Here is a 67,351-nt window from a genome sequence, read left to right on the forward strand (position 1 = left end):
CACATTAAACGGATCATACACCATGATCAAGTGGGGTTTATTCCAGGAATGCAAGGATTCTTCAATATATGCAAATCAATCAACGTGATACACCATATTAACAAATTGAAGGAGAAAAACCATATGATCATCTCAATAGATGCAGAGAAAGCTTTTGACAAAATTCAACACCCATTTATGATAAAAACCTTGCAGAAAGTAGGCATAGAGGGAACTTTCCTCAACATAATAAAGGCCATATATGACAAACCCACAGCCAACATCATCCTTAATAGTGAAAAACTAAAAGCATTTCCACTAAGATCAGGAACAAGACAAAGTTGCCCACTCTCACCACTCTTATTCAACATAGTTTTGGAAGTTTTAGCCACAGCAATCAGAGAAGAAAAGGAAATAAAAGGAATCCAAATTGGAAAAGAAGAAGTAAAGCTGTCACTATTTGCAGATGACATGATACTATGCATAGAGAATCCTAAAGATGCTACCAGAAAACTACTAGAGCTAATAAACGAATTTGGTAAAGTAGCAGGATACAAAATTATGGTAAAGTAACAGGGTACAAAATTAATGCACAGAAATCTCTGGCATTCCTATACACTAAGGATGAAAAATCTGAAAGTGAAATCAAGAAAACACTCCCATTTACCATTGCAACAAAAAGAATAAAATATCTAGGAATAAACCTACCCAAGGAGACAAAAGACCTGTATGCAGAAAATTATAAGACACTGATGAAAGAAATTAAAGATGATACAAATAGATGGAGAGATATACCATGTTCTTGGATTGGAAGAATCAATATTGTGAAAATGACTCTACTACCCAAAGCAATCTACAGATTCAATGCAATCCCTATCAGACTACCACTGGCATTTTTCACAGAACTAGAACAAAAAAATTTCACAATTTGTATGGAAACACAAAAGACCCCGAATAGCCAAAGCAATCTGAACGAAAAATGGAGCTTCCTGACTTAAGACTATACTACAAAGCTACAGTAATCAAGACAGTATGGTACTGGCACAAAAACAGAAATATAGATCAATGGAACAGGATAGAAAGCCCAGAGATAAACCCATGCACATATGGTCACCTTATCTTTGATAAAGGAGGCAGGAATGTACAGTGGAGGAAGGACAGCCTCTTCAATAAGTGGTGCTGGGAAAACTGGACAGCTACATGTAAAAGTATGAGATTAGATCACTCCCTAACACCATACACAAAAATAAGCTCAAAATGGATTAAAGACCTAAATGTAAGGCCAGACACCATAAAACTCTTAGAGGAAAACATAGACAGGACACTCTATGACATAAATCACAGCAAGGTCCTTTTTGACCCACCTCCTAGAGAAATGGAAATAAAAACAAAAATAAACAAATGGGACCTAATGAAACTTAAAAGCTTTTGCACAGCAAAGGAAACTACAAACAAGATGAAAAGACAACCCTCAGAATGGGAGAAAATATTTGCAAACGAATCAATGGACAAAGGATTAATCTCCAAAATATATAAACAGCTCTTTCAGGTCAATATTAAAAAAACAAACAACCCAATCTAAAAATGGGCAGAAGACCTAAATAGACATTTCTCCAAAGAAGACACACAGATGGCCAAGAAGCACATGAAAAGTTGCTCAACATCACTAATTATTAGAGAAATGTAAATCAAAACTACAATGAGATATCATCTCACACCAGTCAGAATGGCCATCATCAAAAAATCTAGAAACAATAAATGCTGGAGAGGGTGTGGAGAAAAGGGAACCCTCTTACACTGTTGGTGGGAATGTAAATTGATACAGCCACTGTGGAGAACAGTATGGAGGTTCCTTAAAAAACTACAAATAGAACTACCATATGAACCAGCAATCCCACTACTGGGCATATACCCTGAGAAAACCATAATTCAAAAAGAGTCATGTACCAAAATGTTCATTGCAGCTCTATTTACAATAGCCTGGAGATGGAAACAACCTAAGTGTCCATCATCGGATGAATGGATAAAGAAGATGTGGCACATATATACAATGGAATATTACTCAGCCATAAAAAGAAACGAAATTGAGCTATTTGTAATGAGGTGGATAGACCTAGAGTCTGTCATACAGAGTGAAGTAAGTCAGAAAGAGAGAGACAAATACCATATGCTAACACATATATATGGAATTTAAGAAAAAAAAATGTCGTGAAGAACCTAGGGTGAAACAGGAATAAAGACACAGACTTACTAGAGAATGGACTTGAGGATATGGGGAGCGTGAAGGGTAAGCTGTGACAAAGTGAGAGAGAGGCATGGACACATATACACTACAAAACGTAAGGTAGAGAGCTAGTGGGAAGCAGTCGCATAGCACCGGGAGATCAGCTCCGTGCTTTGTGACCGCCTGGAGGGGTGGGATAGGGAGGGTGGGAGGGAGGGAGACGCAAGCGGGAAGAGATATGGGAACATATGTATATGTGTAACTGATTCATTTTGTTGTGAAGCTGAAACTAACATACAATTGTAAAGCAATTATACTCCAATAAAGATGGTAAAATAGGGCTTCCCTGGTGGCGCAGTGGTTGAGAGTCTGCCTGCTGATGCAGGGGACACGGGTTCGTGCCCCGGTCTGGGAAGATCCCACATGCCACGGAGCGGCTGGGCCCGTGAGCCATGGCTGCTGAGCCTGCGCGTCCGGAGCCTGTGCTCCGCAGTGGGAGAGGCCGCAGAAGTGAGAGGCCCGCGTACCAAAAAAAAAAAAAAAAAAGATGGTAAAATAAAATTTAAAAAAAAGAAAAAAAGAAGTAGAATCTGGGACTTCCCTGGTGGTCCAGTGGTTAAGACTCTGCACTCCCAATGTAGGGGGCCTGGGTTCAATCCCTGGTCAGGGAACTAGATCCCTCACGCCACAGTGAAGATCCCGCGTGCCGCAGCTAAGACCCTGCAAGCCAAATAAATAAATATTAAAAAAAAAAAGTAGAATCTATTTCTCCATCATTGAATCTGGGCTTGACCACCTGACTTGCTTTGCTCAATAGGGACATTAGCAAATGTGATGCAAGCAGAGGCCTGAAAAGTGTTTATGTACTAGGGCTTGCCTTGTTTTTTGTTGCTGGGAATCCTGAGACCACCATATGAAGAAGCCTGGGCTAGCCTCCTGGGGAAGGAGAGACCACATAGAGACTGTGCCCAACCATCCCAGCTGAGGCCCAAGCATGTAAATGAGGTCATTCAGCTACACCATTCAGCTCCTGGTGAGCTAACCCAGACCTCAAGAACCACCCAATCAATCTACTGAACATGAAAAGTAATAAATGTTTGCTATTTTAATCCATGAAGTTTGGGGAGGTTTGTTATGCAGCCAAAGCTAATTGATACAAACATGCTGTAGATAATGATTATTTCCTAGAACAATTTCCTAGAATTCAACTTTCTGGGTCAGAAAATATGTACACATACGTTTTGATTCATATTGCCAAAAAGACTGTATCAGTTTTATAAGCAGTATATGACAGTATATGACAGTGCCCACATTCCCCAACACTGTCAACACTGGACATTAATGTGTGTTGTTATCTTCATAACTATACTGTTCTTGTAAGTTAACACATAAACATTTTCCATTCCCTCTCAATTCACAGTCAATTTAGAGAAAAATAGACCCCAAAAACTTACTCTTATATGAAAAGAAGAGTAGAAAAGAGAGAGAAAATAATAGTGAGAGAATAAAACAGAGTCAAAGGTTATAAACACAGAGGAAAAAAAATAGAAATATAGAATGCAGCAGGGACTTCCCTGGTGGTCCAATGGTTAAGAATCTGCCTTCCAATGCAGGGGACGTGGGTTTGATCCCTGGTCGGGGGAATTAAGATCCTACATGCCTCGGGGCAACTAAGCCCACGTGCTGCTGCCATAAAGACCCAGCACAGCCAAAAGAAATAAAAAGAATAGAGCAACCTCCAAGCCTTTTTATACATAGGGTACTTAACATGCATTCAGGAATAGCTGTGAACCTAATAAATGATTTGGGTCATCAAAGAGGCATGGAAAGGAAATGTCCATTTAGGCCAAACCTAGTGAAACTGGGAACACTGTAAAAGCAGGTACTGGCCTCTTTCTTATGTGGTTGCATTTAATTCTTACAACAATACTCTGAGATAGGGATGATTGTTCCCACCTTACAGATGAAGAAAAGTGAAAGGTCAGAGCTTTCAAATAAATTAATATAGATTATACACCTGATAAAGAGTTGAGTCAGATTTGAGTCCAGGTTTGTCTGGCTTGAAAACTATGTGCTTCCCCTTACTCTTCCAGAGATGTGGAGAAGACTATCAACTAATGCTGGGAGGAAGTATATCCTCCTTTTGACTCATATCGCCAACCTGCTCTTCAGAGGGCTGTTAGATTGCCTGGGTTTGAATTCCAGCTCTACTGCTTACTAGCTGTGTGACTCAGCCTCTCTATGCCTCAGTTTCCTCATCTGTAAAATGGCTTCATAAGTGCCACGAGGATAAATGAGTACATCGAGGTAAAGCACCTAGTGCAGTGGCTGGCCATGGTACAGTGCTGTATAAGCTGGCTACTTACAGCACGTCATTGCAGCAGCCATGAGACTATTCTAATGAACCTGTTGCCAGAAAGTCCTTACAAAGTGGCTTTGCTTATACTCACATGGCCATGTCATGGTGGAATTTTCCATGTGGCAGGACTGACCCTGCTGCCATGTTTCGCTTCATCCAGGCTTGGGGGAGAGGGGAAAGAGGTGAGTGATGTGATGCCACATTGCCATCACACTGAACATGAACAACTCCAGAGACTTGTCCTATGTGGATATCCCGAGGTCGTGCTGCTGCAGACCACAGTGTGGCTGGATGTGCAATTTCCTTGCTCAGGGAACCCCTGACTAACCTAGAACCCATGTGCCTACTCTACCATCTGGGAAACAGAACAGGCTTCCTCCAGCCGTACAATTCTCATTTCTACCTATAGGATTTTAATAATAACAACAACAACAATAATAATAGCAGCTAGAGTACTCATTACACGCCACACATTGTCCTAAGCATTTTACAAGTATTGTTCCATTTAATTCTCACAACCATCCTTTGAAATAGGTACTATTCTTATTTCCATTTTACAAGAGAGGAAATTGAGTCCGAATCCAGAATCTTTCATCCTAACTATGACACTGTACTGTCTCTTGTTTGAGAACATGCAATTTTGGGGTGGAAAATGCCAAAAGACAGCAATCCAACATTTCTCAGCCTGATCCATTCATCACCTACCCTCTCTCAGCCACAAGAGCATTCCACGTTAGAAATGCTCACAGCAAGAGGTTTGAGAACTGAGGTGAGAGTCAAGAAATGGGTGGTGGATTTGCTACCATTCCAAGCCTTCTCAGGTCAAATCCGTATACTCTTTTGCAAAAGAGAGGTGGGATGAGGATGAGGCACTTTAAAAATTTTTGTGGTAAAAAAAACAAACAAAACAAAAAACTAGGCACTCTTCAGTGAAGCAGACTGTAACACCACCAGGCTTGATTAAGGAATGACAATATGGAAGGCAGATGGCAGATGCATAGATGCCACACTATTGCCTTTCAGTTAAATATTGCTTGGTATGTGGGTTTTTTTTTTTTCTTGTAAACCTCCCAAATAAAGTGATTTGCTTTCCTCAAGTTAGAAGTGTTAGCTCGTCTTTCCTTTAAATATCTGTGCATAGCTGTTTTTTTCCCTGCCGATTTGTTACCATCTGTAACCCTTCCTTTGTGAGATGATCTGATGACAACAATTATCTTGGAGAGTAAAAGTGCAGTCTTGAAACAACATGTAAGGGTGGACTCAGAGTGTGGGCTGTATGTACATGATGCCCGAGCACTTTGTGTGTGTTGTATGTGTGGTGTGTGTGTGTGTCCAGAACCTCAGTAGAGAACATATGTTGGCTCTGGGTGCCTGGTGCATGTATACATTTTGTGTGAATATGCAGTGTGTGCATTCTGTGAGTGGTGAGTGTGTGTGTGTGTGGACCGTGTGTTGGGCTGAGTGCCTGCCTGTGTACTTTGGGTCTATGCGCTCCCTGTATAGATATCGTGCTGACATCCTGAATGTGGGTCACCTCCTCCGTGCTGCTCTGTATGTGCTGGCTGAAGAGGGGCAGTGCGGACAGCTGGAGGAAGACGTTCTCCATGAGAGCACAATTTCTCAAAGGTGTTAAAGGGAATGGGGAGGGCCTGCAATCTGGGGAGTTGGGCCAAAAAATATCAGCAGGGTTTGGGCCTGGGTCAAAGGAATGTAAATTCCGGGAGTCTTGCAAGAGGGTGTTGCTGGGATGGGTGCTGACCACGAAGCGGAGAGGGAGTCTCCGGCGTTTCTGCAGGGCGGCTCGCTCCGGCTAGGGCAGCAGGCTGGGTGCAGCTCTGCGGGGCGGGCCGCGGGCACCCGGAAAGAGGACCGGGCGCCGGGCGGACGGCGGGGCGCGGCAGGCGCGCTCCTCCCCCTGCCCCACGTCTCCCCCACCCCTGGCGCGGCGCCGCGGGGGGAGGGGGGCGCAGGCAGGCGGGGGCGGCGGCGGCAGCGGAGCAAGAGGCTACGGCGACTGCTGCGATGAAGGGCGGTGGCGCGGCCGGGCCGGGGGCCGAGGCCACGGCCCCGGCGAGGGCCAGCCGCCGGGAGCCCTAAGGTGCCGCCGGCCCCGACTCCACCATGAGCGTCGCGCTGCAGGAGATGAGCGGCGGCGGCAACGTGAGTGGGGGCCCCGGGGGAAAGGACCGGGGTTGGGGGCAGGCAGAGGGGCAGGCGGCGTCGGGAAAGGGCTCCGGCTCGCGGAGAAGGGGCTGCGAACTTGACGGGCGGGGGTCGGAGGGACCCAGGCCGGAGAGCCCGGTGGGCCGGAGGGAAGGAGCCCGCACTTCATGCAGGAGGGGCCCGGCCGGGCAAGGGGCGCCGGGGCAGGGCAGTGGGCGCGCAGCTCTCTCTGCCTGACCTGGGTTGGCGCCCCGACTGTCTGGCAGATGGTGGAGTACAAACGCGCCACGCTGCGGGATGAAGACGCACCCGAGACCCCCGTAGAGGGCGGGGCCTCCCCGGACGCCGTGGAGGTGGGCAAGGGGGTCATCCCTGTCTCACCAGGCCCCCGCCCTGGCATGACGGCCGGCACACCCGGGAGCTCTGGGTTGCCCTGGAGGGTCACCTGTCCCCACCTCCGATCCATCTCTGGCCTCTGCGCTAGGACTATGGTGAGGCGATTCGAAGTCATGACGTTGCACAAAACAGGCTGAGGGATCATCTCAGCTTGCTTCATTGCCCCTGTGCCCCAAGTTAACCCCGTTAGCGTCTTTGCTTCATGGCTCTGGAAACTGCCTGAGCCTTCACCCTCTGGGAGGACTTCTGTGATTGGGTCGCCCACCTGCAGCTTGCTAGCTCCAGGTCCTCCTCTGTTCCCCAGGTGGGATTCCGGAAGAGGACAAGACACCTCTTGGGCTCGCACACCCAGCTGGAGCTGGTCTTGGCTGGTGTCTCTCTACTGCTGGCTGCACTGCTTCTGGGTTGCTTGGTGGCCCTGTGGGTCCAGTACCACAGAGGTAGGTGGGCCCACTCCTGTCATCAGCCCTCTTAGCTTGGGGGTTCTGGAGGCAGAAGGGGCTGCTAAGGTTCTCCCTGGGTGGGGCCAGCCTTCCCCCAGCTGTTCTCCCTCCTCCCAGCCTTTCTGCTGTCACGGCCCCTCCCAAAGCATTTGCCTCTCCCAGACTGACAGACAGTCCCCCCCCCCCCTACCCCCCCCCCCCCCCCCCCCGTGTCCCCTGCCACAGACCCAACCCACAGCACTTGCCTCACGGAGGCCTGCATTCGAGTGGCTGGAAAAATCTTGGAGTCCCTGGACCGTGGGGTGAGCCCCTGTGAAGACTTTTACCAGTTCTCCTGTGGAGGCTGGATTCGGAGAAACCCTCTGCCTGATGGGCGTTCTCGCTGGAACACCTTCAACAGCCTCTGGGACCAGAACCAGGCCATACTGAAGCACCTGCTCGGTAAATGGGCCTGTCCGGGAGGCACTGAGCCAAGTATATGCCTTGTTCCCAGCACAGGGCTCGGCACTTAGTAGGTACTCAAGAAATGTCCATGAATGAATGAATAAGTGGATGACTGCCACCACTCCTGGCATAGGGGATGCAGAGAGCAGGGGGCTCCTGAGGGGTGGAGATGAGTTTGAGGGGGCAGACCTCTGAGGTTAATGAAGGGACTCCTCCCTGCACTCTGGAACACTGCTGAGGTGTGGTAGGCACCAGGGAGTCTGTAGTGCTTAGAGATCTTTGAGAGTGTCCCTGGACAGGGGAGAGGAAGCTACTCTTTGCTGTGGCAGACAGTCTTCCTGGGTCTACATTAGGAGGACTACCCTCTTGAGAAGGCAAGGAGAGGGATCAAGCAAGGGTCCAGGACCCCTCTTAGCAGTTAGCATGGTTGCCACCCGGACCTGTGTTCTATTCAACAGAAAACACCACCTTCAACTCCAGCAGTGAAGCTGAGCGGAAGACACAGCGCTTCTACCTCTCCTGCCTACAGGTGGAGCGCATTGAAGAGCTGGGAGCCCAGCCGCTGCGAGACCTCATTGACAAGGTAGGCCCCGGGGATGGGCTGCAGGTAGGGGAGCAGCACAGGCCTTGGGAGAGGATGTGGCCCCAGAAAGCTTTAGAGGCCCCTGTTCCAGAGGTGCCACCATGGTCTCTACTCAGATTGGTGGTTGGAATGTTACGGGGCCCTGGGACCAGGACAACTTCATGGAGGTGCTGAAGGCAGTAGCAGGGACCTACAGGGCCACCCCCTTCTTCACTGTCTACATCAGTGCCGACTCTAAGAGTTCCAACAGCAATGTTATCCAGGTACTGGGCTGGGGAAGGGTGGGGAGGGACTTACGAACTATTTGCTGAGATCAGACTCCCCTCCCCTGTGCTGGGCTGGCTGGGGCGGCTCCCCCCGCACAAGAGTCCAGATTTCATGTGGGGAGGACTCACTCCTCACCTTGCTATTGCAGGTGGACCAGTCTGGGCTCTTTCTGCCCTCTCGAGATTACTACCTAAACAGGACTGCCAATGAGAAAGTAAGGAGCATCCTCAGAATATCCACCCTGACCCCCCTGTTGAGCTGGGCTGATCCCTGTTTACTTTTCCCTTTACCCAGGGTCAGAGTGGCGAAGGTGAGCCTATCCTGTCACCTAGTGAGCCGACTACCATTCCTTCTTTCTCTCTTCGTTCTCCCCTCCCTGCATTCTTCCCTCCCTCCTTTCTTCCCTTCCTTTTCCTTTCTCCCTTCCTCTTCCCTTCTTTCCTTCCTTCCTTTCTCTTACTCTTCCAGTAAAACATTTTACAGGCACCTGCTGTGAGATGTACATTTCAGAGCCACTGTCATAGGAAGCTTTCAGTGTAGATGGGTTCACAGACCTAGACAGCTGAGAACACGGCTCAAAAGAGGGCCTCTGGGACTCGGGAGAGACCTGGCAGCCAGAGAAGTTTTCCTAAGAAGGTTGCATTTGAGCCAGGCCCTGTAGAATATCTAGGACTGGGTGAGGGCATGCTCAGATTTTAAACAAAAGTGTCGAAGAAGGAAAAGCTAAGGCGTGTTTGGACCACAGGAAGGGGTCCAGTTTGGCAAAGTGTAGAGCTCAAAGCAGATGAGAGGGTGGAAAGGTGGGTAGGAACTAGTTTGGGAAGGCAGTATGGCTGGGTGTGAAAAGTAGATGCAAGAGAGGGAGCCTGGAGATCAGTTAAGAGTGTCTGCAGTACTCCAGGCTCTGAGTCTGTGAGGACCCAAATGGCGGAAGTGGCAGAAGGAAAGTCAGGAAGCGGAGGAGGCAAGAGACATAATCAAGGCCAAATCGTGAATTGTTGATGCCTGGATGTTAGAAGAGAGGAGTAGAAGGAGGAACAGGTAAAGATAGTTCAGGCTGTGCACCTGAGTGATGGTGGAGTGGAGGGGTCCTTAGAGAATTCGGGATGCCTACAGGGAGAACCAGCTTCAAGCACATTGGGGAGGTGGTGATATCACAGGAAAAAGGCAGACTTCGAAGTCAGACCTTGATTGTAATCCCAGCTTGGCAGCTTGGTGCAAGTTGATTAAGCTCTCTGAGGCTGTTTCTTCATCTGAAAAATGGGGATCACAGCATCTACCTCATATAGTGCTTGGAGGCCGGAGGAGGATGCAAGTTTACGCTTCTGCACGTGGCAGACCCTTAGGGAGTGGGAGCTGCTCGTTTCAGACGTGTGAGTGTGAGGGAACTGGGTACCATCTCTGTACAGAGGTCAGCATACAGCTGTGAAAGCTGGGTGGGGTCCTGGAGAGAGCACGGGCCTAGAGGGAGCCGAAGGCTTGAGGGGCATCTCCTTAAAAGCCTAGACAAAGGCTTAGGAGAAGTGAGAGAAAGGGCAAGACTAGAGAAGGAAAACAAGGAGATCCTTGAGACTTCCCTGGTGGCGCAGTGGATAAGACTCTGTGCTCCTAACGCAGGGGGCCCAGGTTTGATCCCTGGTCCGGGAACTGGATCCCACATGCATGCCGCAACTAAGAGTTTGCATGCCACAACTAAGGAGCCCGTGTGCTGCAAGTAAGACCCGGTGCAACCAAATGAATAAATAAATACTTTTTTAAAAAAAAGAAGGAGGAGATCCTTGTATTTCAACGGCAGCGGGAGAAAGAGAGACTTCTGTGGGGAAGGACGACCAAGAGGGGGGGTTTGTCCTCCCATTTGCTCCCAAACACTTACCAACCATCCCTCAGCCAGACCCTCTGCTACCATGTGGTGAACAAGACACTGCCACTCAGTGGGAGAGAAGGCATGAAATGGCCAAGTGCAGTTATCCTTTGTACAGTTGCTGGGACTGTTGTAAGAGGAGGAGCATGGCATTCCGAGAGTGCAGTAACAGGGAGCCAGCCTGGTCCTAGGGTGAGGGTAGGCTGTGGGAAGGGAGAGGGTTCTAGGCAAAGGGAACAGCTGATGCAAAGGCTCTGAGGTGGGAAGGGGTGTGACTTGTTGACAGATCAGAGAGGGGAGTGGGAGGGGAGAGTGGGCCAAGTCCTTCTGGACAGGTAGGTGGAGTCATGGTATACATAAACACTATGGGTCAAGTTGAGCATTTATCCCAAAAGAAATGGAATAGGAAACTCAAAAGTGGAGAGTGTTATGAACAGATGTGTGGTTTTGATATCACCTGAGTCAGGGGAGGAATTTTGAGAATTCAGGAGAGAACCACATGGTCTGACCCCCAGGAAAGGGCAGGAGAAGCCTCGATTTACCTCTCAGTATGTCACCAGTTGTCTTGGGTAGGAAGTCTCCTGTGCCAGCATCTAGGGGAAGCTGTAGTGCCAAAGGAAGTCTTGGGAATTCTCTGGCGGTCCAGTGGTTAGGACTCTGCACTTCCAATGCCAGGGGCCTGGGTTCGATCCCTGGTCAGGAAACTAAGATCCCGCAAGCCGAGTGTCACGGCCAAAAACAACAACAACAACAAAAAAAACACATTAAAAAAAAAGGCAAGTCTTAAGCTGAAAGTAAGGAAGTAGGGAGAGAGGGGTAAGTGAGCTGGGGGGTGGGGCAAGATCACTGGTTGAACCAACCATCCACTTTAGGAGCTGGGTTGACTGGAACTGGTATGCAAACCTCTTCTTCTGACAGCAGCAGCAAGAAAGAGGGGAGGTGGGAAAAAGGAGTTATTTTGAATATCTTGATATTTGAATATTTTGCAGAGAATGGATATTAAGGGATCTAAAACTTCTCAGTAAAGTGGAAGAGGAGATGGCCTTTGGCAATGAAAGGAGCCCCGGGTGGGGCTTCAGGGCAAGAGTGAGAGTGGTCCCTGGGAAGAGGGCCACAGGAAGTCAGTGCTGAGCAGGGCTGAGGGTCTGTGCATGGGTTTTCATCCATCAGTCAACAGATATTTATTGAGCACCTACTATGTGCCAGATGCTGTGCTAGAGCCTGAGACTACAGTGCAGAACAGAACAAACAGCCCCTGCCCCCATGCAGCTAAAGTGCCAGCAGGCTCTGAGGCGACATGGGTTTGTTCTGAGCCCAGGCAGTGCTGGGATTGTGGCCCTGGAGTCATCAGGCCTAGGCCACATTTCAACTCTGCCATCTGCTAGTTTGTAGTATGAGTCAAATCATGTAATCTTGCCAAGCTTCATCTGTAAGGTGGAACTATATGGAGTTGCTGTGGTGGGCGCCGGGTCAGGGGGCAGATATATTACATGTAAAACGCAAGCAGAGAATTTGATACGTGTATATACATGTAGTCACTAAATATTTCTTTTCTGTGCTTTTCTCCCCCTTGGAGACCAGAGGGGAAGGCAGCAAGTTTGAGGCCTGGCAGGATGGGAGGTAGAAGGAAATTGAAGCCACTGTGGACCAAATTCCCCACTGGGGTCCACTCAGCTGTTAATGAGGGCACATGGTCACTGATGGGCTGGGAAAAGTAGAAGGGCTTTAGGAAATGAGAAGGTAGAGCAGTATGGGAAGCGGATCCATCCACTGGACAAATATTTACAGGGCTCCTGTGCTAGGCCCTCTTCCAGACCCTTGGGATACAGTGGTGAATAAGCCGCTGTAACTTGGAACAGTGCTCTCCTGGAACTTACCTTCTCCTTGGGGAAACAGATGATGAACAGTTGCACAAATAAATAAAAAAAGACCCTAGCAGATGGTGATAAGCAGTATGACAGAAATGATGAGGGTCATCCAGGAATGCTTCTACGAGGAGGGTCTGCAGACGAGACAGTGAGGAGGTCTGCAGAAGAGATGGTGAGCAGGGGTAGCAGCCAGAATAGTCGTCTTAGCCTTGGGCAGGACTTGTTGCTGGGCTCTGAGGATGACTTGGGGCCTTGACAGGTGCTTACCGCCTACCTGGACTACATGGAGGAGCTGGGGATGCTGCTAGGAGGACATCCAGCCTCCACGCGGGAGCAGATGCAGCAGGTGCTGGAGCTGGAGATACAACTGGCCAACATCACGGTGCCCCAGGACCAGCGGCGGGATGAGGAGAAGATCTACCACAAGATGAGCATCGCAGAGCTGCAGGTGGGGCAGGCAGGGAATAGAGACAGCTGGGGTGGGGGGCAGCCCCAGCACAGGCCACGCAGCTTCCCTTCATGCCATCTGTCTGAGGCAGCCAAGCCTCTCCTCATTTCCTTGTTTTCTCTGAGCTTCCCAGCTGAACTGTTGCTATCCTGGAAGGAAAAGTGGTGTCCATTTTAGGGCACCCCCACTGGGCCATCCCTTGGTCCCTTTCGCATTGCCTGGGGATGCATAGAGGGATTATGTTAAAAATCCATGACAACTTGTACAAGATGTCCACAAAAGAATCAGAAGAGAAATGGAAGCATCTCCTGGAGGGCCCTTACTGTGCCAGGCATCAGCCTCTTAGTCGTTGGATTATGGAAAAGTTGGGTAAGGGGGGGTTCTGGAGGAGAGGCCAGGTATGTAGGGACCCTGGGTGGTATCTGGGGAGTTTGTTAACTGTCTGAAAGATATTTGAATATCTGCAGTCCAACTAAATATCACACATGGTGGTTTTCCTTGTACGATATGTGATTGGGTTCCCTGATTGAAGAGCACTTAGGCCTGAAAACGGGTTTATGATAGGAAGGGGCCTCCAAGCAGCTAGTAGCTGTTGCTATGACAATGGAAAGGGCTCCCAGCTCCAGTGTATCAATGGGGGAGTGGTCTGCTGAAAGCCAAGGGGGCAGGGACGCTTGAGATTTTTTGCTCACAGGCCCTGGCGCCCTCCATGGACTGGCTGGAGTTCCTGTCCTTCTTGCTGTCGCCGCTGGAGCTGGGTGATTCTGAGCCTGTGGTGGTGTATGGGATGGATTATTTGCAGCAGGTGTCAGAGCTCATCAACCGCACAGAGCCAAGGTGGGGGGTGGAGCCCAAGGTGTCAGGGGTGGGGCTCAGGGCTCTGTGCAGGCTCTTCCCCTAGGCCGGGGCTTCGGGGGACCCACTTGTGGTCTCTATTTCCACACCTAGCTCCAACCTGACTTTTACAGGCAGGTGTGTGGTCCCAGGGTAAGAGAGAGGGATTATGGGACAGCTCCCACATGTGCCTCTTGGGACTCCTGCTGTCTGCATGCTGGTAGAGCTGGTTTGCGGTGGAAATGTTACCTGCCTTTACCTTATGTTCTGGCTACCTGAATGCCAGTGTCCTGAACAATTACCTGATCTGGAACCTGGTACAGAAGACAACATCAAGCCTGGACCGCCGCTTTGAGTCTGCACAAGAGAAGCTGCTGGAGACCCTCTATGGCACCAAGAAGGTGGGCTTTCTGACTCTGCTCCCACCTTCCAATCCAGTCAAGCTGACACTTCACACCCACTGTGTGTAGGCACCATTTGCACAGGATTAGGAATCAGGCTGACTTGGGTTCCATTCCTAACTCCTCTATTTCTTGGCCTATGGGACCTTGAGCATATCGCCCCCACCTCTCTGACTCTCCATTTCTTGGTCTGTAAAACAGGAATTTCTTGTGGGGTTGTTATGAGGACTGAGTTCACGTAAGTGAAGCACCTACCCAGTGCATGCTATGTGTAGGCACTCAACTTTGATGATGAGGGTGAAGGAGAGAATGAATAAATGCAGTTCTTAGTTTCAAGAAGCCCTGTTAAGTGGGGGAAGGAGATGTGTAAACAAACATTATATTTTGGGGTGATAAGTGCTCACACTGAGTGACAAACCTTCTTTGTGTTGTAGGACAGAGGTGGAGACAGCACATTTTACCTGGGGGATGGGGGGCGTTAGGAAAGTCTTCTCTGAAGAGGTGACATTTGAAGAATGAGTTCATCAAGAAAGCCAGGGAAAAGGGATTCCAGGCTGAAGGAATACGATGTGTAAATTCCCAGAGGCCAGAAGGAGCGTGGTAGTTTTGCATGTGTTCTGGCATGACTTTGAGGACAGGGCACCGGAGAGGCCGAGGGTGGTGAGGCGGGCCTGGGGCAATCCTTGGAGGGACCTGAACGCTGTGCCTAGGAAGCCTGGCCTTGATTCAGGGATAGAGAACCTGGGATGGTTTTAAGCAGAGGTGTAACCCGGTTGGATTTATGTATTAGATCATCTTTCTGCAGCTAAATGGAGGATGGATGGAGGGGGTGACGGGAGGGGGATGAGAATGGAGTCGAGCGTCTAGTTAGGAGGCCGCTGCAATCTTCAGGCAAGAGATAACGGTGTTACAGGACAGGGAAGTGACAACGGCGTGGACGGAGGAGACGATTAAGAAGCGGAGTTAGTATTAGAATCTGGTGATAGATTGAACGTGAGGGTAGGGAGATGGAGGAAGCTGGTGACTCCCAGGTTTCTGGCATGGGGGACTGACTGGATATAAGACTGAGATGTGCAGCTGAGCGAAGAAACGTCTGGACCCCAGTGGGGTCCAGAGGAGGAGAAACATAGGAGGAGAGTTCTGCAAATGGAGTGGGCAGCACACATGGCCCTCCTGAGGTTACGCTGCTGGGGATGGCATGCTTTGCGATATTGCCCTTCATTTTCCCTGGAGTCTGAAGGAGAGATGGCACCCCAAATCCAGGCCTCCTATGTGCAGAGCGAGAGGGGTTGGCCCTAGAGACAGAGAAAGGCCCTCAGACTGGAGGGCAGAGCGATCTCCAGGAGGCCTGGCTCTTTACCCCTTCCAGTCCTGCACGCCAAGGTGGCAGACCTGCATCTCCAACACGGACGACGCCCTTGGCTTCGCTCTGGGCTCCCTCTTTGTGAAGGCCACGTTTGACCGGCAGAGTAAGGAAATTGTGAGTCTTCAAGGTCCTTCCAACGCTGCCCCTTGTTTTAGTTAAAATTCACCATTCATATTTGTATGTACCTACAGGGAAAAAATGTGGAGGAAATTCATCGACAAATTAACAGTGATTACTTTGGGTGGTTGGGATTATGAATTTGTTTTTTTTTTTCTTTTAAAGTTTTCTGTGTTTTCCAAGTTTTCTACAATGAGTTTATGTTACCTATATAATTAGAAAAATAATGTTTATTTTTTAGGAAATGATGTTTGTACTTAAAATATTACCTGTAAGGATGTAAATGGCAGTGTTGTTTATAATAGGTGAAAATGACAACAGCTTAAATGTCCAGCATAGGGGACTGGAAAAACAAATTGTGATTAGGCTGGATTATGAGGCAGCCTTAAAACTGATGATTGTTAAGTGAAAAGAAAGTAGGTTATGAAATGTATATATGTTGCACAACATAATTCCATATTACATGTATATGTGTGTAAATATATGTATATGTGTATATATATATATATATATATATATATATATATATGAATATCCCAGCAGGGGGAAGACACTAGACATAGGTAGTCAAAATGTTGAAAGGAGTTATCTGTGAGGGATAAGATTTTAAATGGTCTATTTTCTTCTTCAACATTTCTCAATTTTCCACATTTTCTGCTATTAATGCCTTCTTTTCATAATCGGATAAAAATCAATGCACTACATTAAATTATAATGTTAATTCAGTTAACTTATTGTCAGTTTTTTGATTAATTAGAAAAAAAGCCACCACAGTCCCAGTACCTTCACAAATCATGTTTCCTTCTCATCCTGCCCAGATGCTCAGCCTTATTTCAAGAGTCTGGGTACTCCCATGTGCTCCCCTGGAAGGACAGGGATGGGGCACTAGGGGGGATGGGGCACTAGGGTAGATGGGGAGAAAGGATGCTTTAATGCGAGTGGGAGGCAGACTTGTGCACCCTCCCTCCCAGGCAGAGGGGATGATCAGCGAGATCCGGACTGCCTTTGAGGAGGCCCTGGGACAGTTGGTTTGGATGGATGAGAAGACCCGCCAGGCAGCCAAGGAGAAAGTGAGCAGTGGCCAGGGTTGGGGTGCCATCTTGAGGTGAGGATAGAGAATACAGTTTTGGTTCCGGGTGGCGGGGGGAGCCTGGGGAGGGAAACCCTTAACCTGGTCTCTTTAGGCAGATGCCATCTATGATATGATTGGTTTCCCAGACTTCATCCTGGAGCCCAAAGAGCTGGATGATGTTTATGATGGGGTGAGTACCCTGCCCATCAGTACTGAACCTTAGCCCTGTGGGGGGCACAGGGCTCAGGAATGGGAGCTCAAGCACTGAGAGGGAAGGAGATACTTGTTGGTGCCTTTCAGAGGCAAGTGCAGGCAGCCAGCATTGCTCAAGTGCTGGCTGTGTGCCAGGCTGCAGGCCAGACAGCAGTAGAATGCAGTGTTCACAAGCAGGGATTTGTAGTCAAACCTGTTTTTACCTAACTGTAACCTTGGACAAGTTGTATAACCTCTCTGGGCCTCAGTTTCTTCATCTGTAAAAGGGAGTCCTATTAGCACTTACCTGATAGGATTGTTGTGAGAATAAAAGGAGATAGTATTAAAAAAAAATAAAGCAGCTGCAACATAATATTGGCAATTATTATTTATTAGCTGTTTTACACCCATTTTACAGTTGAAGAAACTGAGGCTCAGAAGGGTGCTAATTAGTAGCCAAACTGGGACTATTATCTTCTCCAACGTGTTCTCTCACTGGCTTTCTACTTCCCACCATTCCCACAGTATGAAGTGTCTGAAGATTCCTTCTTCCAGAACATGTTGAATTTGTACAACTTCTCTGCTAAGGTGATGGCTGACCAGCTCCGCAAGCCTCCCAGCCGGGACCAGTAAGAATGGGGGCTGCAGACACCTGGGGCAGCAGGAGACGTAGGGGAGATTTCCAGGGCTGAGGGAAGGGGATGGCAAGATGGATCCCAAATGAGGCACGAGGTTCTTCTAGAATGTAGGTCAGGGCTGCTGGGCATCGAGAGAGTCAGGCTCCGCCTCAGCTTCTCCCTCCCCCAGGTGGAGCATGACCCCCCAGACAGTGAATGCCTACTACCTTCCAACCAAGAATGAAATCGTCTTCCCCGCCGGCATCCTGCAGGCCCCCTTCTACGCCCGCAACCACCCCAAGTGTGTCTGAGGCAGGAGGGGCTGGGTGCTGGGGCCTGGGCCTGCGGGCGAGCTGGGAGCAGGGCTGGAGGTGGGATCTAGAAGTCCCCCCACCATGTCCTCACTCAACATTCCTCACCTACCAGGGCCCTGAACTTTGGTGGCATCGGCGTGGTGATGGGCCACGAGTTGACACATGCCTTTGATGACCAAGGTAGAGGTCCATGTAGTTGTCTCCTCCAGCCTAGAATTCCTAGTGGCTCCTGCAAAACCTTGGGATGTTGGAAGCAGGCCCCGTGGACCCCGGGGTCTGTGGACTAGGGCTGGTGGGGGCACTTGTGCCCCGAAGGGTTGAGTTCTGCTCTCGGTGGGGTGCAAAGGTTAGTTCTCCTCAGGGCGCGAGTATGACAAGGAAGGGAACCTGCGGCCATGGTGGCAGAATGAGTCGCTGGCAGCCTTCCAGAATCACACGGCCTGCATGGAGGAGCAGTATAGCCAGTACCAGGTCAACGGGGAGAAGCTCAACGGCCGCCAGACGCTGGGGGAGAACATCGCTGACAACGGAGGGCTTAAGGCTGCCTACAACGTGAGTGGCCCCCTTGTGGCTGAGGCTCACCTGCCCTGGGGGGGCAGGGCACTGGGTGGAGCTGGTGGGCAGGCCCCAACAGACTTGCCGTCCGTTCCCAACCCCAGGCTTACAAAGCATGGCTAAGAAAGCATGGGGAGGAGCAGCAGCTACCAGCCTTGGGGCTCACCAACCACCAGCTCTTCTTTGTGGGATTTGCCCAGGTATTGCCCTCCTGGGAGGCCGGGGGTCTGCCCTTCTCCTACAACCTCCTGGGCACGTCATTAGAAGTCTGGGGCACGCAGAAGGGACTGGGAAATGGGGCCGAAGTTGGAGTGTGGAAAGTGGTTTGGGAAGGCCTCGTGAAGCCTTTTGGCGAGGTCCACAAAAGCACGTGAGGAGGGCTGAGGAGGGAGAAGGCTTCAGGAGGCTTTTGCAGATCTCGAAGGTCAGGGCTGCCCTGCCTGATGGGGCAAGGGGTGGGGAGCGGGACTGATCTCCATGATGCTCCCGTGAGGTGGCTGTGGTGGAGGAAGCGCGGGGCCAAGTGGCTCTCCAGGGCTACCCAGGAATAAATTAAGTGGCAGACTCAGCAGGGTCTCCTCCAGGTACTTTGCACTACAGCAGGCAGCCTCTGGGGGCTGGGTTTCTTCCCCTCTGACACATCCATCTAGGCAACCCATTGTCCAGGCAGCTTTGAAAGGCCCTTAAGGAACTTGGGAGGGAGGGCGCTTTCTCCTCCCTTGGTGCCGATGGCAAGGGGTTGGGGCTGAGACAGCCCGGCTAAGGCCTCTCCTACATCCCTGAGGCTCCCGGAGCCCAGGGCCTGGGGCGGTGGTGCCGTGTGCCCCAGGACGGCTCTGCTGCAACTGGGGCAGTGGCCTTGCCCGCACTAGACACCCTGTGTCCCCATGTCTGTCCTGGCCTGCAGGTGTGGTGCTCGGTCCGCACACCCGAGAGCTCTCACGAGGGGCTGGTGACGGACCCCCACAGCCCTGCCCGCTTCCGCGTGCTGGGCACGCTCGCCAACTCCCGTGACTTCCTGCGGCACTTCGGCTGCCCTGTCGGCTCCCCCATGAACTCAGGGCTGCTTTGTGAGGTGTGGTAGGCTTGGGTTGGGGAGAGGTGGCCAGCTGTTGCCAGGGCCTGGGGCAGCTCGCCCAGCGAGGCTGTCTGCTCTGTGGTTTGGAGAAGGCGAATGCCAGCTGGGCTGGGCCCGGCCCCTCCACACCACGGATGACGTGAGTCCTAGTCCCTCCTCGACCACCACATCGTGCCAAGGCTTCGGGGGTGTCCCTGCCTCCAGCAGAGCCCCCACCATTCACTGTGACATTCTTCCGCATCACCCTGCCTGGAGGATGCCTGGGCAGAGGGCACCAGTTCCCACAGGAAGGAGTCCACCTCTTCAGGTCCCAAGCTCCCTGGGCTTGGTGGCCACGGGGCCTGCTGTGACTGCCACATGCTGACCACGCAGGGCCCGGCTGGTGTGCCCCCCACACTTCTCCCCAAGGCTCACTCAGTGCTCCCTCGGGAGTAGACGGAGCTCCTTTCAGCCCCACCCTCGGGGTGGCCCCCACCCCGTGTTCCTCCTGCTGCTGCTCCTAATACTGCTGCCAGCCCTCGCTGACAAACCACCTGTGCTCAGTGCTTAGTGGAAGCCTTTACGAACCCTCCTGCCACCTCCCAGGTTCCCTGGGCTCAGAGGGGAAGAGTGTACATGTAGGGGATGCTAGTCCCTGTGTCTCGGCATACAAGTCTTAGGGGATGACTGATTCTCCCTGGACCAAGCAGGAAAGCAGACAGAGCAGGGAGAGGGAAGGATAGAGTTTATTTTTACAGGAAAGAGGGTGGGGAAGGAATGGTCTTGGCCCTGTAGGACCCTGTGCCAATAAACAGACACGCATCAGTCAGCCTGTCTCTTCCTTCAGTCCTGTTTTCATTTACTCATTCCACCAGTATTTATTGAGTACCTGCTGTATGCCAGGTACTCTTATAGGCACTCATTTACTCACGCACCAGACACAGGGGACTGAAATTTGAAGTCCCAAGAAGACAAAGAAAGAGGCAGGATGGAGGAATGGCATGAAATTGAGTCCGGCAAGTGGAGTACATCCTCCGCTCACTGGTGGCCATGTTCCATCACTGGCTGTTCTATAGCTGGAAGCGTTTGCCACGGCCCTCCGCTGGTGCATGCAGCTGGGTCTGACACTGAGTCTGGGTAACTACCATAGTCGGCTTGGAAGATGGGTGGCCCTTACCCTGCAGTGGAGGGCGGTCCTGGCCAAGGTAGCATTTCATTCCCTGGAGCTTGGAGCACCAGCCTCTGCTTGTGGCTGAGAAGACATTCATTTCTCCATGTTCTCAAAGGCTTAGCACTCCTGAGAGCCGCTCATCCCACCTACACACGCTCATTGAGGCCTACCAAGTTCCAGGCACAGAGACTGCGGGTTTGGCTGCCACCCTCCAGAACAAGCGAGGGAAACGGAGCATTTACTGATACCTCTGTGTTCCAGGCACTTCTGCTAGGTGGCTCATTTCTTTCTTCATTCATTTAGTTATAAATTTATATATTCATAGATTTATTTTTATAAGTATATTGATTACCAATAATGTGCCAGGCACTGGTGACGGAAAGAGGAATACGATGATTCCCTCCCTCAGGTGACTCTTCTTCTGTTGGCACTTTCACCTTCATAAGCTTGCCCGATCCTCGCAGCAACATATTTTCTAAGTGCTCCAGTTTCCATTTTACAGGTCTAACTGTAAACACTTCACTGCAGTAAGAGACCTGGATTGAAACTGAAGCTCTGACAGCTGTGTGAGCTTGAGCCAGTTCCCTAACCTCTACAAGCCTCAGTTTCTTTATCTGTAAAATGAGAACCAGAGCAAAGCAGTGGAAAGAGTCCAGTCTCAGTTCTCTTTAAAATGCAGTGTTCTCCAAGGTGTAAGTTGGTGTGGATTTATTAAGTTTGCAGCGGTAAGAGTGAAGCTTTGTCAGTGATTGCTGCTGGGGTCACTGGTTCCTGGGTGATGGCACCAGCACATGTCCCACAGTCTGTATCCTGTCCCAGCATCAGACTGTCCCCATAAAGAGCTGTATGTGGGTCTCTGTCAAGTTACTTGGAACTGTGGCTGCTCACCAAGGGAAGGAAATTGCTGGCTACTAAGAAAAAGGAAAAGTGGCCTTGGGAACTCTAAGACCAAGAGAAAGCATGGCTTGAGTCTCTGCTCTGAGAGCAAAACTCTAGGAGGGGTGGCAAAGTGTATTGGAAAGAGGAAGGCCATCACGTCTGGAAATCTGGTTCTGGCTCCAGTTCTGCCACTCCCCTGACACCAGGCATGGCTTATCCCCTCTTCAGATCCCAGTAACCTTAGCAGTCTGTAAAATAAGTGGGTTGGATGAGATGATCTCTGAGGACTAGATCAGCTTTAATGTTTTAAGAAGTGAATTCATGGGCTTAGCAGGTTCCAGAACCCAAAGAAATATTAAGAAATGGCTTGTGAAGTTTGGGTGTTGCACAGAGTATGAGATTTATAATGTCAGTGTAATGATAGAGGAGATAGGGTTGGTTTCACAAAGCCTTGCCCTTCCCTTGACACCTGATTTCAGAGGCCAGCTAGGGATACTGACCAGCTGGCCATTGTGGCATTAAAACACCATATTTGCGGGCTTCTCTGGTGGCACAGTGGTTGAGAGTCCGCCTGCCGATGCAGGGGACGTGGGTTCGTGTCCTGGTCCGGGAAGATCTCACATGCCGTGGAGCGGCTACACCCGTGAGCCATGGCCGCTGAGCCTGCGTGTCCGGAGCCTGTGCTCCTCAACAGGAAAGGCCACAACAGTGAGAGGCCCGCGTACCGGTTAAAAAAAAAAAAAAAAAACTCCATATTTGCAAAGGTCGAAGTGTCAAATGATGATGATGATGATGATGATAATGAGCAGCCCTCATTTACTAAGTCCCTTTTTTTTTTTTTTTTGCTGAAGCCTGTGCTAAGCACTTTAAAAACATCACCTCATTAAATCCCACAACAACTTGTAAGGAGGTCCTATCAGTGTCTCTATCTTACAAGTGGCGAAATTAAGGAGAAAGATGACATAACTTCCAGTGTCAGCTAAGACAGACTGCATTAAAGTCAAATTTGGAACTCAGAGCTTCAGATTTGGGATTCAGATGTTCTTAATCACCACCACTTAGTCTGCTAAGTCATGGCAGAATTTAGACTCAAGCATATACATCTGCCTTCTGGGCAATTTTATCATGCTTCCAAGTGAGGCCATTACCAGCAGGTGCACTCTCACGGCCCCCATCTCATCCGGGCCAGGTACATGTGACAACCATGCAGCTGCAGGAAACCTAAGCACATGTTGACCTGAAATTAAGCCAGGTGGCACTGTTTGTTGAGCACTCTGCAGGTGCTTGGTTCCATGGGCAAGGCAAGGTGACCATCAAGTGACAGGTGTAACCTTCCCCCTTAGTAGCCTGCCAAACTGATAAGTATGCATCTGCAATGTGCTCTGATGTGTTAAGGCAGAAGGGGGAATAATGGATGGGGCTCTTGGGTGGACACGTGAGCACAGTTATCAGTAAGGGGCTGGGCCGTGCCCGACACTATCCCATTGGAAGTTTGACTAATTCCCATGCACAATACAGAAACATATGCCAAACAGTATGATTTCATACTCGCAAGTGCTCTCGAAATGTCAAGTTGGAAGAGAATCTCCATAAAATAAGCACAGTTTCAGTAGACCTATCACGAGTCACAAATGGAGACTCCTGACAGTTTCCCAGTGCTGAGCTCTGGGCTCCAAAGAGAGCTCCCAATGGGCTATTATTATAAACAAAGATGACCTGAACTTGAATGCAAAGCCATTCATTCATTCATTTATTCAACAAATATTTGTCAAGGCCCACCACAAGCCAGGTATTAGGTTGGGTGCTAGGGGCACAAAGTTGAATAAGACACAGTTCCTGTCCTCTAAGAGCTCAGAGTGGAGGGAGGGAGAGGTATGTATCAAGCATTGTAGGAGCACAGGGAAGAAATTAATAACTTGAAAGACAGAACAGGAAAGGCTTCCTACACAGGTGATACTGAGCTGGAGTACAGAGGATGGGAGAATTTGCTAGCCAAAAACAGTGAAGGGCATTCCATACAGAAATAACAGCAACAACAAAAGACTAATCCAGCTTGAAGGGGCAGGGCATGTTCAAAAGAGGTGAAATGTTCAGGGAGATCAGAAGGAGGTAAATGAAAGGGGCATAATGAGAGGTGAGAGCCTGAAGAAGGGAAGTTGTAACAGTAGTTATAAAAAAGGGGAGTGTGGGCTTCCCTGGTGGCGCAGTGGTTGAGAGTCCGCCTGCCAATGCAGGGGACACGGGTTCGTGCCCCGGTCCGGGAAGATCCCACATGCCACGGAGCAGCTGGGCTCATGAGCCACGGCTGCTGAGCCTGCGCGTCTGGAGCCTGTGCTCCGCAACGGGAGAGGCCACAACAGTGAGAGGCCCGCATACCGCAAAAAATAAATAAATAAATAAATAAAAAATAAAAAATAAAAAAAATAAAAAAAAAGGGGAGTGTAACAACTGCTTTCAGTCCTGGCAATTAACAGTAAAAGGGCCACAATGCAATCTGATTTTGAAAAATATCACACAAAGAAAGTAGCAACCCAGTGGAAACAGTGCAATGCTGTGTCTGGCCTGAAGCATTTCTGGCATTACATAAGTGACGCTTTGGGTCGAATGATTCTCAGATGAGTAGAGCCATCCATAAAATGTGTAGCTCTATAGCTCAGGCCATACGTTTGGGGGAAGCATGGCTGGCCAGTGGGTGCAATGTGAAAGAAGGTGGTAGGAAGGGACAGGTGATGGGCTGTCCCTTGATTGGAGAGCAATTTGGTCACAAGGCTGGGAGTCTGGCCAAATGGTAGGAAGGAGTGCTTCTGGGAGAGCAATTTGACTGAAATGAAGCTTGAGGCAGGAAATCAATGTTATCATAAGGCCTTGAGAATAATTGCCAGACATCTGCATTTGGCCAGAGAGGTTTGGGGCTTGAGTGTTTGGAGGTGGGGAGCAAGGGGCAGCCCTGCAAATTTGAGGAAGCTGGAAAATGCTAACTGCCTCCTCTCCAGTTGCCAGGCACTTAGCTAAGCACTTTATATACACTGTCTTACTTTATTCTCATAAAAACTTCCGAGGGAGATACTTTATTACTCTCATTTCATAGAAGAAGAAACCAAGCTGAGAGAGGTTAGGAAGCTTGCCCAAACATCACACCTGGTGAAGGGCAGAATTTAGTTTTAAATACCGGGTCTGTCCTCTCTAAAGCTTATGTTCTCCCACCCACCCCCAACTTTTTATTTTACAAACATTTTATTTTACAAACTTTGCCAACTTTGTATTATAAAGCTACAAAAAAGTTGAAACATAGTACACAGACATTCGTTTACTCTTCACCTGGAGTCACCAGCTGTTAATAGCCTGTGCTTTATGCCACAACATCACCCCGTCTCCTCTAAGGTACTGGTGGGGATGTGACTGGTATAAAAGACAAAATCTGAGATCGGATAGAAAGAAGTCATGGAAATAGGAAAGATTTAGGAGAAATACCTCTACTGATGACTGAAGAAAGCATGACAAAGTATGGACATCTCGAAGCCAGAAAACAAAGTAGGCACACCAGCTATGGACCATCCAATTTCTGTCAGTAGACTAGGGCTGGGGCCATCACCGGTGATGCAAGTGGAAGGTCATCCCCAGAATCCAAACACTGAGTGGAAAAGAGCAACAAGTTTTAAAATGGGCATCAGACCTTTACATCAATACCTATACAAATGTTTAGCCAACATTCATTCAATGCTAACTGCGCTGTGACAGGTGGTTTGTTTTTTTAAACAAACATTTTCTGCATTCTTTAATGCCTCAGGACCCATAAAATAAGATTCCAGGCCAAATGGTGAGTGTTCCCACCGGATGAAAGGGAGAATTACTTCCTCTTTTCTCACCTTCTAGATATATACACATAGCCCGATCAGAACTTTGAGGTTTGCCTGAAACACTCAAGAACTTGGGAGACTCAAAGATCGAGATTCATATCCTGATTCTACTACTTACTATACGATTTCCGCTGTAAAATGGACACAATCCTACCAAACTCTAAAAGTTGTGCGAACAATATATATCATTTAAAATAAGTCCTGACATAAAGTGTCGGTCACATCCCCTCTAAGTCATAAGAGGGAGAGGAAGACCAAAAGACACACTGAGGACAAAGACCTTATCTTGTCCAGTTTTTAGCTCCAGAACTTCGCATTAGGGTATAGGGCTTGATGTATTCATTTCTACTCCATCTGGCTCCGCAGGTGGATTTAAGATGGTATCCACATCCTTATGGTAATAGTAGAGAACTATTCTTCAGCTGGGGAGGTGAATATGCCACAGTAGTGTGGGACTAAACATAGATTACACAGACTTCACAAAGACGGCAATCAAGCGTCCAGGATTTCAAGAATCTCTTCCGTTTGTCCCACCACGCGGCTAACGGGGGTATCACTGGGGTGTACTATTCACACTGCTTTGGCGGAATCGAGGGGCGGTCTCGGCTCGCAGCCAGCTCAACTCCTACTGCAGCTGGCGCCCCCAAACCCCAGACGGCGTTCAGGAAACTCCAGGTTCGAACCGGGGAGGTGCCTATGGCACGCGGGAAGCTGGGAATTGGAGTTTTCGTGAGGTTTCGGAGGGCGAGGTCCGAGGGCTGGAACTCCCAGGCCGCGGGGGTGGGTGGGTTGCCGCAGTGTTTCCGGTCGCAGGCGGGCTCTGGAGAAGGAGGGGCGCCGTGGGCCACGCGCGCGAGGACATCTGGGAAACGGGGCGGTGCGCGCGCAGCGGGCCGGCAGTGGCGGCGGCGATGGAGGAGGGTGGCCGGGAGAAGGCACCCCTGCAGCCCCAGCAGCCCCCAGCGACGTCCCCCGGTGGCGGGGATGAGAAGCCGAGCGGCAAGGAGCGGCGGGATGCCGGAGACAAGGACAAAGAGCAGGAGCTGGTGAGGCGCGGCCCCGGGAGCCGGCGGAAGAGGCCGCGGGCTGAGTCACGGCGGCTCCGCAGGCCTCGGGCCCGACTCCCAGCGGCCCCGCCGCGCCTGGGAGAGGGCGGATAGGGCGACCCTCAGGGCTCCCGGCACCCGCCTCTCTGCCCCTCATCCTCCATTCCGCGCTGTCACCGCCGCCGCCCCTTCCAGTCCTCACCATCGACTCGTGAGGTGGGCCCGGGCGGGTCATTGTCACCCTCGTTTTTCAGAACGGCGTTCAAGCAGAGCCTGGCCCAGGAGCCAGGCTGCCTTCCCATCAGGGCTTCCCATTCCCTCTCTCTTTCCTTGTCTCACCTGGTCCTTCCTAAGGAGGCAGGCTCACTCTCCACCTGCCCCAGGGTGAATGGGAGGAGGATGTGTTTGAGATTCCTTGTCTTGATGAGCTTCTTCCCTCAACCCTCCAGTCTGAGGAGGACAAACAACTTCAGGATGAACTGGAGATGCTCGTGGAACGACTGGGGGTGAGTCACGCTGTTAACAAAAGCCGGTGCATATATGGATCTTTCCCACTTGTTTGCTTTATTTCACTTGGGGCAACAACTCCTATATGAGATACGGAAAGAGAGACTGTATTTTGGAGTCATATTACAACCATGTTGTGAGGGAGGGGAGTAAAAAAAGATAATTGAAAGATTTTGTAGCTTTGTTTCGTGGGAGAAGCAGTTCTTGAACTCTTAACCTGGGACATTTGTTTTTGTGTCAGGCAGTGTGTGTGCAGGGCGTTGGGCAATCACAGATGGATAAGACACAGTTAGTTACTTTCCTAGGAGGTTGTTGAACACTTCTGTATTATGACTTAAGGTATGAGACTCTTTTTGTCTGAGCCCTAACATCTCCTGATCAGGAGAAGGACACGTCCCTGTACCGACCAGCCCTGGAGGAACTGAGGAGGCAGATTCGTTCTTCTACAACTTCCATGACTTCAGTGCCCAAGCCTCTCAAATTTCTGCGTCCACACTATGGCAAACTGAAGGAGATCTATGAGAACATGGCCCCTGGGGAGAATAAGGTAAAACTATTGCAGAAGCTGGTGGAGGCCTAGTTTAGGAATTCCTTTTCGTCTAGACCATGGGGCTCATGGTGAATCTCAGGAAGCCTGATAGACCTGAGATCTGAGCTAGTTGAACAGTGCCCGGGACTTCCCTGGTGGCGCAGTGGTTAAGAATCCACCTGCCAATGCAGGGGACAGGGGTTTGAGCCCTGGTCCGGGAAGATCTCACATGCCACAGAGCAACTAAGCCCGTGCGCCACAACTACTGAAGCCTGCACACCTAGAGCCCATGCTCCACGACAAGAGAAGCCACCGCAATGAGAAACCCACGCACCACAACAAAGAGTAGCCCCCGCTCGCCACAACTAGAGAAAGCCCATGCGCAGCAACAGAGACCCAACGCAACCAAGAATAAATAAATAAAATTAAATTTAAAAATTAAAACAACAAAACAGTGCTCGTCGTAATCAACATGGTCACATAAGAGCTGACAGGAAGATTGTCTTCAGAAACGACCGTGTTTCCGTCATTTATGTTGGACTTTGGGATTTTATTATCATGATTTATTATTAACTTACTTTTAACCTTAATATTTTTCTTTTCTCTGTATCACATGCACCTTCATTTGTTTTACCTCTAAAATATATTCCCAGTTCAGTAACTTTCCTGCGTATTGGCACAACCCTAATCCAAGTTTTCAGTTCTCACCGGAACTACTGCAGCAGCCTCCTAACTGACCCTCTTCCATTTGTCTGTGACCTCCTACACAGTTTGTCTTTCATGCAGCAGCCATAGTGATCTTTTCTAGAGTGTGAATCTTTTCTGCTTAAAACCTTTTAATAGTTTATTATTATGATTGGAATAAAATTCAGAGTCTCCATTTTTCTCCACTCTCCACTTGTTATCACCCTTCAGTCATGTTGGTTCAAAAGAGAGATTGCAACACTAACCTTAGGATTATTATGAGGCTTAGCTGATATAACATGTTTTAAGTTTTTAGTATGGAGGCTGGTGATATAATTAGCATTTAATTTTGGGGGTAGTGACAGTGATCTTGATTCCATAATGTAACATTCCCCTTACCCTGAATTTGACTTCAAAGGACTGGTTTCTTTATAGCGTTTTGCCGCTGACATCATCTCTGTTTTGGCCATGACCATGAGCGGGGAGCGTGAGTGCCTCAAATATCGTCTAGTGGGCTCCCAGGAGGAATTGGCATCATGGGGTCATGAGTACGTCAGGTAAGACCTTTTCTTCTTGGGAATCTGAAGGGTTTCTGAGATATAGTTCTGAGTTCTGTCTTGGAGTACCAGTGTATTGAGTTTACCAGATAGTGAATTCCTTGACCCACAGGGAGGTGCTTCCCATGAAGCACTGCTCCTCTAATAATCTGGGCCTGTCCGTAGGCATCTGGCAGGAGAAGTGGCTAAGGAGTGGCAGGAGCTGGATGATGCAGAGAAGACGCAGCGGGAGCCACTGCTGACCCTGGTGAAGGAGATTGTCCCCTACAACATGGCCCACAATGCAGAGCATGAGGCCTGCGACCTGCTTATGGAAATTGAGCAGGTGGATATGCTGGAGAAAGACATTGATGAGAATGCATATGCAAAGGTCTGCCTCTATCTCACCAGGTGAGTGAGCAGGGTGGGGAATGGTGGCAGGCCTGCCCTCCCCAGCACTTCTTCTCAACTGTGACTCCTTTATTCTCCAAGAGTATCTGCTTCAAAGGTCGCAATCAAGCTGTAGTGAATTTGTTAACATCTGTGAACTTCTTGAGGTCAGAGACGGCATGTCTCCTTAGTAGTCCCAATAACTAGTATACTTCGTGGTATGTAGTAGGCATTCAGTATTGGGTAAGTGAATTAAACGGGGTAAATGAATGCCTGATAGCTTTATTATTTTTGCCTTTTTAGTTGTGTGAATTACGTGCCCGAGCCTGAGAACTCTGCCCTACTGCGTTGTGCCCTGGGTGTGTTCCGAAAGTTCAGTCGCTTCCCTGAAGCACTGAGATTGGCATTGATGCTCAATGACATGGAGCTGGTAGAAGATATTTTCACCTCCTGCAAGGACGTGTATGTAAAGGAAAAAGTTGGCAAAGCGATAAGCTCATGAGTGGGACATGTGCATGAAGTGCTGGGACATGTAGTTTCTGGTTAGGATTTGAAGGGCTTTTCTGTGCCCTTAGTGGATGGGGGCTGAGCAGACGTGATGGCTCTCTCCCACAGGGTTGTACAGAAGCAAATGGCATTCATGCTAGGCCGACATGGGGTGTTTTTGGAGCTGAGTGAAGATGTGGAGGAGTATGAGGACCTGACAGAGATCATGTCCAACGTGCAGCTCAACAGCAACTTCTTGGCTTTAGCTCGGGAGGTGAGAGTCTTTGCCCTTTTCCAACAAGGTTTTTTGGTTGTGATGATACCTGGCATTTCACCTCCCTGATTATGCCTCTGACTAGACTCTCCTTGGTTAGAATTGCCATTCAATGGGGTAACAGAAGGGACAGCTAGGGGAGGACTGGGGGAGCAGTTGTGATCCTGTGACTTCTCTTCAGCTGGACATCATGGAACCCAAGGTGCCTGATGACATCTATAAAACCCACCTAGAGAACAACAGTGAGTAAACATCTCCATGTTTGGGGATTGGAGGATTGTTAATTATGCCCCTTGTATCGAGAGTGATGGCTGGGCCCAACATACTTAGGAATCCTATAGAGCTCAGAATTCCCACATACTTTTTCCCTAGGTCACTGTTGGGGTTATAGATAGAGGATTCCAAGGGGCCAGCTCAGAATCAGAGATCAGCTGCCATACTGTGTTCTTTTCTTGTCCTACTGTAGACCTTCATTTCCTCCTTCCCTCCTTTGCAGGGTTTGGGGGCAGTGGCTCTCAGGTGGACTCTGCCCGCATGAACCTGGCCTCCTCTTTTGTGAACGGCTTTGTGAATGCAGCCTTTGGCCAGGACAAGCTGCTGACTGATGATGGCAACAAATGGCTTTACAAGAACAAGGATCATGGTATAATTCTGTTCCTACTCTCTCTTTGTATAATTTTGGTCAATCTTGTTGTCCTCCTAGGTTCATGTGTTATAATGGTAGATCCCCAAGGCAGTTCTTTGGAGAGCTCTTTATAACAGTTTTCTCAGGGCAGGGCCATTTTAAGACTGATAGATTTTTCCTTGGTATAGGAATGTTGAGTGCAGCTGCATCCCTTGGCATGATTCTGCTGTGGGATGTGGATGGTGGCCTTACTCAGATTGACAAGTACCTGTACTCTTCTGAGGACTATATCAAGGTTGGTCTGGGTACAACCCACTAATGCAGACATCCCCTCCCATGTTCTAGGGCCCTCTCAGGACCTCCCTTTCACTGGTAAGGTCTACCCTGTTTTTAACTCCAGTTAAGGCGGGTGCTATAATAAGGCCCATGTTGCATCCTTTGTGGTGAGGAAGGTAGAGTAGCCCGAGTGAAGAATCTATTTGCATTTTGCAGTCAGGAGCCCTCCTGGCCTGTGGCATCGTGAACTCTGGTGTCCGAAATGAGTGTGACCCTGCTCTGGCACTCCTCTCAGACTATGTCCTCCACAACAGTAACACAATGAGACTTGGTTCCATCTTTGGGTAAGGCTTCTTGCTTCTCCTTTTGGTAGTGCTTAGCCTGTAAGCTCTGAAAACAGAATCAGGCCCTTTCACCTTTGTATTGCCAAAGAGTACCACTGTGCCTGTTGAGTATTTGGCTCTTGGTGACTATTTGTTGAAATGACCAATCCTCTTTTTGTTTCTTCCTTGTCCTATCATCGGGTGTGTGTCGGGGACTGCCTCTCCCTGGCTTTTGCAGGCTTGGCTTGGCCTATGCTGGCTCCAATCGCGAAGATGTTCTAACACTGCTGCTACCTGTGATGGGAGATTCCAAGTCCAGTATGGAGGTGAGTAGAGTTTGTTGATCACTTAGGGGAGATAGTAGGGAAGGTGCTCTGAGTCTTGCCGGTCTCTGATAAATGGTGAAAAAATATGTGTGTGCGTGTGTGTGTGTGTGTGTGAGAGAGAGAGAGAGACAGAGACAGAGAGACAGAGAGAGAGAGAGATGTATTATTTCAGTGAAACTGCTTGGAATTGGGCTTCTAAGTCTCAGGAGATATTGAGGCTAAAGAGTTAACATTTTAGTATTGAGTTCCAGCCCTTGGGATCCATGAGGAAGTACCAGACTAGAGTGGGGAGTAACTTAACCCAGTTTGGGGTGGGTGCACTGTTTTAGTCATGAGCCAACTTTAAATTTTCTTACTTGTGCAGAATCATTTTAGTGATGGATAAATATAGTATGGTGGCTAAAAGCATAGGTTTTAGTCAGATAGGCTTCAGTTCAGATCCTGCCACCTCTGCTTACAAACAATGTGATCTTGGACACGTAACTCAGTCTCCTTAGGCATCATTTTTCTCATCATTAAAAGAGGAATAACAGTAGGACCTGTTTCATGGGGTTGTGAGGATTAAATGTTAATAGTATGCAAGCGAGTTGACTTAGTGACTGACCTGTAGTATTCAGTGAATGGTTGATGCTACTGTTATTTTGACCTACCATCAGAAAGGGGTTATTACCTCATGTGGTTTCAGTGGACTGTAGGAATTGGCTATCTTGAATCAAGATAGGTAAACAACTATTTAACAACTTATTTTAATAACTTGATGTCGATTTTCCTATTGTTAGGTGGCAGGTGTGACAGCTCTAGCCTGTGGAATGATAGCAGTGGGATCCTGCAATGGCGATGTCACTTCCACTATCCTTCAGACCATCATGGAGAAGTCAGAGACTGAGCTCAAGGACACATATGCCCGTTGGCTTCCTCTTGGACTGGGCCTCAACCACCTAGGTTAGGGGATGTCTCTCTATTTGGGCAAAAGACTGGTAGTAACTGGATACAACAGGGAGAGTTTATGAGTCAGGCTGTGCTGGAAGGGAGTACATGTCCTCTGACCCCTCGAATCTCTCCTTTAGGGAAGGGAGAGGCCATTGAGGCCATCCTGGCCGCACTGGAGGTTGTGTCAGAGCCATTCCGCAGTTTTGCCAACACACTGGTGGATGTGTGTGCCTATGCAGGTCTGTGTCTTTGTTCTTCCTCAGTGACTCTTCACTTCTCTCTTGGACCTCCTTTCTTAAGTCATTCTGAATTGCCTTAGATTCTTTAGCTTCTGTTCCTAGAGCAAGCTTTTCCTTGGTGCCTTGTCATTTCTACCTTTTCTCTCCCTTACCACCCTGCCCCAGGCTCTGGGAATGTACTGAAGGTGCAGCAGCTGCTCCACATTTGCAGTGAACACTTTGACTCCAAGGAGAAGGAGGAAGACAAAGACAAAAAGGAAAAGAAGGACAAGGACAAGAAGGAAGCCCCTGCCGACATGGGAGCACATCAGGTTCTGTGGGCAGCTGGGCATACTCCGAGGGAAGCTCTGAGAAAAGATAACTGTGGGTTTGTTTGTTTTATTAGAGTCTCTGGGTATCACTGTGTATTGAAATAGCATGAGACTGGGTTCCATACATGAGGAGTCAGGGTGTGCCCCACAGGATGGCTTTTTCTTCTTACATGGGACTTGAGTCAGGGGCGAGTTTTTTGTTCCCTGAGCTTATTGGGCTCTGCTGCCTCTTCAATTGCAGGGAGTAGCTGTGCTAGGGATTGCCCTTATTGCTATGGGTGAGGAGATTGGTGCAGAGATGGCACTACGAACCTTTGGCCACCTGGTGAGTATCCCATGGAGAAGATTGAAGTATATTAGTTTTGATGCCTGGAGTTTCCCCAGGAATTTCCCTGATGGGTTTTGTCGGTGGAGAAATGGTCTTTTTGCTGTACCCTTTCTACAAAAATTAAGACCCCGTCTATCCATCTGTTCCTGTAACCGAGCTTATTCTTTCTGCTTTCTGTGATACCCTTGTTATTTTCTTTTATCACCAGCTGAGATATGGGGAGCCTACACTCCGAAGGGCTGTGCCTTTAGCACTGGCCTTAATCTCCGTTTCCAATCCACGACTCAACATCTTGGATACCCTAAGCAAATTCTCTCATGATGCTGACCCAGAAGTTTCCTATAACTCCATCTTTGCCATGGGCATGGTGGGCAGTGGTGAGTATTGGTCAGAAAGAGATCATAAGCATCTTGGGAGAAGGGTTGTTGAGGCCCTTTTTTCAAGCCTTTGTAATGCTTAACATTTCCAGGTACCAATAATGCCCGTCTGGCTGCGATGCTGCGCCAGTTAGCCCAGTATCATGCCAAGGACCCCAACAACCTCTTCATGGTGCGCTTGGCACAGGTAGAGAATAGAACTTTTCTCCTTAGAGTGAATGTGCCAAAGGAAGTGTCTGTGTGATGGAAGGGAGATCTGACGCTTCGTGAAGGGGACCTTGAGTTTGGCCTGGAAAGGAGGGTGTGAATGAGCTGTGAGGTTTCTGTGTGGCCGGGTTAGGTGATTTCTCCTTAGATGTGACTTGTGACTCCCCACGTCCACTTCTCTCCATTTTGTTTTGTTTTCTTTTCCCCAGGGCCTGACCCATTTAGGGAAGGGCACACTCACCCTCTGCCCCTACCACAGTGACCGGCAGCTTATGAGTCAAGTGGCCGTGGCTGGGCTGCTCACCGTGCTTGTCTCTTTCCTGGATGTCCGCAACAGTGAGTCCCTGTCAGAAATCTTACATGGTGGCACATGGCGCCCTCTCCACACCCCTACCAGGGCCTCCTTGGTAATTTAGGAGCAAGACTCTGAGTTAACTCTGCTGCTCTGGATTCCTGAGGTTCATTGGGCCTCATTGAGACTTTCATCCCCCACACTTTTGATCTGACCCAAAAAGATTTTCTTTTGAAGATGAAGAACTGAGCCCAGTTTTTGCCTCTGAGTGACTGGGGGAAAGTGATGATCAAGTCCTCAACCTGTAGTCAGAATATGGGGGTGGCATCTCCAGCTTGTAGTAGGGTGTATGAGGGGAGGGTTGTGGGTTCAGCTATATAACTGAGGGATTAAAGAGTCAGGGCTGGAGTGGGGTCCCAAGGTTCAGGCATGCCTCTAACTATATTTGTCTTGTGCTCTTAGTCATCTTAGGCAAGTCGCACTATGTATTATATGGGCTGGTGGCTGCCATGCAGCCCCGAATGCTGGTCACATTCGATGAGGAGCTGCGGCCATTACCAGTGTCTGTCCGTGTGGGCCAGGTGAGAGGCTGAGCAGAGGGGAGGGCTCAGGCTGTATTCTAGAGCTTGTAGAATGCAGAGGTACCATTTCTCTGAAACTTGAATTGGCACTGGGTTGCTGCTGTACTCCTATCCAGAGTCTCTTCATCTCAGTCTTCTCACCCCACAGGCAGTGGATGTGGTGGGCCAGGCCGGCAAGCCCAAGACCATCACAGGGTTCCAGACACACACAACCCCAGTATTGCTGGCTCACGGGGAGCGAGCAGAATTGGCCACTGAGGAGTTCCTTCCCGTCACCCCTATTCTAGAAGGTTTTGTTATCCTTCGGAAGAACCCAAACTATGATCTCTAAGTGGCCACCAGAGGCTCTGAGCTGCAGCTGTGTCAGTGGGTCATGCTTCCTTCCATCAGGGGTGGACACTGCTCCAAACCTTTGGGAGAATTGTTACCTCCTGTTCTTTTGTTACTGAGTGAGATAACTTTGTTGAATAAAGACCTTTATCCGCAAGGTCCCTCTGTGTCTGTTTTCTGGGGTATTGTGGCTGGAGGCCAGACTGGGGTGGGGAGTGGATGTGAGAGGGTATTGTTTGTAGCAACTCTGAGCCTGGGCTAGCAGGGAGGCTACCAAGAATGGAAAAAACTAAGCCCCTTTTCCTTCTCCCCTCCTTCCTAATCATCTTAGAACAGTGGTTCATCTTTAGAGGCATGAACCGTTGAGAAGCTGATAAATGTACTGGATCTTCTTTCTACAAGATGTATGTACACAAATTTTTACTTAAACTTTTACAAATAACTTTCCAAGGGGCTTGTAGATCCCAAACATCCCCCCTATTCCCACCTGCCAACACACACCCACCTCAAGCCCATCATTCCCTGGCTTTGGACTAAGGATCCCTTCTCTTAAGAGGCAGCAGAGTTAGTTCCACTCTTCCCAACTTGACTTCTGTGCTACTGAATGAAATGAACATCTTTACCTCGTATGACCCGCTTGTCCTTTTGGGGAGGCTGCTATTTGAGAGATATGATCATGTTAACATCTACCTCGAGGCTGTCCTTGCGGGAACGGTGCAAGAAAGCTTGATCCTGACCTTCCTCTTAGTAGAGCAATGGGAAAGAAATGGCCTCCTTCCTGGAATGTAATCACTCTTGATCTGTAGTGCTCCTTCCTGGTGGGACTGGTATGAGTATAGCTACACTGCCGGTGGGGGCCTAGACCCCTGTGGATGCAGTGGAGGAGAACATGTGGCCCTGTCAGATAATTGCTAGCATTTATCCAACACTTATTGTGAAAACACTTACTGTGGGTTTAAGCTCCAAATAGTGACCAGTACCTAATAGGTCATCAATAAATGTTGAAAGAATAATTGCTGTACATACCTCACAACAACTTTGAGAGGTAGGTATTATCCCTGTGTTTTGGTGAGGAATGTAAAGTTCAGAGAGGTTCAGTAACTTGTTCAGGACCACATAGTAAGTAGTAGAGCCAGGATTGGAATCTAAGTCCGTCTGACTCCAAGGCCCATGCCCTTCTCACTGTTAATCAGTCTCTGTAGCCTTGGAGACTTGTGGACCCTATAGTAGTCCAAGCTCTTGGCTAGGCTGGAGAAGCAGCAGCTTTGGATGGAGTATCTCCATAGTCTTCCCTCTAGTCTCACTTAGCAGCCTGTGTAAAACCTGTATAAAAGGTGGAAATGCTGGACTTGGGAGTCAGCAGACCTGTAAAGCCCCTTTAATGGGAACTGTCTTAAGCAAATCAGTGTGATAAGCCTCTATTATCTCTACATTGGGGATATAGTAATTGTCTTACCTGATTTCTAATGGTGGTGATGTTAAGAAATTAGAAAGTGATTTCCATCCAGTGGAACATTCCTCAACAATAAAAAGTGACACAAGGGAAATTCCCTGGCGGTCCAGTGGTTAGGACTCTGCGCTCTCACTGCCGGAGGCCCAGGTTCAGTCCCTGGTCGGGGGAACTAAAATCCCACAAGCCGCACAGGGCAGCCAAAAAAACAGTGACACAAATAACAACATGAATGAATGTCAAATTTATTATTTTGCATGAAAGAATCCAGATTTTAAAAAAGTACAAGAATAAAAAAAGAAAAGAGTACATACTCTATCAGTTCATTTATATACAATTCTAATGACAGCAGATCAGTGGTTATCTGTGGATTGGAGTGAAGAGAAAGATGATTCCAAAGGAAGAAGACTTTTGAGAGTGATGGAATTGGTCAGTATCTTGATTGTGGTAGTGGTGGTGATGATATTCAACATATCTGTCAAAACTCATCAACTTGTACTTTTTCTTTTTTTTTTGGCTGCATGGCTTGTGGGATCTTAGTTCCCCAGCCAGGGATTGAACCCAGGCCCTCAGCAGTGAGAGCACAGAGTCCTAACCACTGGACTGCCAGGGAATTCCCTGTACATTTTAAACATGTGCAGTTTATAACATACCTAAATAAAGTTTTAAAACATGAAACAAAATTAGAAAGTGATTGCAAACTGGAAAACATAAATAAAAGGATAATTCTCTATCCAAGTCAGTGATTGTACTTTAGAGTAAGAAATTTTCACAGTGGCTCTTAACCTTTCACATTTAATGTCATTCAGCAATAGATATCAATGGAGACTTACTTATTCTGCATTGGACATTATTTTAGTTTGTGGATATGCAAATATAGAAAAGCAAATCCTCACAAAGCTTATATAATGAAAAAGAAAATAATTATGTTGTACTGGAGTGTGAACAAGTTATTCTAGGATCACTGAAATAGGGCCTAAGTGCCCAGGTAAGTGAGGGGAGATTTTTGAGGAAACTGATTCTTGGAGAAAAATGAGTTTATCCAGAGGAAAAGAAGGCAGGATATAGCTAAAGGAGTAGGAAAAGCAAGAGGCAGACAAGCTATTTGTTTTCAGAAACCATGGATAGTTTGGTTTGGCTGTGTATAGAGCTATGGGAAACTGTGGTAGGAGATAAGAGACACAGGCTGATGAGGTTTAGAAGAGCTTTGTTGTGCTAAGAAATTGACAGTGTCTCTCAATGGGGACCAATGAATGAGAGCAGGAAAATGACATGGTCAGCTAGCTATCTGGGTGAGAAAGCTCACCATGGAGGCTTGGAGACCAGGCAAGGGAAATGAACTGAATTATGGCAGTAGAAATGGGGAGGGGGGAAGGGCAGAAGTGCTTTTAAAGACAAAATCAACAGGACTTGATTTTGATTCAAACACCAATAGGACCTGATGTCTGATGAGATGTGTATGGGAAGGAATGTAGGATGAATCCCAAATTTTCTGGTTAGGCACTTATTCATAAAAAAGAATACATGAGCAAAACATGTTTGGGAGCAAAAGGAGGACTCTATCCAGTGGGGAGAGATGATGCATTTCTACCTGGGCATACACAATTTAAGATGCCTGTGAGGTGACTAGGTGAAGATGTCTTTTTTTTTTTTTTTTTTTTTTTGTGGTACGCAGGCCTCTCACTGTTGTGGCCTCTCGCCTTGTGGAGCACAGGCTCCGGACGCACAGGCTCAGCGGCCATGGCTCACGGGCCCAGCTGCTCCGCGGCATGTGGGATCTTCCTGGACTGGGGCGTGAACCCGTGTCCCCTGCATCGGCAGGCAGACTCTCAACCACTGCGCCACCAGGGAAGCCCTGAAGATGTCTTTTAGGTAGTACCTTGTTCTGACTGGAATTCGAGAATGATTTCTGAGCTAGGAACGAATTGGCATGCAGGCAGTAACTGATTTTTATTTATTAGTTTGCTTAGGGAGAAAGAGAAATGAGAAGAGTAGAGAAGGGAGCCAGCCATACATGATAAAGTCACAGAAGTCAAGTGAAGAGTGTAACAGAGAACACTCTAGATCTGCATTTTCATTCTCCTTATGGTTCCTCCTCTGTGTGTCTATTTTGCTCTCCTTTCTTTGGAGTTTCAGTTACTCAGATATAATGGGAATAATAATACAACCCATTTTGTAGGAAATTGTGAGGATTAAGTGAGATCACAAAGGTCATATATTGAGTGACCAGTTCATCATTGGTGCAAAGAAAATGTTTTCTTTTGAGATTATATGTGTTTGTATACAGAGACGGGGGTGGGGAGGAGAGAGAGAAAACAGAGCTAGATACCTAGGCACAGTTTTAAGCACTTTCACAAAAATTAATTCCTTTAATCCTCACAATCCAATAGCGTGAAAGCACGATGGGTAAAAGCCCAGAACTGAGCCAGACTGCCTCGTTTCAAATATCCCCATTTTACAACAGGTATTAAGTAGGTAGATAGTAGGTACATCGCCAGGGGAGTAAGTGGCAGAGTTTGGATTAAAATCCAGGCTGACTCTGAGTAACTAGATGTGGCTCTAGTGTGTCCCTTCAGGCGGTTCAAAATCTTGGCTATCGGGCAAGGAGAGGTCTTGGATTACTTCTTCCATCACTATTTGAACTTTCCGTGATTGGTTTTAGTCCCTCCCTGGGAGTGGCCGATCTCTATAAAAGACAAATCTACTAATTCCCTACTTAGAATGTTTCAATCCTTTTAGTGTAACATTCAGTTTAATAGGTCTTCAGTGATCAAAGTTACATTATTTCAAAGCTGCCTAATTCGTATTTCTTTCCGTATTTGTCCAAGATTTACTTCCGCAGGACTGAGTCTTTAATTTCAGTGTTCTCAGCCCTCAGCCAGCACTTCGCCTAGCACACAGTATGCAGTCAATAAGTACTTGCTCGAAGTATGAATGAACCGCGGAACAGAGACGCAGAGGGGATTCGGTCTGGGGAGTTCCAAAGTTCGGGAGGGGACACGGGGCGGGCAGTGGCTGTCACATGACGAGGCGGGGCAAATCCCATGTGCTCCACGGCGCTGGGCGAAGCCCCGCCCTCTGCGCCGGTCACGTGGGGGCGCCGGCTGCGCCTGCGGAGAAGCGGTGGCCGCCGAGCGGGATCCGTGCGGGGAGCCGGAAATGGTTGTGGACTACGTCTGTGCGGCTGCGTGGGGCTCGGCCGCGCGGACTGAAGGAGACTGAAGGTAAAGCCGCCATGTCCGGGCCCGACCCGGCCCCCCCACCCCCTCCCCCCGCATCCGCCGCCATCCGGGCCCGGACCGGCTACCCTGCGCCGCCGCCCCGGCGCCCTGGCCCCGTGGCCCAAGCCCGGGCCCCGGCCCGCCAGGGCCTGATCCCCGGCCCACGTGTGCCCGGCCTGGCCCGGCCTGGCTGCTGGGTGGGGGTGGGGGAGCGCGGGGCCGGAATATGCGGTCCCCGCGGGCTGGGAGGGCGCCGGGTTCCCCGGCCGCTAAGTGCCACCTCGGTCCGACCCGAGGAGGCCCCGCGGGCGCAGGCACCGCGGCTCCCGGCCCGCCGCCCCCTCCCCCCTTTGCGGCCCGGCCGCCGGGAAGTGACACGTTGTTCTTTGGCACTGGCCGGCGCTGCGCAGGGAGGGCGCAGGGGAAGGAGGCGGCGGCGGCGGGCAGGGAGGAGCCCCCGGCCCCGCCCGCCCTCCGGGCCGACCCTCACTTGCTTCAAACCGGCTCCTCTTCGGCCGCCGCCCGCCTGGCCTTTTACGGCCCGACTACCGCCCTTCCTGGCCTCCACTCTTGGGCAGCGGCAGGCCTCGTCTCTGGCCCCGCGCGGGTGCCCCCGCGGTCACCCGCGGCAGGCGTGCCTCGTGTGCCCCCGGGCCAGGCCCCGAACCCGGTGTCCCCGGGTGGGGGGTGGGGACACCACGGCCGAAGCTGCTAGCTCCGTTTGTGATCCGGGAGCCTGGTGCCAGCGAGACCTGGAATTTCCGGTCTGGTTGGTCTTGGGCCCCGCGGAGCCAGGTTGATACCCCTCACCTCCCAACCCCAGGCCCTCGGATGCCCAGAACCTGTAGGCCGCACCGTGGATTTATTCTTAACCGAGGGGGTGAGTGAGGGGCTGTTTCAGCAGGCCAGGGGGGTGGTTGGAGGCGGTGTGGGTTTGACAGGGTGTTGGTGGGGGCGTAAGCTGGGTCTTTAATGTTCCTTCACCCGCTTGGCGCCTCCGGGGCTCACTGCGGGCCCCAGCCCTTGCTTCAGCCCTTCCCCCACTCCATTTGCCTTCAGCTTGGGTCCCTTCCCCTTTCTGAGCTCCTCTCTTTCCCAACAGGTGCTGGGGGGACCCTGATGTGGCACCAAATGAAATGAACAAAGCTCCACAGCCCACAGGCCCCCCACCTGCCCCATCCCCTGGACTCCCACAGGTAATTAGGGAGGAATTAGCAGTGACTGGGGTGCAGGTTGGGGAGACCAGGCAGCCGGGTCAGGAACAGGTTCCAGCCTCTGGATTTTCCCACCCCTTTCTGTGTCAGGGCAAAGTGCAGCTTCCTGCTGCCAAATTGAGACATGGCCCCTGGGCTGTTCCCAGGGGCTGTCATGGGGAGGGTATATGTGGACTGTTGAGGCTCTTGCCACAGATCTGCCCCCTTCACCAGCTTGAGTTTCTGCCCCACCTGGGTTTCCCCTCTTGCTGAAATCTGGTCTCCCCCCTTCAGCCAGCGTTTCCCCCGGGGCAGACAGCACCGGTGGTGTTCAGTACGCCTCAAGCGACACAAATGAACACGCCTTCTCAGCCCCGCCAGGTGAGGGGCTGTGGGGAGGGGAGTAGGGGACATGGGTGGGAGCCACGTAAAGCTTAGGCCAGTTTGGGCCTAGGATGGAAACTACGGAGGCCCTGTACCTGCCCCAGTTTCCTGACAGTTGCTATGTGTTCTTTCATGGGGCTCTGCACTTCGCACTGTTGATTACTTACGGTGGCTGGCCCCTCGGTTAGTATATGGTCGGTGGGGATGGCATTACTAGGGGTCCTGGTGCCTTAAGAATTGGGGGCAGTGTTGGGCCCTGCTGCCAGCTCTTTGGGCCCTGCTTTCCTATTTCCTCCTTTTACTGGGAGGTTGCCATTGCTCCATTCCCCATCCCTTCTTTCTCTTTGGACTGTGGGAAGATAAACACTCCAGCTGGTTCTTGCCTTTCTCTATTCCCTAAATTCTTCCTCATTAAGTGGGAGAGGATTCTTGTCCTGCGTCCTTCATATTTTCCTTCATCTTTTCCCCTCACCTTGGGGATAATTCTCTTCTTTCCTGTCCCCATGTGCTCTCAGGGAGGATTCAGGTCTCTGCAGGTAATACCCCTTTGCTAATCCTGGACTCTCTCCTGGTCTCACCATTACCCTCCACCCTAGTCAGGGGCTAGAGACAGGGACTGGGGTTCCTCAGGGTGGGGACTTGTTTGCTGTCCAGGTTGTCATTCTGAGGCTGACCAATGCATGTTAGGGGCTAAATCTTGCATAGCGCGTATCTGGGAACTGGGAGACTTGCATGTTAGCGGTTAGCTCCTCAGTACCTTAGGGTGGAGCAGTGCATGCTGGGGAGTATGTTGCTGAAAAAGGCTTTACTTAGGCATGATGCATCTGGGTGTTAGGAAGCCTCTGCTGAAGGATGGACTGGAGGAGGTGACATGAGTATGCATGGCAAGGAGGGAGTAAATATGCAGAGTGCAAAGTGTGTATCTGAGTTTGGAGGGCACATTGTGAGTACAAGAGGCCACTTGGTCAGGTGAATCTTGGAAGTGTTGGTCCCCATGCTCCAAAGCCCCTGGCACTTCTGTCCAGACTAGAGATATAGCAGAATGGCCATTTTGCTGTCCACTTCCTCCCCTTCCCAGTGCCAACTGCCTTCCTCCCTCCTGACAGCACTTCTACCCTAGCCGGGCCCAGCCCCCGAGCAGTGCAGCTTCCCGAGTGCAGAGTGCAGCCCCCGCCCGCCCTGGCCCAGCTGCCCATGTCTACCCTGCTGGATCCCAAGTAATGATGATCCCTTCCCAGATCTCCTACCCAGCCTCCCAGGGGGCCTACTACATCCCTGGACAGGTGAGGCTGGAGGCTTGGGGGCTGGAGGCCACACAACCTTGTACCCCAACTCCCACTTTCCTTACCCTGACCCCCCAGTCCCATCTCTTCTCCAGAGGTGGGACTTTCTTCTGGTCATTGCCTAGAGTTGGCTTGTCCTGTCTTGCCTTATATTCTCTTTGTAGTCTGATATGGTATTCGTAGCTCCGTCAACTCCTCTCCCCTCCTTCTCCCCCTTCCCCTCCACCAGGGGCGTTCCACATATGTTGTCCCGACACAGCAGTATCCCGTGCAGCCGGGAGCCCCAAGCTTCTATCCGGGTGCAAGCCCTACAGAGTTTGGGACCTACGGTAAGCAGGGGAGGGAGTCAGGTGTGAGTGAGTCCCAGGGAGCATCTAAACTCACCTATTAATTGCTAAGACCCTTCCCAGCCTTGTTTCTTGGTCTAAAAATGACAGGGGTAGCAGGGATTGGTGCTTAATATGTAACTGGTGTTGGGGGGTGGTACGGAGAGGATTTTATACTGTTGCTGAGAGTTGGAGTCCTCCCCATGTCAAGGAATACAGTTCAAGCACTAGTTTGAAGGCATATTAGTAAATATTCCCTGTGACACTCGTTCCATGGTTGGGGGGAGCCCATGTAACGTGGATCTGAGAGGTTTCTGTAGCTGTTTTTCGTTTATATTCTAGGAAAGGATTAGTCTGTTCTTTATGGCAGTGGTTTCCAAAATTTTTTGACCATCAGGAAAAATTTTGAGTATGTACTTTTAATGTATGTTTTTGTTTGTTATACGTATGCATAATTTAGACAAATAGCACTTAATGTTGCTTGTCAGAAACAAACAAGTGGAGGTTATGGATGATATTAAAGAATGTATCCCATTTTGGAGACCATTGCTTTAAGGAATTTTTCTCATCCTGGGCCTGGTTCATAATGTTACTTTTTGTTTCCTTGCCCCTTAGCAAAGGGCTGGAGACTGGAATTGGACTCAGGTTGAATGGAACAGGGTTGGCAAATCTGTTTTTATCATTCCCAGCCAAAGACCTGATTCTGTTTCAGGTTAAGTAGTTGCTGCTCTCTCAGAGTATATGTGTGTGTTTTGCTGGGGGTGGGGTGCATACGTGTTACCTTACGGGGTAGAAGAGGAGCAGACATAGTCCTGGTAGCTGGTGTGTGGTGGGGAAGAAGTGCCTGCCTACAAGGGGTGTGTGTGTCAGTGTTAGGAATTCTTGTAAACGCAGTTCAGACTGGTTCCCCAGCTTTGATAGACACCTCATTCCCTTGGGGAGGAGGGTGGGGCAGGGCGAGGGGCCAGCTGTGGGTGATGAGAGGTTCTCCAGGGGGTGGGAGGTGTTCAAGCAGGCATTTGTATGTGGTTGGGCTCTGACCCTGCCACTGTTCTTCCTTTCCGTGTCCCTCCCGCCCCCGAAGCTGGCGCCTACTACCCAGCCCAGGGTGTGCAGCAATTTCCCACTGGTGTGGCTCCCCCGCCGGTTTTGATGAACCAGCCACCCCAGATTGCTCCCAAGAGGGAGCGGAAGACGGTGAGTAGCAGCAGGGGGCTCTAGGATATCTGGGAAAGGGAGAATCAAGGTCAGGCACATTGTGGGTCAGGGAGCAGGAAATTGAGGGAGATCTTCAGCTGAGAGTAGGCAGAGAATGGGGATCTGTGAAGTGCTTAGGTTCTTTGTAAGGTGCTAAGATTTCCGTGTAGAAGAAGCTTACTGGAAGATTGGAGTGTCTGGTGGGGAAATTCCTTAGAGACCTGGGTCCTGGGTCCGTAACATCTAAGTTTGGTTTTGGGTTTCTGGTGGCTTGCCTTGGAAATGGTTTGCTTTCTGTGGCCCCACCCCCCAGTCCTGGAAGCTCTTGAGGCCTCCGCCTCTGCTCGGTCCTCAAGCCCTGGGCGTGGTGCCCAGAATAGGGTGCCAGGGCTGGGGAAGCCGCTGAGTCACCCTCGCTCCACCCACTGGATCTGGTCTCTGCCCCCAGAGATCAAGCAGACTAGCCACAAGTGAGCCGGATGGGTGCTATATGGGGGTCCTGGGCCCCAGGGCATGCAGCCACTTCTTGGGGACTTCTGGTTGGGCAGGGATGAGGGAGGGAGGAGCATTGTGATGTACGTGGCTGCTGTGAGGTCAAGGGTGTCTTAGGGGTAGCGGCCAAGAGGAGACTATAAGAGCAGCTGGATGGGTTGACAGTAGAACTCATGGAGTTTCTGGCACCCACCTGCCTGCTTCTCAGTGAGGGGTGGGGAGTCCTAGGAGTGGGGCAGGGTGGAGAGGTGGGTTCCTCCTGCTTCCCACTCATCCTGTAGCTTTCTTTTCCCCCAGATCCGAATTCGAGACCCAAACCAAGGAGGGAAGGATATCACGGAGGAGATCATGTCTGGGGCCCGCACTGCCTCCACACCCACCCCTCCCCAGGTACTGTTCTTTGAGTGATGCCCTGGCTGGGATGGCTGTTTTGCCCTGGACTCCTAGGTCCCTGGATCTTTTTCTCCAACTTATTTATTTCTTCAATAAATAAGGGATTTATTTCCCTGCTTTCCTGGATTTCTAGGCGGCTAAAGTAGAAATGGCTCTAGTAAAGAAGGGTTGTGGGACTCTTCAGGGCAAACTTGGTAACCCTTTGTGTCCTGCAGACGGGAGGTGGTCTGGAGCCTCAGGCTAATGGGGAGACACCCCAGGTTGCTGTTGTTGTCCGGCCAGGTAAGTAAGCAGGTGGGGCAGAGCCTTTATGGGGAAAAGGAGTGTGAACATTTAAAAAACCAAGGAAGTGGAGTGACTTGAACTGGGTGCCAGAGAAAGCAGTGTGATTGGTTCATCCTGTTTTCTTTTCAGAGAAGAACTAGGTGTCAGGTAGTCAGATTTTAGGGTAGATTGGATTTTGAGTGAGAATGGAAAAGACCTAGGTGGGAGAAGACTGGTGTGTGTGTGTAGGGGGCTGTTAGGTTGGGAATGCTTGGCTGGGAGGAGGAAGAGCAGTAGCAGTGAAGGACTTGCCTCTAATTACTCGTTCTTCCTATGGTGCAGATGACCGGTCGCAGGGAGCAATCATTGGGGAGCGGCCAGGACTGCCTGGCCCAGAGCACAGCCCTTCAGAATCCCAGCCTTCATCACCTTCTCCAACCCCATCACCACCCCCAGTCTTGGAACCGGGGTCTGAGCCTAATCTCACAGTACTCCCTATTCCTGGGGACACTATGACAACGGGGATGATACAAACATCTGTAGAAGAATCAACCCCCATGCCCCCTGAAACTGGGGAGCCATATTGCCTCTCTCCAGAACCCACTCCCCTCGCTGAACCCATACTGGAAGTAGAAGTGACACTTAGCAAACCAGTTCCAGAATCTGAGTTCTCTTCCAGTCCTCTCCAGGTTCCCACCCCCCTGGCATCTCACAAGGTGGAAATTCTTCCTGAGCCTAATGGCACAGTCCTATCTGAGAATTTGGAACCAGAGTTGGAGTCGAGCCCGGAGCTTGCCCCTCTCCCTACCCCGGCTTGTCCCTTTGAATCCCCCATGCCCATTGCTCCAACTGCCCAACCTGAGGAGCTGCTCAACGGAGCCCCCTCGCCACCAGCTGTGGACTTAAGCCCCGTCAGTGAACCAGAGGAGCAGGCCAAGGAGGCTACAGCATCGGTGGCTCCCCCCACCATCCTTTCTGCCACTCCAGCTGTGGCTCCTCCAGCTGCTTCCCCTGCTCAGGAGGAGGACATGGAGGAAGAGGAAGAAGAGGAAGAGGAAGGAGAAGCTGAGGGTGAGAAGGGAGGAGAGGAACCGCTCCCTCTAGAGAGCACCCCTGTCCCAGCCCACCTGTCCCAGAATTTGGAGGTGGCATCAGCCACCCAAGGTAAGGTGTGGCTGGATGGTAGAGGTGGGGCACGCTGGGTGTGGTTCTTTTTTTTCATTGATGACTTCTTGTGACATTGTATCTGGGTCATAGAAGCCCTGTAATGGAAGGGTTAGATTCCATCTAACTGAAGGGTTAGATTAAGGAATTCTAAGTCAAGAGAAGGTGTGATGAAAAAAGGGAATATTGTACAGTGGCTGCTTTTTATTTTTCTGAGGGGTTTGGGGTACTCCTTAAGTTATTCTCACTCCTCCCCCCCAAATAGTGGCAGTATCTGTGCCAAAGAGGAGACGGAAAATTAAGGAGCTTAATAAGAAGGAGGCTGTAGGAGACCTTCTAGATGCCTTCAAGGAGGTAAGGGATCAGAAAGTGGAGGGAGAAGGGCAAAGTTTGGGTATGGAACAGCGGTCACACTGCAACCAAAATGTCCAATGGCTACAGGTGAACCCAGGAGTACCAGAGGTAGAAAATCAGCCTCCTGTAGGCAGCAATCCCAGCCCAGAGCCTGAGGGCAGCAGTGTGCCCCCGCGACCAGAGGAAGCAGACGAGACCTGGGACTCAAAGGAAGACAAGATTCAAAATGCTGAGAACATCCAGCCGGGGGAACAGAAGTATGAATATAAGTCAGGTATGCAGAAGGAAGGGTTGAGAAGGGTTGAGTATGCTTACCAGGGCCCCAGGAGAAAGCAGTGTGATTGGTTCATCCTGTTTTCCTTGCAGATCAGTGGAAGCCTCTAAACCTTGAGGAGAAAAAGCGTTATGACCGTGAGTTCCTGCTTGGCTTTCAGTTCATCTTTGCCAGTATGCAGAAGCCAGAGGGATTGCCCCATATCAGTGATGTGGTGTTGGATAAGGTTGGTGGGCTTAAGGGAGAGGGTAAGTTTGGGCAGGTTGGCTGGCTGGGGAGGAGCCAGAGGTCTTGAAAGAGTGGTCAGTAGCTAGCCCTAGCCTGTTTCTCATACCTTCCCTATCCTTTTCGCAGGCCAATAAAACACCATTGCGGTCACTGGATCCCGCCAGACTTCCAGGCATAAATTGTGGCCCAGACTTCACTCCGTCCTTTGCCAACCTTGGCCGACCAGCCCTTAGCAGCCGTGGGCCCCCGAGGGGTGGGCCAGGTGGGGAGCTGCCCCGAGGGCCGGTGAGTGGGACTGGCAAGGGGAGTTGGGGGTGTTGGCTTCCTGTATCTCATTGTGGGGGTGGGGAGAAGTCTGCCCTGGAGATGTGTGGTAGTGGTAGTAGGTCGTGCTGACTAGTTCCGTGGCTTCTCTTGTCCCCGCTCCTTGCTTAGCAGGCTGGTCTGGGACCCCGGCGATCTCAGCAGGGCCCCCGAAAGGAACCACGCAAGATCATTGCCACGGTGTCAATGACTGAAGATATAAAGCTGAACAAAGCAGAGAAGGCCTGGAAACCCAGTAGCAAGCGGACAGTGACTGATAAGGACCGAGGGGAGGAGGACACTGATGGCAGCAAAACCCAGGTACCTGCAAGTCGTGGTTTGGTCTCCATTCCTTCTTTGCAAGGTCTGCCCTCTGAGCCAGCCTTGCCCTCTTTGCCTCTGTCCATTCTCATCACTGGTATCTACTTTGTCCATCCCTCCCAGCAGCCCCTGTTCTTCTGAAAACCTCACTGGATTCTATGCTTTCTCTGTCTCCTCTTCTCTCCAGGACCTGTTCCGCAGGGTGCGCTCCATCCTGAATAAGCTGACACCCCAGATGTTCCAGCAGCTGATGAAGCAGGTGACGCAGCTAGCCATCGACACCGAGGAACGCCTCAAAGGGGTCATTGACCTCATCTTCGAGAAGGCCATTTCAGAACCCAACTTCTCCGTGGCCTATGCCAACATGTGCCGCTGCCTCATGGCGGTTAGTTTCCACTGTTTTATAAACCTTGTGGTTTAGCTTCCCACTTCTCTTCCTAAGACTCTTGAGTCCAGTTTCTTGGTTCTCTATCCTGTGCTGTTGGTGGCAGAGCCAGGGCCAGAGGTCTTCCTGGGTCAGGTAGTTGAAGACTTTTGGAGGGTTTTCCCTGCCCTGGACTAGTCTGAATGTGGCGTTCTCTTTGACATACAGCTGAAAGTGCCCACTACAGAAAAGCCAACAGTGACTGTGAACTTCCGAAAACTGTTGTTAAATCGATGTCAGAAAGAGTTTGAAAAAGACAAAGATGATGATGAGGTTTTTGAGAAGAAGCAAAAAGAGATGGATGAAGCTGCTACGGTGAGAGAAACTCCATTCCCAGTTCCACTGCTCACCCAGATGCTACTCAGCTGCAGAAGTGGGGGTGGGGATATTGGTGTTTTGGGGGTTTCTCTGCCTTAGGACGTGAGTGCTTGCTGCTAGGTTTAGGAATCTAGATAGTGGAAGAGAGAACAGTTTTAGCTGAGTGGCTGGCTGTCTTTTTGATGTGGTCCCTGTCCCATGACCGGCAGGCAGAGGAACGGGGACGCCTGAAGGAAGAGCTGGAAGAGGCTCGAGACATAGCCCGGCGGCGCTCTTTAGGGAATATCAAGTTTATCGGGGAGTTGTTCAAGCTGAAGATGTTAACAGAGGCAATCATGCACGACTGTGTCGTTAAACTACTTAAGAACCATGATGAAGAGTCCCTCGAATGCCTTTGCCGTCTGCTCACCACCATTGGCAAAGACCTGGACTTTGAAAAGGCCAAGGTAGGGGCTCCTGGGGTATCGGAGAGGACAGGCTGAAGCGCGTGGGGTCTGCGGTCCACTGGCAGACACCCTTCCCAGTTGTTGTGTCTGAGTGGCACTGTGTGCCACTGAGCTACAGTGGCGGAGCTGAAGGCCTGAGGAGGGGCATGGTCTGTAGTTGGAGGTGAAGTTTTAGAAGTTCCTGAACTTGATCCCTTTGCTTCTTGTTAGCCCCGGATGGATCAGTATTTCAACCAGATGGAAAAAATCATTAAGGAAAAGAAGACTTCATCCCGAATCCGCTTTATGCTGCAAGACGTGCTGGATCTGCGACGGGTGTGTGTCCCCTCTTTCCCACTGTTTGCTGCCTCTGACCCCACAGTCCCAGTTCCTGACACTTTTGTCTGGCCCTGTCTGATGTAATTACCTTGTGACTGGCCTGTCGCCACAGAGCAATTGGGTGCCGCGTCGAGGGGACCAGGGTCCCAAGACGATTGACCAAATCCACAAGGAAGCTGAGATGGAGGAGCATCGGGAGCACATAAAAGTGCAGCAGTTAATGGCCAAGGGCGGCGACAAGCGTCGGGGTGGCCCTCCAGGCCCACCCATCAGTGAGTTTGAGGCTGGGACTGAGGAGGGACAGTGTGAGGGGTTGTGCTTTCCACTGATGACTTCTTGTTAGTGCCACGTGTCTGGGCCACTGAGACCCCATGATGGAACTGAGGATCTGAGGAAGGGAGGCTGGGGGCAGCCCTCGCGAACAGGGTTCTTGGGACTTACCCATCATTCCAGTATGCTTTCCTTTTTGTCCCAGGCCGTGGCCTTCCGCTTGTGGATGATGGTGGCTGGAACACAGTGCCCATCAGCAAGGGCAGCCGCCCTATTGACACCTCACGGCTCACTAAGATCACGAAGGTAGGGGTGTGTGTGTTGGAAGGGCTGATGTCAGTGATGGGAGGATAAAGAGGGGTCAGATGGGCCTTAAGCACAGGTTTGGATCTTAATCCCCTCACTTGTCTGAGGTTGGGAAGGTGACAGCTCAGTTTTCCCCCTTAGACTAGCTGGTTAGATTGCTAGAGACGGGACTGCCAGCTCTAGGGGATGTATTCACATTGGTCTGGACCACTGGTCAGCACCCTGACATGCACACCAAATCCAGCCATTCCCTCCTTCTCTACAGCCCGCAAGCTAAGAATGAGAGTTTTCTACATTGTTTAATGGTTGAAAAGAATCAAAAAGTGAACGATACTTTGTGATAAGGAATTATATAAAGTTTAAATTTCAGTGTGCATTGTTTTTTTTTTTTTTTTTTTTTGGCGGTACGCGGGCCTCTCACTGTTGTGGCCTCTCCCGTTGCGGAGCGCAGGCTCAGCGCTCCGCGGCATGTGGGATCTTCCCAGACCGAGGCACGAACCCGTGTCCCCTGCATCGGCAGGCAGACTCTCAACCACTGCGCCACCAGGGAAGCCCTCAGTGTGCATAGTTTTATTGGAACATAACCACACTCATCCCTTTTAAGTATTGTCTGTGACTGCTCTTGTGCTACAGCGGCAGAGTTGAGTAGTTCAAACTGCCTGGTCTGTAGTGAATATTTACTGTCTGGCCCTTTACAGGGAAAGTTTTCCTGGCCCCTGGTCTGGGCCCCTTACGGCTGTGTGTGGTGAGGGCTGGCGGGGGCTTTGGCTGGATCAGACCCGTGACTCTCACTCCCTTTCCTTCCTCAGCCTGGCTCCATTGATTCTAACAACCAGCTCTTTGCACCTGGAGGACGATTGAGCTGGGGCAAGGGTAGCAGTGGAGGCTCAGGAGCCAAGCCCTCCGATGCAGGTATGGAGGCCACTGTAAAGAGCTGGGTGGTTAGGAATCAGCTCTCCTGAGGGCAGCGTCTTCTCTGTCTGTACCAGGGGCTTTCATTACAGAGTGGTTAGTTAGGTAATACAGGCAGTGTGTACTTGGCACTAGGGACTGAACTACTCTAGTGTCAGGACTAGGACCGAGCATCCTAAATTGGCCAGTAAGAGATAGGATGTACGGAAATAGGTTTTAATCTGGGTTTTCTCCCTCCCCAGCATCAGAAGCTGCTCGTCCAGCTACTAGTACCTTGAATCGCTTCTCAGCCCTTCAACAAGCAGTACCTACAGAAAGCACAGATAACAGACGTGTGGTACAGAGGTGAGGTTTCCTCGGTGTCTTTGTTTTCACACTGGGAGTACTGATTGGGTTTTGACTGCTGCCATAGGAATCCTTACACCTGTAATGCTCAGAGCTTCCGGCTGAGATTGGGGCATATACCTGATGACAAGAACAAGGCCTGACAGTTGCTCAGCATGTTGGATAGTTAAACAGGAGTGCATGTGGGCAGTACAGGTGAGAGACGATGTGCCTGTCTTTCTTCCAGGAGTAGCTTGAGCCGGGAACGAGGTGAGAAAGCTGGGGACCGGGGAGACCGCCTAGAGCGGAGTGAGCGGGGAGGTGACCGTGGTGACCGGCTTGATCGCGCACGGACACCCGCCACCAAGCGGAGCTTCAGCAAGGAAGTGGAGGAGCGGAGTAGAGAGCGGCCCTCTCAGCCTGAGGGACTGCGCAAGGCAGCTAGCCTCACGGAGGATCGGGACCGCGGGCGGGATGCTGGTAAGGGGCTGGGGGGTGGGGAAGGGAAGGGTGTGGGCTGGTTTGGGACTAGCTAGTACCCAGACAGTGTCTTCAGGGCTCCAGACCCTGCTTGCTAGGAAGACTGGAATTGAAGAATCTCTGATCTGTTTTTCTATGCTCAGTGAAGCGAGAAGCCGCCCTGCCCCCTGTGAGTCCCCCGAAGGCTGCGCTCTCTGAAGAGGAGCTGGAGAAGAAATCCAGGGCCATCATTGAGGAATACCTCCATCTCAATGACATGAAGGTAAGCAGTGGGAGTGGTCTGAGTGACAGCAGGGTGGGCGGGAAGGGGCCTGTGCCGACAGGCATGGGTGTAGGGTCTGGGCCAGACAGTGACTGGTCTCTCTTCTGTGCGCTGCGCCCCTGCAGGAGGCGGTTCAGTGTGTGCAGGAGCTGGCCTCGCCCTCGCTGCTCTTCATCTTTGTGCGGCACGGCATCGAGTCCACACTGGAGCGCAGCGCCATTGCCCGTGAGCACATGGGGCGACTGCTGCACCAGCTGCTCTGTGCCGGGCACCTCTCTACTGCTCAGTACTACCAAGGGTATGACTTGGTGGGCCTCCCACTTTTACATACACACAAATTTCCCTCCTTTGTAGGACCCGTGGAACCTTAGGTAAGAATGTAGGCTCCTCAGCCATCCTGGTCAACATAACTTTTGGCAGGGTTGGGGGTGAGCCATCTAAGGAGAAGACGACGGCCTTAGTTTGAGATAATTGCCCCATGTTTAGGAAGTGTTGCTGAAGTGCTCCACGGTTGATCCTTTAGCCGTGCCTTTGCCCCAGCAGGAGGGTAGGAGTGCAGCTTGTCTCTCCTAGCTGACTTTGAATTCTCTTTGCAGGCTCTATGAAATCCTGGAATTGGCTGAAGACATGGAAATTGACATCCCTCATGTGTGGCTCTACCTAGCAGAACTGGTAACGCCCATTCTGCATGAAGGTGGGGTGCCCATGGGGGAGCTGTTCAGGTTAGTCCCCTTTGGTGGAATTCAGGGGAGGTAAAAACAGGAAGGAGAGGGAGGGGAGGTGTGGCAACTTAGACCCCCGGCTTTAGGGAGGGATGGGATAGTGTGTTGAGAGGGCGTGGAAGGCTATCAACACTGGATTTTTCTCTTGTAGGGAGATTACAAAACCTCTGAGACCCCTGGGCAAAGCAGCTTCCCTGTTGCTGGAGATCCTGGGGCTCCTATGCAAAAGCATGGTGAGTGAGAGAGCCTTTCAGAGGTAGTGTGTTGAGAACTTCTCTTCCCACCATGTGGTTTTGGGTGCTGGCAGTGACCCTGAAGCCTCGTGGTCCTTTGGTGGGATGGTAGTGCTGTGTGGGTACCTGGGAGAGGAAATGTCGAGGCTGGCACTCTCCCTCAGACTAGTGCCTGTTGTAGGTTCTGGCCAAGGCTGGAGGAGAATGAGAATCTAAGGCTCTAGGCCCTTGATTGATTCACTCATTCATTCAACTAGCATCTTTTAGAACATTTACCGTATACTAGGTACTGGGAGCATAGCAGTGAATAAAAACACAGTTAGGAAACAGGTTGGAAAAGAAACGACAGCTTAATGAAAACAACAGTGTGAAGTAAAGTGTGAAATAAAATAGCTGAAATGGAGTGCCTTAAGTACTGTGAAGTTGCAAAAGGGTGTCTATTTGGTAACGTTCACAACAGAAACTGCTTTGTTAAAATTAATTTTGATTAGCAAGGAGAAGGGTGAAATGATGGGAAAGGCAAGTCGGGTGTGGTACTTAGTAGTGGTGAGTTGTTGGGAAGTGCAGTTTTTTAAAAGAGTTCAGCTATCTGGAACTTAGAGGAGTAAGTCTTTGAATCGAGAGGAATTGTTCTTTCAGCAGCATATTACTTGTTTTAGGTAGAAATATGTACCAGGATAGTTTCTGAGAAATTTAAAATAATAATTTAAAAGAAAAAGCATATGGGACTATTTATGTATTTCATTGACTCTAAGGTGCCATAGATTCTACAACATCTTATGTATGCACTGCTGAGAAAGAAAAGACATGGTCATATTTTTAAAATGTGGTAATATGCCAACTGTGAGACAACTCAGTTTTAGTGGTGTTAAAATGGGCATTTTTAAAATCCATGAAGTACAGTAATTTTGTCAAGGGTTGATGGCGTCATCCTGAATGTCTGTTATTGTAAAACAGTGATGGCTTCAGAATCTCTTGCCCTTTACAGAAAATGAACTCAAACTGCCATTTACATGAAGATTTCTGATTTGTGTTGGGTTGGGGTGGGGACTTAACATCTACTTGTAAAATTTTCTGGACTTGGGAACCAAATAAGCATACTTGTTAGATGTTTTTCTCTTCCATAAGCATTTATTACTTGCAATAATGAAAAACTAAGCTATTTTAGAAAAAAATGTAGATGAGTGTGGAAGGCTAGGATGAGATATTTGGATTTGGTTGTTTACATTTTGTGGTCCAGTAATTCTTTGAGAATCCTGTGACAGCTAATTGACATTTTCCTAGAGGTCTCAGGCCATCCCCCAGGTCTCATAGCATGGTGGTGGGTGAGTTCTTGTGACTTGGGGTGGTTGTTTGACTGACGTTTGTGTCCGTTACTAGACCGTAGGCGTACTGTTCCCATTCAGTACCTCTGTAGCATTCTGAGCTGCTAGCAGGCACCTAGTGGGCTTTCAGTAGGCATTTGTTGGATGATATTTGTGGAGCTGTTAGCTTCTTGGAGAGAAAGAGAGTTGCTAAGTTGGTCTTATGTTTTCCAGGGTCCCAAGAAGGTGGGGATGCTGTGGCGAGAGGCTGGACTCAGCTGGAAGGAATTTTTACCTGAAGGCCAGGATGTCGGTGCCTTTGTCACTGCGCAGGTTTGCAGCTGGACTTAAGTTAACTCTAGCAGTTGGGGTCAGCCAGTCCTTTTCCTCTTCCCTCATCTCACGTGACACACTTACCTCCCAACTGTGGGCCTTTTTCCTTGCAGAAGGTGGAGTATACCTTGGGAGAGGAGTCAGAAGCCCCTGGCCAGAGGTTGCTGTCCTCTGAGGAGCTGAGCAAGCAGCTGGAGAAGCTGCTGAAGGAGGGCAGCAGTAACCAGCGGGTGTTTGACTGGATAGAGGTATATTTCTCCTGGATATTGGGGAAGAGAGATAAAGGAGAAGGTAGTGCAAGTGAGGGCAGCAAGAATGGAGCCTTCCAGGCATAATTCAGAACTTATGGGCCATTTGTCTTTCTTCTTCACAGGCCAACGTGAATGAGCAGCAGGTAGCATCCAACACACTAGTTCGAGCTCTCATGACAACTGTCTGCTATTCTGCAATTATCTGTAAGAGGAGCCAGGGAGTTGGTGGGGCAAGGGTGGGCCCAACAGATATGGAGGGAGGGAGGTTTTTGTCTTTGTCTCCAGTTCTGAACCAGGCTGAGGGTGCATTATTCCACTTATCCCTGTCTTCCTCCCTGTAGTTGAGACTCCTCTCCGAGTGGATGTTGCGGTGCTGAAAGCGCGAGCGAAACTGCTACAGAAGTACCTATGTGACGAGCAGAAGGAGCTGCAGGCGCTCTATGCCCTCCAGGCCCTTGTAGTGACCTTAGAACAGCCCCCCAGTAAGAGCCAGGCCACAGGGATGGGGTGGGCTGGAGGAACTACCAGATAGTAGGGGCAGTTGTGGAAAGGGTCTCAATCCAGGAGAAGTGGGTGGTCACTGGAGAGCAAAATATCCTGATGGTTGAGTCCTTTCCCCTGCAACAAACATTTGTTTGTTTCCTTACCTACAAGTGCAAGACTCGGCCTTGAAGGTTAATTGACTACCTGTTTTGTGCCTAGCCAACTGTTAGATGCCAGGAGTGCAGAGGTGATAAATGGTAACGTTTCCCAAGTATCCTGTGCTCCCTCTGCCTGGTACAGGGCTGAGCTGCTTTTCTTTGCCTCAGTTAATCCTCACAACTATTGTTTAGGGTAGATGGTGTTCCCCCCTTTTCCATATTGGGAGACTGAGGCTTAGGTTAACATGCCTGAGGTTAATGCATTTAGCAAACAGGTATGTGCCAGGACATTGGGATAATTAGCAGTGATTAAGTCAAGCATAGTTCCCATGTTGGCATGGAGTCAAGATGAATGTTGGAAAATGGATCTTGCAAGGGTACTCTCTGGGAGAATTTACCTAGTCAGAGAATGAGTGGGAATTGACACATGGGAGCTAAATGACAAGTGGGAGGGGGAGACTTGACAAGAAGGAACTGTGTGTTAAGGGAAGCTCTGAGGTAGAAAACATGATGCAAGGTAAAAACTGTTGAAGGAATACCAGTGTGGGTGGGAGAGCACAGCAACCAGTTGTATGTGAGGCAAGTTGGGTGGAGAGATGGATGTGGCCAGGTCATGCAGGGCTGTGTAAGCCACGGGATGAGTTTTGGGCTTTGATCTAAGGATAGGAGAGGGCCTTTATGGGATTTTAAGCAAGGATTTTAAACATTCTTTTTTAGTTTTTAGATCATCCTGGCCATTAGTGGGAAGAGTGTTTTGGAGTGGGGTGAATGTGAATGTGGCCGGATCAGCAGATCAGGGGTGTGTTGGTGGTGACTCAGCCTCACTGGTGGCAATGGAGATGGGAGAGGGGTGGGCAGACTCAAGACACACACTGGCCTGGGGGGCGGGTGGTAAGAGATTGGAAGACATATATGACTCCCAGGATAGTTTCAGCAGGTGAGGTGTTAGTGGGGGGTGCCATTCACTGGGCGGTAGGGAACACTGGGTCAAGTTGAATTTGGTCATGTTGAGTTTGTGGTCCTGGAAGGGGTGATCAGAGATGTCAGTCAGGTAGACAGCTGGGTATCTGATTTCATTTGGAGAGGAAGAGGTGAGGACTGGAGGCCCATCTCTTGAACTGCTGGCACCGGGCAACACATGTGCAAGTCACAAGAGGATATAGGATTGCCCAAGGGATACAGCCTTGAGGAGGTAGAGGTTCCACAGGTAGGGACCAAAGGAGGATAGGACCCTATGAACAAAGGACAGAGTGATTTTAGGAGAGGGAAGTGGTCCGTAATGCTAGATGTGCCCGGATTCCATAGGAGCAGATCTGAAAGTTAGGGCCTCTGGAGTGTGAAAACACGGAGGCCACCCTGGCAGAAACAGTATTTGGTACAGCAAGGGGCAGGATCTGGGTTGGAAAGGACAGAGTAATACCTGAATCAGGAGGAAAAGAAAACAGCAAGTATAGACAAAAATCTTTGAATTCAACTAATCTCTTGTCAAAAGACAGATCTTTTTGGCTGTAAAGAGATAGCAGTTGTAAAGGAGGCCTTTTGTGTTTAGATGGGAGAAACTTGGGCTTGAAAATACAGGGCAGAGTGGATAATTGATTGTATAGGGTCCCCGGGATGGGTGTGCATGGGATTTGGAGAACAAGCTTGGGATAAATAACCTGTTGCTGCCATTGCTGTGGGATGGGGGTGGGAGGCTGTCCATAGGCAGCGGTTGTGGATCTGAGGGTGTGCATGTAGGTTTCTGAGTTTTGGCCAAGTGACTCACTCTTGCACATCAGTCTCTTAGATCATGAGATAAGCATCCTGTCAGAGACATAGTTACTCTGGAATGGCCAGACACACAAATGTCAGCACGGTGGGTCAGGGCCTTGTCTCAGCAGTGGAGCTTAGGGGAGGGATCCCTGGGAGGGGGGATGGAGTGGTTGTGGGCAGCGTGCCTGTAACTGCTGTCCTGCCTGCTTGCAGACCTGCTTCGGATGTTCTTTGATGCGCTGTACGATGAGGACGTGGTGAAGGAGGACGCCTTCTATAGTTGGGAGAGTAGCAAGGACCCCGCTGAACAGCAGGGCAAGGGTGTGGCCCTTAAATCTGTCACAGCTTTCTTCAAGTGGCTTCGTGAGGCCGAGGAGGAGGAGTCTGACCACAACTGAGGGTGGGTGGGGCCGGGGACTTGGAGCCCCATGGACACTCGGATGGCCAAGCCAGCCGCCCGGACTGCAAGGGGGGGTGGCAGCAGCGGCAGCGGCAGTGGCAGTGGCAGTGGGTGCCTGTAGTGCGATGTCTGAGTTAATAAAGTGGCTGAAGAGGCAGGATGGCTTGGGGCTGCTTGGGGCTCCCCTCTGGGATGCTGCCAGGTGTCCCTCTCCTCCCCCTGGGGCACAGAGATATATATAAAGTCTTGAGATTTGGTGTGTCTTGGGGGGGGGGGGCACCACTGCCTGCCCCTGGTCCTTTTTTATTTTCTGAAAAAATCACTCTTGGGACTGCCGTCCTCGCTGCTGGGGGCATACGCCCCAGCCCCTGCACCACCCCTGCTGCTGCCTGGGCAGGGGGAAGGGGGGGCACGGTGCCTGTAATTATTAAACATGAATTCAATTAAGCTCACTGCCTCTCTGCTTTATGGCCTGCTCCCTCTGGAGAAGGGGTCTGGGTAGGTGGGCAACCTCCTTTCCAGAGCTGGCACTGTAGCGCTGTTCTCTGTAACTTGGCACCCCTCTTGCCTCTTCCCCTGTCCATGATCGGGAGGGCTAGGGAGTCTTTCCTGGAGGGTTGGCCCTCAAAGTGGACATGGTAAGGCTCACTGTTGATTAGGAGGGGAGAAGGGGGAGACAGCTGTGGGGTACTTCATAGAACACACTTGCCTGTCTCGGCTCCTACCAGAATGTGATGAAGACTCGTGTGTGAAGGCCCTGGGTTTCAGGCCGTCTATAGCTGAAACCTATGGCTTGAAGGTCTCATCTTGAAAAGAGGAGAACCCTGGACACAATGAGGTTTTCTGTCCCCATGCAGTATGACCGGTAGCACGGGCCCAGTGAGTCTTTGTCCGTGCCCCGTCCCTTCGGTTCCCACCCCTCCTGCCTTCAGGTCACTCCGCAGTCGGGTCTGGGAGCAGAGGACGAGCTTTTCTCGCCGGACTCGGCCCCAGACCCCATCTGTGTGGCTGTGACGTCCGCTTCGCCCCGCCCGCTTTGGGTGGTGACGCGGGGGTGGACACGCCCCCGCGCTTACGTCACCAGCCCGGTTCCCTCTCCCGGGAGCGTTGGCGGACGCGCGGCTCCCACCCCCTCCCCTCTCACGGGCTCTCCCCTCCCCGGTGGCGGCCGCGGCCCGACCCTCTGCAAGGCGATGGCCCGGGCCCCGAGCGCGGGCTAGCGTGCCTGGGTGCCCGGCCATGGGCTGTATCGGCTCTCGGAGCCCGGCGGGTCAGGGTAAGAGGCGGAGGCCGGGCCGGTGTTGGGGAGTCTGGCTGCGGCTGCCCGGTGCGCGGGCCGCGGGGGGGGGGGGGTGGGGGGGGCCTTGAGGAGGGGGCTGGTGTTGGGAGAGGGAGGAGCCTGCACTGGGGAGGCGGGCCCGGCAAGAGGAGGGAGCGGGCCGAGCCGGGAGGGGGCTTAGCCGACTCGGGCTCGCTCCTAAAGGCCTGCTGCCTGCCTCTGGGCTTTGCGGGGTGGACTCGTGGTCTTTCCGCCTGACTCCCCACCGCTGAGGGTGGCAGGAAGCGCACAGCCTAGAGAGGGGCTGGTCAACCCTCTCCAGCCCGTGGCGACTGGCCTTGCACGCCCACTCACGATCACCCCCCTCTGCCTACATCTCTCCTCTCACTGTCCTGGGAGTGGCCCTGTGCTGGGAACCTGCCTCTCCGAGCTGTGTCCCAACCCCCTTCAGGAGGTAGTCTGGAAACGCTGGCCATGCTCCCTACCACGGAGTTTTTGACTAAACTTGTTACCTGCTTTAGAGTCTGCAGGTTGATGAAGTGGACCGCGGCCCCATTTGGGGGCACCTGTGAGCACCTGATCACCTCTCACCTCTTAAAACTGTTTTAGTTCCCTTACCCCACTCCCAATGGAAACAAAAATCACCCTACCCTGTGGAGGGAAACAGGAGCCCAAGGGAGGCTATCAAGGCATCCTTCCCACAACTGCTGATCCCTGCTTGGGCCTTGGTTCCCACAGATGGTGGTGCACGCTGGGGCCTGGCCGTAGTTCTAGTGTCTGAGGTGGGCCAGCCTACTTAACTCCAGTGTCATGGATTTCTCCACGCCTTAGGCCAGGCGGGAGCTTGTGACATTGAGGGCTGGCTTTGGAATGGGTCCTGGGCTTTCAGGGCAGGCGGTCAGTCACACAGGCCTTAGTATGTGTGGTACTTGAGGTTCTTTGGAGCTGAGACTCTAGCTGAGATTTGTACTTTACTTGGGTTCACATGAGGAATTCTGGGATTTGTAGTCCTAAATTAATCTCATGACTTTTGAAGCTGAGAAGCAGCAGGCTGCTCTGATTCCTCTGGCCCTGCTAAGGCTTAGAGTTCAGGAAGTCATCCCTCCTTTAGTCAGGAGAGTTTGGCTGACCTCATGACTAGCCTCAAGAGCCCTGATTAGGTACCAGCTGGCAGCCAGGGATGGCCTGTAACCTTGTGTCTTCCTTCTGGTTGGTAGCATTTCTGGGGACCACCAGCTGGCTGAGGCTCAGGGACAGAGACGGCTGCTCCAGCTAAAGGTCAGTTGGCACAACATTGCCTGTTGGCACTGTCTAGGGGATGAGCCTCATCTCCCTGAGCTCCAGAGAGCTCAGCTGGGCCCTGGCACTCCCACCTCCTCAAAGCCATGAGGCAGAAGTGTTCTCCTTATGTGACTAGGCACAGGTTCCAAGTGGGGAGGGGACTGGCTCAGCATCCGGAGCCAAAATAGGAACAGAACTGGGAGCTGAGCCTGGAGCAGTTCTGGGCTTTTGGTTCTCTGCATCAACACAGCCAGCATGCCTATGATTTCTGTGCTGGGCAAAATGTTTCTGTGGCAGCGTGAAGGGCCTGGAGGACGATGGACTTGTCAGACAAGTCGCAGAGGTGAGATCAGGGACGCAGATGTGATTTGGGAGGTGATGGGAAGCTGAGGAGTAGGATGCTTATGTGGCAAGAGGAAAATTACTCTGGCTTAGATTTTGGGAACCAGGCTGAAATAGGAGCAACCAAGTTGGGGCCGAACAGGGCATTAAGAAAAAGCCTTAGGGGACTGGGGCGAAAGTCAGAAAAAATCACGGGTTTGTCAGAAAAGAAGAGTAAAGGGCTGCGCACAAGCTGTGGCTGGCGAGAGGAGGGAACCAGAGCAAGCCTGTAAAGGGTCCAAGTTGGTGGTGGTGATGGTGGTGGAAGACTGTGGTGTGCTTTCCAAGAGAAATGGGTAGGCTGAGAAACCTGAGAAAATTCCGAATTTATCAAAGTTTAGGTTTCATACCTAGGGCTTTGATGACACGATATATCTTGAGGAGGATGGTGAGGAGTGGCTGCCACAAAAGGGCAACCGGAGGCCTGAAGTTCAGGGCTGTGGGATGGGGGCTTTCAGACTTGCGGAGCGCTCCAGGTGGATGCTTATATTCTGGGAGGTGGGGGAGGTGGTATGGAGAAATGGAACGGCAACCCCGGATGAAAATGGGGATCTCGGCAGAAGTGGGAGCCCCGCTGAAAAGCCTTCCCCCCACCCCTCAGTGGCCTCGGATCCGGCGTGGGCTGTGGAGTGGATCGAACTTCCTCGGGGCCTCTCTCTATCTTCCTTGGGATCTGCTCGGACCCTCCGAGGCTGGAGCCGGTCCTCCCGCCCTTCCTCAGTGGACAGCCAGGACTTGCCAGAGGTGCTGGGCCCCTGGTTTTGGTAGTGGGGAGGGTGTGCCGCACCCCGCTTCGCCAGCCTACTCCTGGCTCCCTTCTCCTGCGAGCGAGCGGAGGCGCTATCCGGCCGGCGGGGCCCCAAGGCCGCCCCCATGCCGGTCTGCTCTGCTTGGCGCTGTGCCAGCGGGCGGGCTTTCTTGCGCCTTGGGCCCTGACGTCAGCGCATCCCGGGCCGTATCCCTGGAGACCCTGTTGCATGGTGATGGGTTGCCAGGGAGACATACACCTTTTCTCTGGGCCTGGGCCGCAGCTGCGTGAGCGCAGGCAAGGATGGCGGTGGCTGGGGGGACTGATGGGTGGGAGGGGGGCGAGCCAGGAAACACCCACCAGGTGCTCCTCCCCCCAGGCCTGGCCAGAAGCTGCCGGCACCACCCTGGGGGCGCTGTCAGCCAGGTACTGAAGGGGAGGGACAGGGTGGGCCTGAGGTCAAGGGGCAGGTGGAGTCCCTCTTCTGAGGGGTGGGAACGTAACGGAGGAGAGCTAGGCAATGCCGAGGAGGGGGCGTGTGCCTCTGACTTCATTCATTCATTGAGGGAAACGTTTCCCCGGGCTGCCAAGGAGTGCTGAGCCAGGGGTAGGGTGGAGGTAGGAACCCAGGTGAATCAGACTCAGGCTTTGCCATCCCAAGATCCCTCAGGAGAGATGCAAGGGCATCGCTAAGGTGGGGCTGCAGGCATCCAAGAGGACAGAGAGAGAAACTGGACTGAAAACGTAATGGGAGGTGGCACTTGAGGGTCAGGCCTTAAATGGTAGGGAGCATTTTGTCAGGCAAGGATGGCATTCTTCGCCCAGGGGAAAGCTGCGTTCCTTTGCCTGGAGGGAAGGTGGGGAAGTGGACTTTTACTGGGCAGAGGAGATCAGTGGTGGATTCCAAGCAGGCCTGGAAGGAGGCCGGGGCCTCACGTAGTGGGTTCCTTCAGTGCCTGACTGTGAAGCTTGTGCTTCACTGGGCCTTGGAGGAGTCCAGGAAAGATTTTAAATAGGGACATATTGTGAGCAGTTGCACTCCAGGAAAATTATTTGTTTACATTTATACTTTGCCTCATTCATTCAGCCTATGTATTTTGAGAGATTACTGTGTACCAGGTGCTATGTTAAACACAAGGGTACAGCAGTGACCAAGAGAGACCAAATTCCTCAAAGAGCTAAAGATCAACAAGAAATAAGGAAACACAGGAAATAGACCATAATGACACACATGGGGTACGTTGATTGAGGATGGTGACTTGTTACAGACTGCAGAGGGAGGATGGACTACTGGTAGGGTGGCCAGGAAGGCCCTCTGAGAGAGTAATATTTCAGCCAAGACCTCAAAGATGAGAAAGAGCCAGACAGTCATGGGAAGGGGGGAGGGGAACACTTACATACACAACATTCTGGGCTGAGAAAACAGTGTGTTCCAAGTCTCAGCGTGAGTTGGAACTTGGGGGACCACCACTTGTGCTAATATGGGCAAGGGGCACTGAGGGCTTGCCCTTGAGGAAGGGCAGTGGCAGTGGGAGTGGAATGGTTGAGGGTAGTATGAGAGACAGTTTGGCGATGGAATCATTAGGTCTTAACAACAGATACGGGTAAGCAGGATAGGGGAGAGCTGAGGTTTGGAGCCAGGCTGAATGGGCGAATGGTGGGGTGATGCAAAGTCAGGAAATCTGGAAGCAGGGCCAGATATGGGGAGAAGGTGTTGGGCTTGGTTTTGGTCATGCTGTAGGCTCTAGAAACAGCTAGAATGGGGGTCAGAAGACTGAGAGGAGGAGAGGGGCAAGGGAGAGAGGACCTGAAGGGAAGTCCCTCTTCCCATACCCTTGTCCCCTCCTCTTTGCTCTTCTCAAAGGCCCCACTCCGTTTACTTGCCAACCTGCTTCCCTCCCCTCTGCAAGCTGGGACGGTGGAGGGTTAGCTGCAGTTCTGCTTCTTTGGGCCTGACGGAGTCTCTGTTGCTCCCTGGGAGGACACAGTTTGCTGATCCTGGCTTCTTACCCTCTTACATATCCCAGCAGCCACTGGGACATCTGAGATGCTCTGGCATCTCTTCTCGGCTCCCACATCCGCTTGATGCCTTGGGTGGAGTACGGGCATCTGGGGGACACTGCTGTCAGAGGGGCACTCACCCTCTCATGCTGTCACCCAAGGTGAATGTTGGAGACACAGTCGCGATGCTGCCCAAGTCCCGAAGAGCCCTAACTATCCAGGAGATTGCTGCGCTGGCCAGATCCTCCCTGCATGGTATGCACCCTCTCCCGTGCCTCTGGCCATTTGGTCCTTTCTTTGCCCTTTTGCACATGCCCTTGGGGACTGTATCCTGTGAGCTCTTGCTGGGATCTCCCTTTTCCTCTCTTTCTCAGATGAATCCCAGCCTCCTCCTCCCACCCAAGGGCACATGTGGACCCTACCACTTCCCTCCCAGATGCTCCCTGGTCTTTCCCCTTACCAGCTTTCCTCGCTCTGGCCCACCTTCAGGTATTTCCCAGGTAGTGAAGGACCACGTGACCAAGCCCACTGCCATGGCCCAGGGCCGAGTGGCTCACCTCATTGAGTGGAAGGGCTGGAGCAAGCCAAGTGACTCGCCTGCTGCCCTAGAATCAGCCTTTTCCTCCTACTCAGACCTCAGTGAGGGTGAACAAGAGGCTCGCTTTGCAGCAGGTGGGTTTATCAGGGATGCTCGTGTGCCTCTCGTTGGGCCTGATGTGGGGGTTGGAGTCTTTCTACACCCCTGTGTCTACCCTCTCCTGTGTCCAAGGTGAGCCCTAGTCTTAGTTCATTCTCTCTGCTAAACGAATTCTGTGTCCTTCCTCTCAGGAGTGGCCGAGCAATTTGCCATTGCAGAAGCCAAGCTCCGGGCATGGTCATCAGTGGATGGGGAGGACTCCACCGATGAATCCTATGATGAGGACTTTGCTGGGGGAACTGACTCAGGTGAGGGGACATCCCATTGCTAGTGCTGCCAGCTGGGCTGGAACTGCCTGATAGGCCTTGTGATTCAGAGCTTGGCCTTTGTTTTGGAAGGGGAGATCCAGAATGTCCTCAATCTGTGGAAGGGGAGAGGAGAGGGACAGACTCTGTCCAGGTGGTCCTTGACATTCAAGGGGTAGGTGGGCTATCTACGCTTGTGGGTGGGCAGTCAGCAGTTGGAAATGGAGTGGTTCCTCTTCCACAGGTGCTGAGCCTTCTCTGCCTGTCTGTGCAGTTGGGCTTTGCAGTCCTGAAAAAAAAAAAGGCCCAGGGCTTCCCTGGCGGCGCAGTGGTTGAGAGTCCGCCTGCCGATGCAGGGGACATGGGTTCGTGCCCGGTCTGGGAAGATCCCACATGCCGCGGAGTAGCTAGGCTCGTGAGCCATGGCCGCTGAGCCTGCGCATCCGGAGCCTGTGCTCCGCAATGGGAAGAGGCCCCAACAGTGAGAGGCCCGCGTACCACAAAAAAAAAAAAAAAAAAAAAAAAAAAAAAGTCCCAGAGACCTCACTGATTCATTCTCAGCAGCTGCTCTCTGAGAGGGTCCGCTTCTGGCTGGCTGTGGCAGCGCAGAGGAGCCGCAGTGCAGCAGCACAGCTCCTCACAGGGCTGGGGCCCCAGGCAAACAGGAAGGCTTGCTGGGCCTGGACTGCCCACAGGGCCGCTGGCTCCAGCTCAGCATCCTTGCCTTCCAGCCAAGGCCTGCCTGTGGACCTTTCTCTGGGCCAGGGCATGCAGAGGGGACCCTGCGGGGGGCCGTGCAGCTGTGCAGAGGCCCTCCTTTCATCTTCCATTCTCTGAACCACATGGCTGACTTTCTCTGTAGCTTCTGGGCTCAAACCTCACAGGCCACCTTCCCCCCCCCCCCCCCCCCCCCCCCCCCCCCGGCCTTTGCCTTTGAAGATCATTGCCTCTACCCGCCCCGACCCCTCCAGCTAATTAACAAGTTCTCCAAGGTGGGCGATACATTAGAGCAGATTGGAGACTGCTGCTGTGGTCTAGAGGGGACTGATTTGGACGCCTGAACCACAAGCGTTTTTGTTTAATTGAGTTCCAGGCTTGCTTTGACTCCTGCTATAATGATGATAACTAACATTTATCCAAGGCCACTACTAGCCTATGTGGAATCTTTGTGCAAATTAGAAAAAGGCATGTCTTTATCTGGTGGGCACAGACCCATGCTAGAGCATGTTGCTTGGTGGGTAGAGTGAGTGCTGAATTTCAGCCCTCACTCACTGCCTTTGACAGGCTCCCCTTGTGCAGTGAACAACCTGCACCATGTATGGTATCCCTGTGTATTTTGTTTCATATGGTGTACCAGAGTCTGTTCTCTCAAGAACCCTGTAAATTTATAACCCCCAATTCACCATTAAGGGAATCGAAGCACTGAGAGGTTAAGTGACTTGCTCCAAGTTACTCAGCTCCTGTGAGGGTGGAGCTGAGAGGATGTGGCTTCCATTCCAGGTTGGCCAATTGAAGTGGGGCTAGCAGGGCTGTCTTCTTTCTCTCCCCCTGCAGACCTGGCTGGGCAGCTGCCCCTGGGGCCCCACCTCCAGGACCTCTTCACCGGCCACCGATTCTCCCGGCCTATGCGCCAGGGCTCCGTGGAACCCGAGAGCGACTGCTCGCAGACCGTGTCCCCAGAGACCCTGTGCTCTAGTCTGTGCAGCCTGGAGGACGGGTTGTTGGGCTCCCCGGCCCGCCTGGCTTCCCAGCTGCTGGGCGATGAGCTGCTCCTCGCCAAACTGCCCCACAGCCGGGAAAGTGCCTTCCGCAGCCTGGGCCCATTGGAGGCCCAGGACTCGCTCTACAACTCGCCCCTCACAGAGTCCTGCCTTTCTCCCGCTGAGGAGGAGCCAGCCCCCTGCAAGGACTGCCAGCCGCTCTGCCTGCCGCCAGCGAGCAGCTGGGAACGGCAGCGGCAAGCCTCTGACGTAGCTTCTTCTGGGGTGGTGTCCTTAGACGAGGATGAGGTGGAGCCAGAGGAACAGTGACCCAAATCATGCCCGGTGGTGGCATGTGTCCCCTGGCCGCTGCTGGGGGCAGAGCCTCTGTGCCCAAGCACGGGCGAGGCTTCCAGCAGAGCTCCAAAGCCTGGAGGGCTCCTGGGAGCACTCACTCCTCCATTGTGTGTTTGCATGAAAGTGTTCAGAGGAGGCAGGGGCCAGGCTGGGGGCGCATGTCCTGCCCCCACTCCTGGGGTTTGCCGGGGGTTGCCCGGGGCCCCTGGGGCATGGCTACAGCTGTGGCAGACAGTGATGTTCATGTTCTTAAATCAATACCACCACGTGCACATTTCCCCCTTGGGTGATGTGAACCCCTATGGGGGCAGCTGTGACTGGGCTGTGTGGGGTGGAGTGGGAGGGAGCCCTGCCTCCCCACCCCCTCCCCCTGCCTCTCCTCTGCTTCTCTCCTCACCTCCGAGTCCATGTGTAGTGCTTGACAGAATTGCCCCCGCCCGGGGTGGGGGGTGGCTCTGACCCTCCTGGAGCCTCTGGATTGAGCTGTCCCCCCAAGGGCCCCTCGCCCAGCTGGGCTCGTGCTGTGCTTCACCTGTCCATCATCTCTAAATCTTCTTTTTCCTAAAGAGGGGTCTTGGTCTGTTCTTTCAGTCGGATCTTCTCTGGGAGGCACTGGAATGATGAAGGCCTGTACTCTCGGCCCTTTCCCTGGCCCCCCTGGCGGGGTCTGGGCCCTTTCCCAGCTACTTGTAGGACATGTGGGCAGGGTCCTGGTGGCTCTCAGCCCGGGGGCTGCCCCATTCACTCGAGAGTTCTCTTTAGGGTGGAGCTGGAAGAGGGGATGGCTCTGGTTGCCACGGAGCCGTGATTTGGATGTTCTTCCAGAGAGGGCCACGAGGGGGCCACACAGGTGGCTGGGCAGCTGTCAGCAGGAATGGTGCCAACGCGTGACAGTCATGAGGGAGCGTCTCTCCTTGGGGAGGAAAGAGGGTAGTGCCTTTCTTGGCTGAACAAAAGGCCAAAGCTACCTTACTGGGGGACTGCGCCCCAACCAGGGTGTTGATGAGCAAGTGGTGGTGGTGGCCTCCGCAGACCCTGCGCTCCACGCGCAGCAG

The 67,351-nt window shown here is 51.2% G+C and overlaps 4 protein-coding genes and 1 non-coding gene across 9 annotated transcripts; all 5 read left to right on the top strand.

The window, feature by feature from the left end:
* Positions 1–6,624: 6,624 nt before the first annotated feature.
* Positions 6,625–20,389, top strand: ECE2 (endothelin converting enzyme 2). Of its 3 annotated transcripts, none has more exons than XM_065876090.1 (19): positions 6,625–6,722; positions 6,992–7,078; positions 7,426–7,561; positions 7,790–8,005; positions 8,467–8,591; positions 8,708–8,854; positions 9,007–9,072; positions 12,847–13,035; positions 13,730–13,872; positions 14,156–14,270; positions 15,640–15,750; positions 16,725–16,823; positions 16,938–17,015; positions 17,543–17,646; positions 17,825–17,935; positions 18,061–18,128; positions 18,310–18,500; positions 18,608–18,703; positions 19,411–20,389. In XM_065876090.1, exons 1-19 carry the CDS (start codon positions 6,684–6,686, stop codon positions 19,585–19,587), a joined length of 2,298 nt encoding a protein of 765 aa, XP_065732162.1. In that variant the 5' UTR covers positions 6,625–6,683; the 3' UTR covers positions 19,588–20,389. The 3 variants fall into 3 exon arrangements, with proteins under 3 accessions (XP_065732162.1, XP_065732163.1, XP_065732161.1); XM_065876089.1 differs by having other exon boundaries at positions 6,684–6,722; positions 6,992–7,216; XM_065876091.1 differs by lacking the exon at positions 6,992–7,078.
* A 5,938-nt stretch (positions 20,390–26,327) lies between these two features.
* On the top strand, positions 26,328–35,217 carry PSMD2 (proteasome 26S subunit ubiquitin receptor, non-ATPase 2). Its single transcript, XM_065876731.1, has 21 exons — positions 26,328–26,513; positions 26,963–27,019; positions 27,403–27,567; positions 28,669–28,790; positions 28,956–29,180; positions 29,463–29,621; positions 29,775–29,919; positions 30,101–30,161; positions 30,416–30,562; positions 30,733–30,839; positions 31,037–31,164; positions 31,382–31,469; positions 32,249–32,411; positions 32,537–32,638; positions 32,804–32,949; positions 33,191–33,274; positions 33,486–33,654; positions 33,747–33,841; positions 34,071–34,197; positions 34,616–34,734; positions 34,883–35,217. The coding sequence occupies exons 1-21, from the start codon at positions 26,379–26,381 to the stop codon at positions 35,063–35,065; spliced, it is 2,727 nt and encodes a 908-aa protein (XP_065732803.1). The 5' UTR covers positions 26,328–26,378; the 3' UTR covers positions 35,066–35,217.
* A 5,606-nt stretch (positions 35,218–40,823) lies between these two features.
* On the top strand, positions 40,824–57,764 carry EIF4G1 (eukaryotic translation initiation factor 4 gamma 1). 3 transcript variants are annotated; one of them, XM_065876042.1, is made up of 32 exons: positions 40,824–40,931; positions 41,223–41,309; positions 41,828–41,848; positions 42,419–42,595; positions 42,825–42,924; positions 44,006–44,118; positions 44,908–45,000; positions 45,219–45,285; positions 45,610–46,431; positions 46,697–46,785; positions 46,873–47,059; positions 47,152–47,285; positions 47,414–47,572; positions 47,726–47,911; positions 48,099–48,296; positions 48,504–48,650; positions 48,863–49,099; positions 49,310–49,414; positions 49,530–49,689; positions 49,893–49,993; positions 50,803–50,905; positions 51,148–51,250; positions 51,477–51,709; positions 51,853–51,971; positions 52,097–52,269; positions 52,568–52,693; positions 52,845–52,926; positions 54,465–54,563; positions 54,677–54,811; positions 54,937–55,018; positions 55,156–55,296; positions 57,421–57,764. In XM_065876042.1, the coding sequence occupies exons 1-32, from the start codon at positions 40,872–40,874 to the stop codon at positions 57,603–57,605; spliced, it is 4,824 nt and encodes a 1,607-aa protein (XP_065732114.1). In that variant the 5' UTR covers positions 40,824–40,871; the 3' UTR covers positions 57,606–57,764. The 3 variants fall into 3 exon arrangements, with proteins under 3 accessions (XP_065732114.1, XP_065732112.1, XP_065732113.1); XM_065876040.1 differs by lacking the exon at positions 41,828–41,848 and having other exon boundaries at positions 40,872–40,931; positions 47,723–47,911; XM_065876041.1 differs by lacking the exon at positions 41,828–41,848 and having other exon boundaries at positions 40,872–40,931.
* On the top strand, positions 49,738–49,813 carry LOC136122979 (small nucleolar RNA SNORD66). The gene has a single exon (XR_010655868.1). It is a non-coding gene; the product is annotated as a small nucleolar RNA SNORD66 (small nucleolar RNA).
* Positions 57,765–60,417: 2,653 nt separating the features above from the next.
* On the top strand, positions 60,418–66,857 carry FAM131A (family with sequence similarity 131 member A). The gene is made up of 6 exons (XM_065876827.1): positions 60,418–60,510; positions 61,150–61,292; positions 63,459–63,552; positions 63,787–63,969; positions 64,126–64,242; positions 65,794–66,857. Exons 1-6 carry the CDS (start codon positions 60,423–60,425, stop codon positions 66,267–66,269), a joined length of 1,101 nt encoding a protein of 366 aa, XP_065732899.1. The 5' UTR covers positions 60,418–60,422; the 3' UTR covers positions 66,270–66,857.
* Positions 66,858–67,351: the final 494 nt, after the last annotated feature.

Source organism: Phocoena phocoena, chromosome 4 (genome assembly GCF_963924675.1).
Source record: "Phocoena phocoena chromosome 4, mPhoPho1.1, whole genome shotgun sequence".
Lineage (NCBI taxonomy): Eukaryota > Metazoa > Chordata > Mammalia > Artiodactyla > Phocoenidae > Phocoena > Phocoena phocoena.

Coding starts and splice junctions, on each gene's coding strand:
- ECE2 (XM_065876089.1), top strand. CDS start 6,684: ATGAGCGTCGCGCTGCAGGAGATGAGCGGCGGCGGCAAC. Junction 13,873..14,155: donor ATCAACCGCACAGAGCCAAG/GTGGGGGGTGGA, acceptor CCTGAATGCCAG/TGTCCTGAACAATTACCTGA. Junction 16,824..16,937: donor GCCAGGCAGCCAAGGAGAAA/GTGAGCAGTGGC, acceptor TGGTCTCTTTAG/GCAGATGCCATCTATGATAT.
- PSMD2 (XM_065876731.1), top strand. CDS start 26,379: ATGGAGGAGGGTGGCCGGGAGAAGGCACCCCTGCAGCCCCAGCAGCCC. Junction 27,020..27,402: donor TGCTCGTGGAACGACTGGGG/GTGAGTCACGCT, acceptor TCTCCTGATCAG/GAGAAGGACACGTCCCTGTA. Junction 29,622..29,774: donor TTCACCTCCTGCAAGGACGT/GTATGTAAAGGA, acceptor TCTCTCCCACAG/GGTTGTACAGAAGCAAATGG.
- EIF4G1 (XM_065876042.1), top strand. CDS start 40,872: ATGAACAAAGCTCCACAGCCCACAGGCCCCCCACCTGCCCCATCCCCT. Junction 42,596..42,824: donor CCTACTACATCCCTGGACAG/GTGAGGCTGGAG, acceptor CCCCTCCACCAG/GGGCGTTCCACATATGTTGT. Junction 48,651..48,862: donor AGATGGATGAAGCTGCTACG/GTGAGAGAAACT, acceptor CATGACCGGCAG/GCAGAGGAACGGGGACGCCT.
- FAM131A (XM_065876827.1), top strand. CDS start 60,423: ATGCCTATGATTTCTGTGCTGGGCAAAATGTTTCTGTGGCAGCGTGAA. Junction 63,553..63,786: donor GGCCAGATCCTCCCTGCATG/GTATGCACCCTC, acceptor GCCCACCTTCAG/GTATTTCCCAGGTAGTGAAG. Junction 63,970..64,125: donor AGAGGCTCGCTTTGCAGCAG/GTGGGTTTATCA, acceptor CCTTCCTCTCAG/GAGTGGCCGAGCAATTTGCC.